A 72,089-nucleotide genomic window follows, 5' to 3' on the forward strand; every position below is an offset into this window, starting at 1 on the left:
AGAGGGAAAAACTCCCATTCCCCACTGACTTTCAGTCTGGCTGAGAGGCTCCATCTGCCAGGGTAGAATACATGGGACGTGGCTCCAGGAACTCCTCAGTCACTGTGCGGACAGAACAGGCTAGTGGGGCAGAGTGCACCCTCTGGCAGTCCTTGACCATGGGAGCCCTGGGTGCTGAGACTGTGAAAACACTGTGACTGCCTGGGAGGAGGCAAGGTGTAGCCTGGGTCTGGACAAGCTCTGGATGCAGAGTCACACTCTCAGAACTCTTTGGTTGCCAGGGCAGATCCCTGTAGCAGGAATCATGCTCACAGAGAGGACCATGCAGATCATTGGTGTGGTTCATACAGAAGTGCAGATGAGTGTTGAAGACACTGGGGACAAACACCTGGGCATTATTCAGCTTGGAGGAAAGGAGGTGAGAGGCTGATCACACCAACATGTGACCATCTTCTGCCCTAGAGATCTTTTCTAGGATGAGAGCATAGCTGTACTCTGTGCTCAACCCTATGATGAGATGAAGGGGCTCTATCAGATTTGGAAGAATTTGGAAGGTTGTGTCCCTTAGGTGGGACCATTAGCAGTTAGAGCTGGGCCAGGAGAATTGGAAAAAGGAGACATTTGGCAAGACCTTTACTTGTGTGGTAAACTTCATTGGTTATTTAATATACCATGGATAAGCAGGTTAATTAGCAAGATTTTAATTAACAAGTACCAGGATTATTTTCCAACTTCCCAAGGGGAACTGATCTCTTCCTATTTATTCCCAGAGGCTTCCTAGCCTGCTTAAATGAACCACACCAGATAAATTGAAATTCAATCTTCTATTATAACTGGAAAAACAGCAAGAAAATGCAGAAACACAGTGCTACTCCTTATGATAACAGCAAATATTCTTTGAGCTCCTTCTTGGTGTCAGCATTCTGGGAGTCCTGAAGGTAATTATTTATTTATTCTTTAAAACAGCTTTAGGAGTCAGATGCTATGTATCTCCATTTACAGCTGAGGAAACTGAGCTACAGGGTTGTTAAGCAAAACTCCCTTCATCTCACAAGCAAGAAGTATATATATATATATATATATATATATATATATATATATATATATATCCTCTGAAAACTTACTTATGTATATATGATAAAATAAGTATGTATATAAGTATGTATATCTATATAATATATATATACACCTATATAATATTTTCCAAAAAATTTGCATGATTTCTTATCATACTGTCATTTAAAAAGTCAGTGTAAAAATTAATTAATTTTCTATGCCGTTTCCAATTTAACACCAGTTTTTTTTCATTTCCAATTATCTTTATATACAGAAGATCGATTCAGTATATAATTAGTAAAGATCTCATCTGTTTGTACCCACGCAGAAACACAAAGTGTAAAAATACTGTTTCAGTACTAGTTATAGCATCACTGCACATTAGACAACACATTAAGGACAGATCCCACATGGGATGTAAGTACACAGTGACTCCTGTTGCTGACTTAACAATTTGACACTCCTGTTCATGGCGTCAGTAATCTCCCTAGGCTCTAGTCATGAGTTGCCAGGGCTATGGAAGCCTTTAGGGTTCGCTGACTTTGATCTTATTCCGATAGGGTCACAGTCAAAGTGGAAGTTCTCTCCTCCCTTCAGAGAAAGGTACCTCCTTCTTTGATGGCCCCGTTCTTTCCACTGGGATCTCACTCACAGAGATCTTTCATTTAGGTCTTCTTTTTTTCTTTTCCATGGTATCTTGGCTTTCCATGCCTACAATACTCTCATGGGCTCTTCAGCCAGGTCTGAATGCCTTAAAATATTATGTAGGATCTCTGCCTTTAATGTGCTGTACACTCTTATTTAATGCTATAACTAGTATTCCAACATTATTTTTTTTTCCTTTGTGTTGCTATATGGGGGCAAACTGTTGAAATCGTTACCTAATATATACTAAACTGATCTTTTGTATATAAAGAGAATTGAAAATGAATCATGATGTGATTGGAAGGGGAGAGGGAGCGGGAAAGGGGAGGGTTGTGGGTGGGAGGGAAGTTTTGGGAGGGGGAAGCCATTGTAACCCATAAGCTGTACTTTGGAAATTTATATTCATTAAATAAAAGTTTAATTAAAAAAGTCAGTGTAAATCAGTGTATTTACTTTCTTTTTCTTTTGGAACAGTAAAAACACCCAAAGATTATTTTTAATTGACTGAGCACTAAGTTCTTAAAATTAGCTGAGAATTTGGAAATTCCAACTTGGTTCTCAGTATTATGATTCATAGCATTACATTTCATGAAATTACAGCCTTTTAAAGATCTCCATTATTATCATTCCATTAGTTGAATACAATTGTATAGATAGTCTTTTAATTTTATTCAATAATTTTTATTTAATTAATTTACTGGAGAGACAAAGACAGAGGGATTGTCCGCCTACTGGTTCACTTTCCAAATTCCCACAAGACCCAGGCTGAAGTCAGGAGGTTGACACTCAATCCAGGTGGCAGGGACTCAGGGGCTTGAGCCATCACAGACTCCCTCCCTAGGTGTGCATTAACAGGAAGATGGAGTTGGGAGAGGAGTTATACTCCAACACAGGTATTCTGATAAAGAATTTAGACATCCCAGGTGTCATTTTAACCACTTCACTGAGGGCCTCCACCTTCTTTTCTTTTTTTAACTTCTGTTTCTTTCATGGCTACAATGATGCCTAGGAAATAGCATACCCTCAATGTTAGTTACTTTAAATTTTGCTTTTAGATACATTTATCTGGACTGTATTCCCAAAGTGTATTCATGACAACAAATGAATTTTTCACATATTGATCTTTGAAAGTTCATGAGAAAGAAAAACAAAAGAAGTGGACAGAAGAAAAAAATTAAGAGAGAGTCAGCTACAATCAAATTTATGGTTATCACTGTAAAAGGCTACTTAAGTTTTTTTGCAAAAAGAATGTTAACATGTAGAAATACAGATTTTGAAACATATGCACCCACAAGGGAGTGGCAAATAGCTGCTTTTGACATTACATGGATCTTTGTCAACTTTATCAAGTTATAATTAAATAGCTAGCTAGTATTTATTAAGCCCCAAATATGTAAACTGAAGAAGTTATATCTTCTACATTAAACAAAATGATCTCTCTTAGACAAACAAGATAGTCTGCTCAAGAAGTTTCCTCTGAATTTTTTAAAAAAGATTTATTTATTTGAAAGAGTTACAGAGAGGCAGAGGCAAAGAGAGAGGTCTTCCATCTGCTGGTTCACTGCCCAGATGGCCACAATGGCTGGATATGTGCTGATCCTAAGTCAGAAGCCAAGGGCTTCTTTCAGTTCTCCCACATGGGTACAGGGTCTCAAAGACTTGGGTCATCTTCTACTGCTTTCCCAGGCCATAGCAGGGAGCTGGATCAGAAGTGGAGCAGCCGGGACTTGAACTGGTGCCCATATGGGATGCTGGCACTGCAGGTGGCAACTTTACCTGCCAGGACACAGTGCTTTATTTATTCAAAGTACTTCTTTTGGAGATGTCCAAAGGTCTGTCAAAATGGCCATTTCAATTTTAAGTTGTCCCTGGCGAAATTGTGCCAGAGGATAAATGCACACATTACTGTGGTGGTGGGAAACATGAAGGAAGCAGGTGTTTAGGGTGGAAAACATGTGTTGTTAGCCTGAAAAAGCCCCAGAGGAACTAAAAAATCTGTAAAGATGGTGAACTTTCTATCTGCACAGTTTGACCAAAGGGCAAACATCTGGCCAGGAGTAAGCCAAAGCCCTCTGAGTCTGGGTAGATCAAGTGAAAGAAAGAGGTCTCAGGGACACAAAGACAGTATTCAGAAGTCAGGACACCAGTCTTAGGAGACCTTATAAACTTATCTATCCCCTGGAGGTAGCTCAAGGAGAAGGTTATTGAACCTATTCCTATCCAAGCCCAACAGATCTTTCCTCTTATAAACAAACATAAAAACATTAGATGAACAGAAAGACCTTAGGGATGTGTGTTAGAGTGTTAGAAATCCATTTCTCCAAGAAGCAAACAAATCTGATCAGATCAATGAAATACCTTCCTAGAAAAACCAAATCCAGACTGATAGGCTTTAGTGAAATATCAGAATTCAGTTCCAAGCTACTAGTAGGGAGCTGGATCAGAAGTGGAACAATCAGGACTCAAAATGGCACCCATATGATAGCTGGTGACAAAACCACTAAGCCACAATGATGGCCCCATTAAGGCAAATCTTCATGTCAACTAATGAAATAATCATTTTATTATCCAATTTCCCTTGGACAAACACAATCACTGTTAATCCCATAATACATAAGTTAGGGTTGCTACAGCCATTTCACATATGAATATACAGGCTTCAGCAGCTCACTGCTAGCACTTAGAGAGTTATAATTCAAATACCATTCTTCTAAGCCCAATTCAAATTGTTCTCCATTCTATCCAAGGATGTTGCATCAGAAGATCACAAAGGAATGTGCTAAATATGCTAAATGTGCTAAATGATATACTATGGACATTTAGACAACAAATACATCTGAGAAAGGAGAGTACAAGTTAGGCACAAGATTCCCTGGCTTTCTTCCTCAAAACCCAGGAACACCCACTCCCTCTAAATCTCTCTCTGTCTCCCAAATAGTTTTTGAGAAAGAAATAAGACAAAAAGTAGGGGGAAGGCAACATTTGGATAGACAGTTAAAATACTGTTCTTAACCTAATCATAGTAAGAATCTCAAAGCATATTCTAATTAAATTTATATAGATTAAAAAATTGCACAGGTTTAAAAATTTACCTCAAATAATAATAATTATTGCCAAGAGAGTCCTGAAAGGAAAAAAAAATGAGGCGGGAGTTTTCTAACTGTAACAGATTGTAAAATACTGTCCATTTAAATATTTTAATATTTTCTTTCCTTTCATTTTATTTTAATGGCAGAGAGTGACAGAGACAGAGACAGATCATCCTGACACTGGTCCATTCCCAAACTGGCAGCAACGGCTGGGAATGGGCAAGGAAAAATAGGAGCCTAGACTTGATCCAAGTACTGAGGCAGTCCTATGTGGGATGTGGACACCCCATGTGGTATCTTAACCAATGTTCCAAACACTCACTCCAACATACTGCATACTTCAGAGGTAAGTGAGTTAAAGTGCACTGACAATCTGGGCTGCCACCTTTCCTGGGGCAGGCTGAGCAGGCTGCACCACCTGAACATGTGCTCAGGCTGTCCGTGGGCCACTTGCCCTGTGCTCTGCTTTCCTGGACAGTGGCCTCAGGTACCAAGAGCCAGGTCCAAGATGAATGGATTTCTCACTAGGAGAACTGTGCTGGCTCTTCTGCTGTCCGCCCTGATGAACCACAGCACCACCAAATAGCTTTCTTGAAGCCGGAGCCTACCTACATGGTGCTTGCTCACTAGCAGCAAAGCTTCGGGGTGCCTGTTCAGGAGGCTGCTGTGGCCCTGGCCTCTGCCACCAGTAGTCATTGAGGGCCCAGGCCAGGCTCCTGGTGCTTGCACAAATTGCACATAAGTGAGTGTGTGACTGGCAATACCAGCAGCACTTGACCAGGCACAACTGGCAGGGTTGCATGTCCATGCCCTGCAGCCTCTACTAGCTGTTCTCCAACAGTAGCACAGAGGAATTGGGCCAGATGTGCAGCTTTTCTGATGGCTCCGTCTCGAGCATCAGGTACATCTAGGCATACTCAGGCTACAACCTGAGCCCAGGGCAATCCTCCAAGAAGAACCTCCATGCAGACATAGCATGGCAGGCTCTGTGAACTGGGTCAGGTCCTGAGAACTTTATCTTGTGTGGGTGTCTATCTACTGGGACTGTGCCCATGGTAGACCTGGCCTGGTGGTACCAGCACGCAGCAGTCATCCTCTCTTCCCCTCTAGTGTTCAGTCTGCAGCAGGCTTTTCCGGATTCCAGAAACACTTCCTGCTTCCATGCATTCCCCAGCATTGACAAGCTATCTGAAGTCTCCTCTCCTTGTGGGTCAGTCACAGTGTGGAGGACGAGGTCATCAGCTTCTTTCACGGCATGGTCATATAGGGGTTCTGTCCCCAAGCTGTGGAGTCCCTCTGGAGTATCAGACATGTACTATGCATAAAATTGTTGCATTACTTGTATTGGCTGGGGCAAGGGATTTGGAGGTTCTTTGGTTTGATTTGTTCCCTCAAACTTAAAAATACTGTAAAAGCCTCAGATCATTCTACAACTGGATTGTAATTGATTGATGACTTATGGACTGTTGCTTAGATGGGGCACAGTGGTTGGTGATGGAATAAAATGTGCATGGATTAGAAGAAAAAAAGAGAGAAGCAGACCATTTAATAGAACACAATGAAAAAGCCAGAAACAAAAAAGGCACACTTTGGTATTTCAGGTTAAATGTGACATTGTAACATCCCGTCAAAACATGAACTGTTTGGGATAAGTGAACAGCCACTTTACAAAAATTTGTGAACACAACACGATGCTCCAAATTCAAGTGTGGATTCACTAAAGATTCAGTTAAGGGAAATAATAGCAAAAACTCAAATGCGCAAAATGAGAGGAGTAAGAGGCCTAAAGAACTGTGGTTTCATGTCTTCTGGAAAATCTGTGTTGATTTTTTGTCCCAAGTTCACACTTGTTGACGCATATGGCCACAGTTTCTGAAATCACACAAAATGATTTTATTTTAACATCTATTAAAGTCCCATTGAAACCAAGTAGGACTCAAAGGGACGTGGCGGGGGAATAAAGAGCAATAAGGGGATTCAGAGAGAAGGATTTTAAAAGTTTACTTAGATGAGGCCCTCGGCATCCTGAAATTGCATCCACTGTAGTCCTGGTCTAGTGCAGACTGCTTTCCCACAGGCACCAGTGTTACTTTCCTACAATGACCTCAACTCTCAGTCAAATCCCACTGACATTTGGAAGCAACATAATCCATCCTGTTTGAGAAACAGAAACCTTGCAAGTGCCTCCAAACTTCTGTGCGAACGCTCAGACATTGACCGCTAGAGGGCGCGTGCGCACTTGTGTGCTGGAGCGTTGCTTGGTTACAGAGATTGTGAGCTCAGAGGTTGGAAACGCCCTGTTGGGCGGTCGACTGGAAACCAGTCCTTCATCTACAGGGTTATCCTTAGGCTTGAGAGGCGGTGAGAGTGGTCAGAAGTCTCGGCAATGAAGGTTTTACTCCCCATTTCAGAAGGTCAAGTTTCTCTTCAGCTCCTCCATCAGGTGTGAACATGACAAATAGGATTAAATCACTGGTTACCACAAAGCTGCCGAGGCTGGTGAAGCAGACCGAGGGCAGTCACTCCTGTTTGCTCAGTGAAAGTGGTGTAGCTGCTGGAGACAGGAACAAGAAACAGGGACTACAAGTTGAGTGTGAGGGGCGGGTGGTGAAGGCTGGGGCTGATCGGACAGAGTGCTTGCTTTCTGGGACTCGTAAGCTGCAGGGCCCTGCTGTAACCTAGGATGCTGGGCTTCTTGCCCTCTGCAGCTCCTCAGAACCTAATTGACTTCTTTCCTCTGGATCACTTCTGCTATCCTATGACTATGGTTCTATAGGAATTTTAGCATTGTTTCTTCTAATTAATTCTTCTAATTCTAATATTGTTATTTTGATAGGGATTGCATTGAACCTGTAAAGTGCTTTGGAGACTATGGACTTTTAATGACATTAATTCTTCCAATTCATTTTGTGATTTTGATGATTTCTTTCATCAACATTTCATATTTTCCATTGTGTAACTCTTTAAATTATTTAGTTAAATTTATTCCTGAGTATATAATTCTTGTAGCTATTATGAATACGATTTCTTTCTCGATTTTTCTTTCATTAAGATCATTACTGGTGTATAAATATACTTCTGCTTTCATATGTTGATTTTGTGTCTTATGCCTTTTATAAAAGTTTATACAAAACTTTCCCTTAGGCTTAAATGCTATTAGAAAAACTGTAGTGGGTAGATCCAAATATGATATCCATTTCTTTCTGATACTATTCCGAGGAAGACTTATTTTATAATTCTTTTTCTTGTTTTCACAAAGTTATTTATTTGAATTGAGGGACAGAGAGAGAGAGACCTCATTTCTATCTGCTGGGTAACTCCCCAGATGCTTCCAACAGCTGAGTTTGAGTCACATTGAAGCCAGAACCTCAAACTCTATCCAGGTCTCCTGCATGGATGGCAGGAACTCAAGTACTTAAATCATTATCTACTTCATTCCCAGTTACATTATCAAGAATTTGGGTTGGAAACAGAATTTCTAGGACTCAAAATGGCCCTCTGAGATGGGAAGTAGTTGTCTAGTGGTGGATTAGCCTGCTACATCATAATGCCTGCCCCAACTTATCCTTCTTTAACTGCTTCAAACTTCTGTAACTCTTTCTTGCTATTACTTTTAGTTGTTGAATATTCACAAGAATGTATTTAATTCAGGAATGTGTATGTATTTAACATGAACAGTACACATTTTTTTCATGAATGATTAACTACATTGTATAGTCATGATATCTGCATTGGGATTAGGAGAAGAGGGAGAGAATCACCTGGGAATTCTGAGCACTGTCCATTGATACTTACATCTTTCAACATAATTTTTATTGATGTTAAAACATGAAATATACTTCTTTCATTTTTAAAATATTATTTTAGATTGGTGAGATAGAGGCAGAGAGATGTCCCATCTAACAGTTCTTTCCCAAAATGACTTCATTGGCCAATGATGTCCCAGGATACAGCCAGGAGCCAGGAGACCAGTCTTAGTCTGCCGTATGTGCAGCAAGGAATCAACCACTTCAGCAATCACTTGCTCACTCCCAAAGAGCACAATAACAAGAATGTGCCATCAGGAGCCCCTTGCAGTTATCAAATCCAGGTTTTCTGATTTCAGATGAAGCCATTCTAATTGGTTTCTTAGCTATTGGTAAGATGCTCACAAATATGATTCTTAGACTTGACTTATTCATCTCCATATATGGCCATAGGACTTTTTTTAAATTTATAATTATCAATCTATGATTAGTAATGTAATTATGTGTTAACTGTATTACTTCTGCATAATAAAATTCTACTAATATGCCAGATTCCTTTATTTAAGTCAGTGTAGTATAGTATAAAATATTTCCTAAGGCTTAGAGTGAAATCATCATTTGGGGTTCTAAAACTAAGTGCACCTAAAACCCAAAGATTGGGGCTGGCACTGTGACCACCAATGCCAACAGCCCATGTGGGCACTGTTTCATGTCCCAGCTACTCCACTTCCAATCCATGTCCCTGCCAATGGCCCAGGAAAGCAACAGAAATGGCAAAGTGTTTGAGTTCCTGCTACCCATGTTTGAAATTGAAAGAAGTTCCTGACTCCTGGCTTCAGGCCTGGCTTGCCCTGGCTATTGTGACCATCTGGAGAGTGAACCAGCTGGTGAAAGATCTTTCTCTCTAAAGCTCCCTCCATCACTGTATCTCTGACTTTCAAAGAAATTAAAATCTAATTAAAAACCCAAAGATTATTTCAATTCCCATCATATGGTCAAATATTATTTTATATTATAAATGGATGTATATATGTATGTAAATGTCTTGGTGAGGATTAAAGAAAAATATGTTGAATTCTATTTTTACAGCTTGGAACTGAGATATAATAATATGATTCTCTTTGGGTTGTCAAGTGTACATCTATAGGAAATAATTCAGGATGAAGAAAAGTATAGATGGGCCAGTGCTGTGGCTCAACAGGTGAATCCTCCATCTAGCAGTGCCGGCACACCAGGTTCTAGTCCTGGTCAGGGCGCCAGATTCTGTCCCGGTTGCCCCTCTTCCAGGCCAGCTCTTTGCTATGGCCCGGGAGTGCAGTGGAGGATGGCCCAAGTGCTTGGACCCTGAACCCACATGGGAGACCAGGAGAAGCACCTGGCTCCTGCCTTCGGATCAGCGTGGTGCACCGGCCATAGCACGCCAGCCATGGCAGCCATTGGAGGGTAAACCAATGGCAAAGGAAGACCTTTCTCTCTGTCTCTCTCTCTCTCTCTCTCTCACTGTCCACTCTGCCTGTCAAAAGAAAAAAGAAAAAGAAAAAGAAAAATATAGGAAATTATTATTATATGAGATAATAGCAATAAAGGTTTGATTTAATAGTGTTTTAATCAGCAGAAGTGATTTTTTAATAAAAAGTATGACTGTCTTTGTGGTATCAATGTTTTTATAAATACATGTGTAAATTAATGATTTACTTTATAGTTAGTTACACATTTGAAAAGAAATATGGAAGAGCAGATTTCTTAGACTTAAGGAGTTGCTATCTTTCCTCATCCTGAATTGCTGCTTATAGATGTGTACCTGACAACCAAATAGAATCATAATATTGTGTCTTAGGTACTATTTTTCCACTGAGATGATACACAGGTAAGTTGACCAGCATATCCCTCTGCTTATATAGGCCAAATGTTATGAGATGGGTTTCTGACCAAGAAAAAGTCCACCCCACTGCCTGGTGCTGTGTCACATGAAGATACATCCAGGTCCTGCAAAGGTGGTTACTGGCATGGGCTGCAAGGGGGAAAGCTGGAAAAGGCACCACAGGCTAAGCAATTGTGTATTTCTTCAGGATTTTCCTTCAAAGTTGGGAACATTCACACCATTTGAAAGGGCAAGGGGGAGGGGGAGTCATGAGACAGCAGTAGCCCTGCTGCAAAACAGTACTGGAGGCAGGGCCTGGCACGCTGGGTGAGTGTCTGACCATGGAGGGGCTCAGCTCACCCAGTGCTTCCTGATGAGCAACAGGACAGCCTTGGGCCAGGAACCGACTGACCTACCACAGCTTTCCCTCACCTCCCACCCAGGGGCCAGCTCCTTTCTTAGGACAGGGGCAGGGATAATCAGCCAGAGTGAGCAGGTCCAGCCTGAGGGGGACCCTAGGACAAGAGGGCCCAAGGTCCTCCCACCTCATGCTCTCCTGACACTACAACAGTCCAAAGCTGAGGTGGCCTGCTGGAGTCTCCTTGAAGTCCCTCTTGAGTTTCCTGATGGCTTTTTGTCATGGCTGATAAGCAAGTTCTCCCTCCTGAGCTTCCACAATACAACTCTCTGGAACTTAAGAAAAAAGGGGTGGGGGGCAGGGAATGGATTAATTGGCTTCTCCTCTTTAGGTGATGTCGCATGAGGCTACTAAGGGAGCCAGGCTGGGTTTCCTCTTGCCACCCCACAGGTCTCTCAAAGCAGGCTTCACAGACACCTCTCTACCTGGACATGCAGTCTGGAGTTAACTGGCAACAGGCCTGAGAATCTGGTTCTGCAGGTAGGTGCACAGCTGGTACATCAAATCCCTGTTCTGGCCCTCAACCCAATGCATTTCAACTAAGGCATCGCCCACTTCTTTCTTAACATTGATGAGACACTTAAACAGGTACTGAGCAGCTGCTCCTGGCAGAGGCCAGTCTGTCTCAGCCCCAGGGCTGCTCAGCTTCTCAGGAGCCTCTGGGTCCTGGGCCCTGTGGCCAGAGCCTCTGCAGCTCTCCACAGCCTCCGGCCTTCCTTTCTCCTCACTCCGCTCTTCCTCCATGGGTTCTGGGTTTTCTTCCTGGGAAAGTGACCCCTGGCTTGGGCAATGGCCCCCGACAGCAGCAGGCTGGCATTCATGCAGAGCAGGCCCACCTGGGGTGCTCTCCCCAGGACCCTGACTCCGTCCTGGCTGCTGCCCACAGACTCCCTGGACTTCTTTTCTTCCAAGGCCTGGATGACATCTTCAGGAGCTCGAGGAACTTCTCTCAGTTGTCTCACGTGCTCTCTTTTCTTTCTCCTTAAATGGATCCAGGAATTTTCTATGGCTGTTAGGAAAAGGCTAACCTCCTCGTTCCCACAGGGAACTCGCTTATGCTGCACCTTGAGGTCGGTGAGGATTTTTTCAATCCAGGTCATCACCATGACTATGCCCCAAGGGACGAGGCTTTCAGGGACAGTTCCTTCATCACAAACTCCAGCACCACAAATGTAATGGGTTTCCTCAGCTTCTCTAACTTCCTCCACTTGCTTGGTGGTGATGGTACTGTTACATCATTATAAAAACTCCAAGCTAAAGCCCATCGCATTGTCTGACCTTGACAGAATTCGGTGTACATGACTTTGGGAACTCCCTGTATGTGGAGCTCTTCCTTCAGAGGAGCCAGGCTACACTTCTTCCCCAGCATGCAGCTGTACCACCTCAATCTTTTTTTAAGTTGTAAACTGTCAAACTTGTTTCTTCAAGTCCTACTCCTAGAAGTCTGTATTTAAACTTGAGCATGACTGTGAACTAAGGCAGTGTAGCTAAGTCTCATGTAGTTCTGCCTCATTCTTGTGCCAGGGCCCCACCTGGAATGTGTGCAAGAGGGAAGGCAGATAGCACTTGGTCCTGCGGACATTTGTTAGGTCCTGGGAGATCCAGAAGGAAAGCACATTTTCCCACCCAAGTGAGCTTTCATTTGGATTGTAAGCCTGAGTCACATTCAAGTCCAAGGAGAAAAATCAGTTTTGAGGGTCCTGATCTTTTTATATTTTGTCACATCCTCCGGCATCAAAGTCAGAAAGTCTGCTGCTCTGATAGAGTTAAGGATCAATACATAGGAAGTAGACTGTATTACCTAGAGGTGAATGAAAGTGAGTGTCTGTGTGTGTGTGTGTGTGTGTGTGTGTGAGAGAGAGAGAGAGAGAGAGAGAGAGAGAGAGAGAGAGAGATGAAAAAGGAGAAAGAAAACAAGGAGGAAAGAAAATAAGATTAAAGAGAAAATTTATAAAATTGAAGAGAAAATGAAAAAAGTTTAGAGGATATGAAAGAATGAGAAAATAGAACAAAGGGAAAGAGGGGAAAGGAACACATAAAGTAAAGAAAAACAACAAAAAATAAAAAAGAATAACAATAGATAAAAAAGGAGAAAGAACATTTTAAAGCATTTTTCCTATCCATGCCAACAATGTTCCTCTTCCAATTTGACCTTTTCTTCTTAAACTTCCTTCCATTGGGTTCAACTGCTTCTTCCATGTTTATTCCTCTAGTGAGAACACTAGACAAATTTCTTTTCTGCACAATGACAAAGAGGAGTAGCAGACATAGAAAGAAGAAACTTGGGATTATACCTAATTTCTGCCATTTACTGTATCCAGATAAATCATTATGAGCCAGCGCTGCGGCTCACTAGGCTAATCCTCCGCCTTGCGGCGCCGGCACACTGGGTTCTAGTCCCGATCAGGGCGCCGGATTCTGTCCCGGTTGCCCCTCTTCCAGGCCAGCTCTCTGCTGTGGCCAGGGAGTGCAGTGGAGGATGGCCCAAGTCCTTGGGCCCTGCACCCCATGGGAGACCAGGATAAGTACCTGGATCCTGCCATCGGATCAGCGCGGTGTGCCGGCCTTAGTGTGCTGGCCGCGGCGGCCATTGGAGGGTGAACCAACGGCAAAGGAAGACCTTTCTCTCTGTCTCTCTCTCTCACCGTCCACTCTGCCTGTCAAAAAAAAATCATTATGGGCTTTAAATTTCAGGTGCTTAATTTGAACAACCACTTGAATCATATGTTAAATGCAGATGGAAATAATAAATGCTGTTTCATTAGTCTTCAAGATTGCTTAAAATCTTAAAATTCAATGTGATCTTATTCTGTCTATAGAAAAATGGGGAATATTAACTGAAAGAAATGAAAAGATATAGTAGAACACAAATAACAAGAAAACCAGTTAAGAAAATTTTAAAAATCAGGAAAAGATAATAGAAAGTTAAGCAAGAATGGAAAAGCACTAGGAGAAAATAATTTAAGACAGAAAGACAAGATAGTGTCTGTAAGGGTAAACCAAACTAGAAAGTCAGTTAAGTAGATAAATCAGTTAGAATTGTCATCTAAATATATAAATACATGCTAAAATAATGAACATAGTCTATGTATAAATGTCCTTCACTTACAACCCAAATTAATTAATAACCCAAAATATAACCCAAATATATCAGCAACTTAACAAAATAAAACCAATCTAGCTGAGAAGTAATCAAATGACATCAATAGACAGTTCTCAAAATAAGAAATACCAATGGCTGACAAATGTATAAAAAAAGGCTTAACATCACTATCCATCAGGAAAATTCAAATTAAAACCACAATGATATGTCACCTTACTCTTATTAGAATGGCTAAAAACAGAGACTATTAAATGCTGGTGAGGATACAGACAAAAGGGAATACTTATACACAGTTGGTGGGAATGTAAATTAGTGAAGCCACTGAGGAAAACAGTGTGGAAATACTAGAAATAAACTTGCCAACTGATCCAGCAATCCGACTACTGGGTGTACACCTGAAAGACTAGAACACAATGTATAAAAGAGATACCTGAACCACCATGTTAACTGCAGGACTACTCACAGTAACCAAAATTTGGAACCAACCAAGTTGTCCGTCATCAGATGAGTGGATAAAGAAAATGTGGTATGTATACACAATGGAATATTAGTCATCTATAAAAAAAAATGAAATTCTACCATTTGCAACAAAATGGATGCAACTAGAAGACATCATGTTGAGGGAAATAAGCAGCACCCAGAAAGAAAAATATGCAGGTTCTCCCTTATATGTGGGAGCAATTTTTTTTTTTTTACAGGCAGAGTGGACAGTGAGAGAGAGGGAGAAAGGTCTTCCTTTTGCCGTTGGTTCACCTTCCAATGGCCGCCACGGCTGGCGCACTGCGGCCGGCGCACCGCACTGATCCGATGGCAGGAGCCAGGGGCTTATCCTGGTCTCCCATGGGGTGCAGGGCCCAAGGACTTGGGCCATCCTCCACTGCACTCCCTGGCCACAGCAGAGAGCTGGCCTGGAAGAGGGGCAACCGGGACAGGATCGGTGCCCCGATCGGGACTAGAACCCAGTGTGCCGGTGCCACAAGGCGGAGGATTAGCCTAGTGAGCCACGGCGCTGGCCGGGAGCAAAAATTTTAAAAACAAATTAAAAAGAAGGAAGTGTCTGTGTGTATCAGTATCACTGCAAATATAATTTTGTAAAACTGTTTTATACATTTATCAAACCAGTGGTTAAGAATTTTGTGCTACAGTATTTTGAATGATCTATGATTACTTAGACATTTACTATATTTGAGTGAAATGACCATTTTTGTCCATTCAATTATTGTTCATAGTCATTATTGATATTATCACTGATCTAGGGACATTTAGCTTTTTACTTGTTAAACTTCTTACTCAGTGATGTATTAACCCTTTTTATTATAATGTAAATTTAAAATATATTGTCTCAAAAACTAAAAAAAATAGAAGGAAGGAGGCTGACAAAGAGGGAGGAAGGTTATATTATTGTGTTCTTACATTTGTATATATAAGTCATATTTAATCTGTTAAGTATTAAATAAATTTAAAACTGCATTTCAAAAGAAAAAAAAGACAGAGAGATCTTTTTTCTCCTGGCCCACTCCCCAACAGTCTGTAACATCAAGGACTGGCCCCGGTTGAAGCCAGGAGTTGGGACCTCCATTCAGGTCTCAACATGGGTGGCAGGGTTTCAAGTACTTGAGTTATCACCGGATGCTTCCCAAGGTGCATTTAGAGGAACCTTGACTGGAAGCAGAGGTGAAACTAAATTGCAGGCATTCCATATATTGGATGCAGACACCACAAGCAGTGGTTTAAATTGCTATGCTAAAATGCCTACCCCCAGAACTTCTATTTTCCAATATCATTTCTCATGGTCAGTACTGTGGCATAGCAGATTAAGCCTCTCCCTGCAGCACCATCATCCTTTATAGGTGCCTTTTTGAGTCCTAGATGCTCCACTTCTGATCCAGCTCCCTTCTAATGGCATAGGAGAACAGTGGAGGATGGCCCAAGTGCTTGGGCTCCTGCAACCACATGGGAGACCCAGAAAAAGCTCCTGGATCCTGGTTTTGACCTAGCCCAGCCCTGGCCATTGTGGCCATTTGGGAAGTGAACCAGCAGATGGAAGTATCTCTCTCTCTGCTTTTCAAATAAATAGATTTATCAATATCATTTTCAACAGTAACATTTTTTAGTAACAGTAATATTTTTTAAATTGTTCTACAAATATTTTCTTTTTTTGCAAAAATCACTAGGCCACAAGCAAGTTACAAGATGACATCAAAGCTTAGCAACTTCTTGGGTTAATATCAATAATTCAACAATGTTTTGTGAGTCTTAAGTTTTTAAAAATGTCTAACATTTTAAAATTTTAAAAATGTCTTTCCATTTACATGGAAGCAGACTTTTAGAAGTTTATTGAGATGTGCGTACCCATGTAAAGCACCAGTTCCAATTCCAACATCCTGCTAATGCACACTTTGGGATTCAGGAGATGATGGTTTATGTAGGTGGATCCTGCCACTCATTTGGGAGTTGTTCATCACTCCCAGCTTCAGCCTGGCCCAACCTGGCTGCTGTTGACATTGGAGTAGTAAACATGTTGATGGGTGCTCTCTATCTACATGCTTTTTCCTCTTCCTCTTCCTATTCCTCTTCATCTCTCTCTCTCCCTCCCCTCCCCCACCTCATCTGTGTGTGTGTGTGTGTGTTCTCTGTGTCTCTCAAAAAATTTAAAATTTTAAAAATGCCTTGTCCAGGAGTATTAGTTACAGTATATATGTATCTGAATGACTTTTTGAAGTATCTACAGGCCGGAACCGTGGCTCACTGGGCTAATCCTCCACCTGTGGTGCCAGCATCCCAGATTCTAGTCCTGGTTGGGGTGCTGGTTCTGTCTTGGTTGCTCCTCTTCCAGTCCAGCTCTCTACTGTGGTCCAGGAAGGCAGTGGAGGATGGCACAAGTGCTTGGGCCCTGCACCTGCATAGGAGACCAGGAGGAAGCACCTGGCTCCTGGTTTCGGATCAGCACAGTGCACTGGCCATAGCAGCCATTTGGGGAATGAACCAATGGAAGGAAGACCTTTCTCTCTGTCTCGCTCACTCTCACTGTTAACTCTGCCTGTCAAAAAATAAAAAAAGAAGTATCTGCACATGTATGTAAAGATAAAGAAGACCTGGTGCAAATTGTGAGCATCTGGCTCTAAACCAGTAACCTCCAAGTTTGCAGCAAGCATGAAGAAATCCTTTTCTATTTTATGCAAGACAACTCATCTTTCTCATTAAATCATCTTATCATCAAAGAAATAAAGACAAGATTGTTGGTGATAAATCATTCTCAAAGCATTTAACAACATTTTAAAAATGAGAGTTGAGGAAAGTAGAATCTATTTACAAAAGAAGAAATTATGGTCTTGGCCAAGTGTTAATACTTCTAATTGGAAATCAAATGACAGAAAATGTTCCATTCATAAATATGACCTAAATTTGTATTATTTAGATAATCTCATTTAAAAAAATCTTAAATGGACCACTCTATTATTCTATACTATTCTATTATTTTATTGCATTTTACAATATTGCATCAGCACAGAAAGAAACTATACCAACTATCCATCATTCTCTATTTCTCCCTCCCACTAACTCATGGAAACCATGAATGTGTTTTAATGTATTAGTCTATCCAAGATATGGTATATAAATTAAATCATCTAATATGTGATCTTTCATCAATGGATGGATCACTCAACAGCTTGTGGTGGATGAGCACTAACTTGCTCTTTGTTGCCAATTTCCACTGTGTCAGCTCATCAGCTGATTCACATTTGGCTTGTTTTCCACTTTTAGCTGCTGAGAATCACACATCCAGGAACGTTTGTATAAAAATGGTTGCCATTCTTTTGAGTATATACTAAGGAGTTGGATTACATGATTGCATGATAACTCTGTGTTTGGATTTTGCAGAACAATCTAATTCTGTGTTTGAATTTTGAAGAACAAGCCAAAAATTATTTTCCACAGTGGCTGTGCTATTCTGCATTACTACCAGCCATATACAAACATCAGATTTCTTCATGATTTTTGCCAATGATTTTAAATTTTTTTTACAGGCAGAGTGGACAGTGAGAGATAGACAGAGAGAAAGGTCTTCCTTTGCCATTGGTTCACCCTCCAATGGCTGCCATGGCCAGCGTGCTGCAGCCAGTGCACTGCGTTGATTTGAAGGCAGGAGCCAGGTGCTTCTCCTGGTCTCCCATGGGGTGCAGGGCCCAAGCACTTGGGCCATCCTCCACTGCACTCCTGGGCCACAGCAGAGAGCTGGCCTGGAAGAGGGGCAACCAGGACAGAATCCGGCGCCCCGACCAGGATTAGAACCTGGGGTGCTGGTGCTGCTAGGCAGAGGATTAGCCAATTGAGCTGTGGTGCTAGCTGATTTTTAATTTTTATTACAGCAATTTATATGGATGTGAATTCACAAATAGACTTGTGATGAGTGATTCTGAGCATCTTTTCAAGTACTTGTTTGCAATTTGTGAATGTTTTTTTTTATTTTTTTTAACTTTTATTTAATGAATATAAATTTCCAGTATACAGCTTATGAATTACAATGGCTTCCCCTTCCCATAACTTCCCTCCCACCCGCAACCCTCCCCTCTCCCGCTCCCTCTCCCCTTCCATTCACATCAATATTCATTTTCAATTCTATTTATATACAGAAGATCAATTTAGTATAAATACTTCAACAGTTTGCACCCACATAGAAACACAAAGTGAAACATACTGTTTGAGTACTAGTTATAGCATTAAATCAAAATGTACAGTACATCAAGGACAGAGATCCCACATCAGGAGCAAGTGCACAGTGGCTCCTGTTGTTGACCCAACAAATTGACACTCTAGTTTATGGCGCCAGTAACCACCCTAGGCTGTCGTCATGAGTTGCCAAGGCTATGGAAGCCTTCCAAGTTCCCCGACTCTGATCATATTTAGACAAGGTCATAAAAGACAGGGTGAGGATAGTAACCAATGATCATAAGAGTGGCCTAAACCAGGTCTGAACAATTATACAGCATTAAGTGGGGAAGAGGACCATCAGTACACACAGGTTGGGAGTAGAGCCATTGGTGGTAGAGTAGAGGTTATGATTACAAAGGAATGAGGCCCAAGTGCACTAGACAGGGTCTAGAACAAAGGACAGAGTCATTATTAGAGGAGCTAAGAAAGGTGCTGTCTAAGCTACAAGTAATTTTTCTGATTGAGAGGCAAATAGAACCTGATAGAAGGGGCTTGATAATAATCTGTTGGGTTTTAGGCCTTGTAAGTTAAGAGGCCCAGACCTATCTATCTCTTCACATGGGGTATATCCTAAGGGAGGTGTGAACCTCCTAGGGGAAGGCACTCTGTTGACTTTCATTACCTGGCTGGCCTGGGAGGAGAGCTGGACTGGAAGAGGAGCAACTGGGACAGAATCCAACGCCCCGACCAGGACTAGAACCCAGTGTGCCAGCACTGCAGGTGGAGGATTAGCCTATTGAGCCAGCCTCTCCATTTTAAATTCAGAGTTTTTGTTGTTGTTGGGTAGTGATTGTTCTTTTTATATACTAGATACTAATTCCTTATCAGTATATAATTTCCAGACAAGACAGTACTTTAAAATGTGTGGAGGATGGAATTAAAAGATGGCTTTATTTTGGTGCAAAATATTTTTTTGAAATCCACATACAGTATTCTAATAATACACATCCTCTCATGAACTTAAGATCCCTGTGTTCTCTTCCATTCTGTGAACTGTGTTAATTTTAGTGAAGTGCAACATATGTTTTTCTTTTCTTCCCTGTGTTCCCCCCACCAGTAATCTGCACAGGGTGTTTTCTCAGGCAGATGCAATCTCACAGAATATGGTAAACACAGATCAGAAAGGGGCAATGAAACAAGGAGCAGTGAGGCAGGGTAGAGAAGCGAGTATGAATACACAAGGAATCTGGGGGCTTGAGGCCGAGACAGAAAGGCTCTAGTGGAGGGCAGGTGAGGGCCCCCAACATGCATGTTCTGGGAAGAGACAACCTCCACCATGGGGTTTGTGAATATTCAAAAATAAAATACAAGAGCAGAAACCCCGTTTGTTTGGTTGCTGGCCTCCCTCCACCCCCATGGCTAGTCCAAGTTTTTCCATCCTATTGAAAGCATTGACAAACAATTCTGGTCAACAGCCCATCTTTCAAAAGAAAGATGAAGAAAAGAGGAAGGGCAAATGCCAGCTCACCCTGCCCCTACACAGGATCATGAGGAAGCAAGGATCCTGGGGCCAGAATGAGGCCACAGTTTCCATATCGCAACTCTTAGCCATCCTGCCTGGGGTGCCTCTCCTACTCTACTCCAGAGCACTGAGGGAGGAGAGGTGGGAGAGCCAGGGAAGTCTGGGTGTGAGAGAGGTGGCAGCAGCATGCAGGGGAGACAGTCCTGCCAGCAGACTGCAGTGGAGCTCTTGTCTAGAGTGGAATTCTGAGGGGGGCCAGGTGTCTCTGGTACCATGACCACAGTGGGTTCTGGGGTTCAACTGCTGCCCTGAAAAACACAGGTTCCTGTCCTTTCCATGGGACTTGCACAAAACAAAAACGTCAGTTGGAAACCACCAATAGTACTTTCCAGTTGTCTTGTTCTGTTTACTATTGTTATTGTTACTGTTATCTGACTACAAAGACAGTGTGAGACTTCACAGGTAGACTAGCTTTCCTGATAGGAGGGCTTGGGTACAGTGAGCACCGTTTGTGGATTTTTTTGCATTACTGTTTAAAGCAGAAACAAATAGGTTGATTGGAACGGGGTGGAGGGATTTGCTAGAAGTTTCTATCTAAAAAAATCAGCCCATTGAAAAATAAAAACAAAACAAGAAATACCTGTGTGAATCAGTATTGATGCAAATATGATTTTATAAAATGTTGCTTTTTAGCTTTGCCAAACCAGTGGTTAAGAATATTATACTACTATAGTTTCATGATCTGTGCTGCTTTAAAATGCACTATACATGAGTGAAATGGTCACTTCTTTCCATTCAATTACTGTTTATAGCCATTGCTTATATTCCTGCTAAACTAGGTTTCTTTTTACTTGTTAAACTTCTTATTTGGCGAAGCAGTAAGCCTTTTATGGTTATGTAAATTTAAAATATGTTATCTCCAATTGTAAAATGAGAAAGCAAGCAAGAAAGGGAGAGAGAAGGATGGTGGGATGGAGAGGGGGATGGAGATGGACAGGGAGAGAAGGGAATATCATTTTAATTTTAGAATTTTATCTATAAATGATAATGAACCTGTTAAAAATTAATTAAAAATTTTAAATTGAAAATATAAATATTCCCCTCTCCAAAGAAACCTTGAAAACAAATTTTTTTATAATCCTGAAAACAGATTAGGGAGCGGCAAGATGTTGGAATAGGAAGGGAGCACACTGATAGTCCAGGAAGAGACAATTTAATGAAAGTGGAGATACTGCAGGTTCAAGGAAGAGTAGGGGAAGAAACAGCAGAGAAAGCTCTTCCAGAACTAGTGATTCACAGTGGACCTCCGTGGAGAGCATAGGAGCCCAAGTTCAGGACACCAGCGGCAGACTCAACACACCAACGCTGGAACGTGAGGTGAGACGAACCTCAATAGCCCGAGACACCGGCGGACAAGAGGAAAGAGGAGACTACAGGGAACGAGGATTGAAACCCCATGGGGAAAATTTCACCAGGCTAACTAGAAGAGAGAGAGAAAAAAAAGTGACTGATACGGACACAAGTTTCTCTCTCTCTGCTCACCTCTCAAAGGCGAGCAAGACAAAGAGCAGGTGCCATTTTGGATATACATCATAAGCAGGGCGACCTCAGGTCTGCACCAGCCCTGAGCCTAGCAGAAAAACCTGACTCTGGGGGGGGTGAAATAACAGGAGATTAGGATCTAACTTGGCAACCCAGTGGGAGACTGCAGGACAATTGGAGCCCACACCGAGGGCAGCAGAGATTCCCTGTGTGGTCCTTGGGAAAGAGCTTCCGATCTCTGGCTCCTGTGGGTATATCATTCACCTGTTAACTACCTCCAAGTCCGTTTAGCTGTGTGGAATTACTTCCCTTTTGAATCAAAGAGAGATTTACCACACCTAACCTGGGAGTGTCACCCTTGGCACACCCTCAACCCTGAGGAACCAAACACAGCTCTCAGGCCACACTCATCTCAAGTCTCTAAGGCTCCATTGAAAGCAGACAGTCAACCTAACCTAGAGCCATAGTATAACAAGAAGAACACCACAGTGAAGCAACCAAATATCTCCAACATGCCAAACAACAAACACAAAAACTGAGGTGACAAGAACAAGGAAGACACTATTATGCCCCCAAATGAACAAGACACCCCAATTCAAGATTACGAAGATGATGAGATCGAAGAAATGCAAGAAGCAGATCTCAAAAAATTGATAAGAACATTAAGAAGTTCTCAAAAACAAATTCTTGAACTATAGAAATCCTTAATGGACAAGATAGAAAATCTCTCTCATGAAAATGAAATATTAAGGAGGAATCAAAATGAAATGAAACAACTAGTAGAACAAGAAACTGTGATAGTGACGAGAAATCATAATGAAATGAAGAATTCAATAGATCAAATGACAAACACATTAGAGAGCCTTAAAAACAGAATGGGTGAAGCAGAAGAGAGTATATCGGACTTAGAATACATAGAACATGAAAGGAAACAGGCAAGCCAAAGAAAAGAAGAGGAAATTAGAAATCTAAAAAATGTTGTCAGGAATCTACAGGATACTATTAAAAAACCCAACATTCGGGTTCAAGGAGTTCCTGAAGACATGGAGAGGGAGAAAGGATTAGAAGGGCTTTTTAGTGAGATACTAGCAGAAAATTTCCCAGGTTTGGAGAAGGACAGAGGCATCTTAGTACAGGAAGCTTATAGAACCCCTAATAAATATGACCAAAAGAGATCCTCACCACGACATATTGTAATCAAACTCACTACAGTGAAACATCAAGAAAAGATTCTAAAATGTGCAAGAGAGAAACGTTAGATTACTCTCAGAGGATCTCCAATTAGACTCACAGCAGACTTCTCATCAGAAACCCTAGAAGCTAGAAGGGAATGGCGAGACATAGCCCAGGTACTAAGAGAGAAAATCTGCCAAAGCAGCTTTTCCTGCAAAGCTCTCATTTGTGAATGAAGGTGAAAGTAAGACTTTTCATAGCAAACAGAAATTGAAAGAATTTTTCTCCACTTGTCCAGCCCTGCAAAAGATGCCTAAAGATGTGTTACACACAGAAACACAGAAACATGGTCACCAATATGAAAGAAGGTAAAGGAAGGAAACCTCACAGCAAAAGATCACAGGAAGCTCAATTTCTCTTTGACAGAGAATTAAAATCTGATTCTCTGGTAAAGCAATGTGTTAAAGTAATCTATGTTCTCTTGATGTCTGTTAAATTCTAATTGTTCAAAAACAGCTGAATTTTTATTAAGAGCTATGGGTTATGTAAATATGTGCTTATTTTCAAAGATTTGAATAATCGCCTTGTAACAATGATCAAATTTGGTCTATGTTATGTCATGATTTTAAGGAATCTTATTTCAACCAGATATTTTGGATTTTGAGCTTTCTTGGCATTCTTGACAGGCATTCAAAACTCAAAATTTCAAGCAATCTGGACTCTAAAATTTCCAGTAAATCTTGGACTTCGGTTTTTCCAGTTTGGGCCCAACTGAAAAAATCGAAGGACCTATGTCTCTCATCTTATAGAGACGCCAACTAATCAGGCTATTTGGATTATATTAGAAGTACTGTCAAGATGTGACGTGGTACCAGACTTTAAGTTTCTATAATGGAAAATGCTATTAATACAAATGTTTGAGAATTAAAAAGTCTAAAGATCTTGTGTTACTAGACACGATAGTTATCTTAATGAGAAAGCCCCAGAGGCCTAAAGGGTTAAATACTTGTAAAATCCTACAGGTGCTTTCAAAAATACTGTGAAGTAAGCAAGTGCCTCTTGTTGGTTGATGAGTTTATAATTTTAAACATGACAACTTAAAGCCTTTTGTCATCCACAGTTATATGTGATTTGTTGCTCATAAAACTAAAGGGTTGTTGGTTCTGTGTTTAGCTGTCCTCCTATAGGTTCCTATGGACCTTTTCCAGTGACTTCTATTGTATTCAGTACTTTGGGATGGCTCTGTAAACAGATGAAGCCAATAATGTATTAACAGTACGAACTGAGAGAAAGTATGGTTAACTGAGGTTACTAAAAACAAAAAGCAATTGAAATCAATTGGCAATCTACAAAAACAGTGAAAGATTTTAAAAGCTATTATTGGCCAGAGCCGTGGCTCACTAGGCTAATCCTCCGCCTTGTGGCGCCGGCACACCGGGTTCTGGTCCTGGTCGGGGCACTGGATTCTGTCCCGGTTGCCCCTCTTCCAGGCCAGCTCTTTGCTTTGGCCAGGGAGTGCAGTGGAGGATGGCCCAAGTATTTGGGCCCTGCACCCACATGGGAGACCAGTAGAAGCACCTGGCTCCTGCCATCAGATCAGCACAATGTGCCAGCTGCAGCGCGCCAGCTGCGGCGGCCATTGGAGGGTGAATCAACGGCAAAGAAAGAACTTTCTCACTGTCTCTCTCTCACTGTCCACTCTGCCTGTCAAAAAAAAAAGCTATTATTAAAGTTGCTATATTGGTCTGTTATGTTATATGTGTGTACATATTGTATATCCACATGGGAAAATTTTATTAAGAATTTTATTTTAATTGGCTTATAGATAAGATTGTCCGTAAATTTAAGCTGCTAAAATTAATCAAAGATACATTTTAATTCGTGTGACCTGAATCTCTGCATCATATGTTTTATACTTGTTGGTAGAAAGAAACTAAAAACATTTTATATGGTTGTGCTTAAGTTTACTGGTTAAACAAACTACACCATGTTAGATATTTAAGAGGTGTTTCCAAATACATGATTCTTAAAATTTATAGAAGGCATTGGACATTCTGGTAAATGTTTTCTTAAGTTATCTAATGGTTGAAACTATTTGCTAAGTATTCATGTGATATTGCTATTGTCAGCAAGTGATCTAGGACTTGCTCCCTCATTTCTCTATTCTAAGCCCAACTTGTTCTTTCATTTCTCTATTCTCCTCAAGGTAGGAAAATAATTCTATTATGAAGAAATCTGTAGGATGCACAATTTAATCTTTAGACCTTATAAAAGAGATGGCTAACCTTTTTCTGTAATAACATAGCCAAAATAAGAACTTAAATAATAATCTCATAGCTAGATTTACTTCGCCATCAGTGAAATGAACAGTAAATAGAAAAAACCTCCCTTTCAGACCAACGGGAAAGAAAGTTTTTAAGTGAGAATATAATTCTCCTCATGGGCATTGTCTACCTTAGAAAAACTATTACAGAACATGCCTGTGACTATAGACTTGTAGTTCAGGCCACCGAAGATTAGAGATGGGACACGGGCACTCCCTTGACTTGCATCCTCTGGTGTGCTTTAACACAAACCAGGAGGAAAAGAAAGCTCGGCATCAGAAGCAATGGGTGGCAGGCCTATTAATGGCTGATCTGTACAGTGATCTGCCCTCAAGGAGACCAAACAGGCCCATCTACTGCAGTGGCTTTCCATGTGGTAAGCCTGGGCTTCAGCAGAAGTCAGCTTGTGAAGAGCTCTGGCAGCTCTACCAAGAGTTGGATCACTGAAAATGGACCTGCCCTGGAGTCAAAGGATGCCCAGGTCAGAGCCACAGATCGTATTGGCTCTAAGCTGAAAAGCCCTTCACTCAGCCCAACTTCCAAAGTGACCACTGCAGCTGAGGGTGTGGTCAAGTAGGGTCAGCAACATTGCAGGCAGAACTGTAAATTTCTTGTTAGAGATGCCACCTGCCTTTACCTGGCCAGCTCTCCTCCCAGGCCAGCTAAGTAATGAAAGTCAACAGAGTGCCTTCCCCTAGGACGTTCACACCTCCCTTAGGATGTACCTCATGTGAAGAGATAGATAGGTCTGGGCCTCTTAACTTACAAGGCCTAAAGCCCAACAGATTATTGTCAAGCCCCTTCTGTCAGGTTCTATTTGCCTCTCAATCAGAAAACTTAATTGTAGCTTAGACAGCACCTTTCTTAGCTCCTCTAATAATGACTCTGTCCTTTGTTCTAGACCCTGCCTAGTGCACTTGGGCCTCATTCCTTCGTAATCCTAACCTCTACTCTACCTCCAATGGCTCTACTCCCAAGCTGTATGTACTGATGGTCCTCTTCCCCACTTAATGCTGTATAATTGTTCAGACCTGGTTAATGCCACTCTTAGGATCATTGGTTACCATCCTCACCCTGTCTTTTATGACCTTGTCTAAATGTGATCAGAGTCGGTAAACTTGGAAGGCTTCCATAGCCTTGGCAACTCATGATGAGAGCCCAGGGTGGTTACTGGCACCATAAACTAGAGTGTCAATTTGTTGGGTCAACAATAGGAGTCACTGTGCACTTGCTCCTCATGTGGGATCTCTGTCCTTAATGTGCTGTACATTTTGATTTAATGCTTTAACTAGTACTCAAACAGTATGTTTCACTTTGTGTTTCTATGTGGGTGCAAACTGTTGAAATCTTTAATATATACTAAATTGATCTTCTGTATATAAAGAGAATTCAAAATGAATATTGATGTGGAAGGGGAGAGGGAGCAGGAGAGGGGAGGGTTGTGGGTGGGAAGGAAGTTATGGGAGGGGGAATCCATTGTAATCCATAAGCTGTACATTGGAAATTTATATTCATTAAATAAAAGTTAAAAATTAAAAAAAATCAAAAAATCCTGAAAACAGTAAAACTCCAAATAAATAAACAACAAAGTGTCATGTACAGAAAGAGTGAATTAAGTCCATTTATTAATAGCAGCTAAAATTTATCTATGAGTGACTTCAGTTCAAATTCAGGGAGTTAATGAGGGCTTGTCACTTAAACTGGAGTAATTCCTTTTCAAACTCACCCTGATGAATATTTCTTCACCATTTTGCTCCAAGCCAGAGAAATATTACTGCACATCTATGCAACTCATTATTTCCTGTTTTTAAAATACCTAAATCAATGTCTGAAAATATTTCAATACAAAGAAATTGCAGAATTTCAGGAGTCATCACATTTTTGAGGTATGACATAAGTAGCAGGTGGACACCTGGATATAACATTGAAATATTGATACAGGCTGAGAGATCTGCAAGAGTATTAATGACTGAGGTGCAAATTTCACAGCCTAAGGCTTACTCTTGCTGTCACCTGAGTGTTACATACTTTTCCATATTATGCAAATTGTAAGAGATGGGATGTTGAAAACTTGCAAGTGGAAGGAAAGTTTCCCTTCTTTCTGAACAAACATCACTGAATACTGAGCTATCTGGGAGAAGGCACTCTCCTAATAGTATAAGTACATGATATTTCAAGACTACTCCACAAAGTAATTATTGAACCCTAAATATTACCTCAGGACCCTCAAAAGCAGTCTTGATACTGGAAATGTTATTTTTATAATGTTTATTTGCATTTTACCATTGAAGATTTTGCCTACATACTCACCTTTAATCCAGGAAAATATGAAATAATTTAGGACAGTTTTCTGCCTTATCTCTTTAATTATAGTCCAGCTGACCTCACAGAAGATGAGGAATCTTGAATGAATTAATGTAGGAGAAAATAAGTGACAAATACAAAGAACCCTTGAAAACAAATGAAAACAAATCCGGCCGGATGGATTTCTTAATAATATTGAAAAGTAGTTTCTAGGCCGGCACTGTGACTCACTAGGCTAATCCTCTGCCTGTGGTACCGGCACCCCAGGTTCTAGTCCCAGTTGGGGCACCAGATTCTGTCCTGGTTGCCCCTCTTCCAGGCCAGCTTTCTGCTGTGGCCTGGGAGTGCAGTGGAGGATGGCCCAAGTGCTTGGGCCCTGCACCTGCATGGGAGACCAGGAGGAAGCACCTGGCTCCTGGCTTTGGATCAGTGTGTTGTGTCAGCTGAAGCAGCCATTTGGGGGGTAAACCAATGGACGGAAGACCTTTCTCTCTGTCTCTCTCTCACTAACTCTGCCTGTCAAAAAAGAAAAAAGACATGACAACTTTTTGAGACCAAGGTTTCTGACTCTAGCAGTTATTAACTCTTAGCTCCTAACTCTTACCAGTATTCATTGACACAGAAATTATATAGTAATGGATACTTAGATTTCTCAATCAACCATATAATTTTCAGGAAAAAATTGTCACTTATCACCAGCTACCAGTCTGAAAATGTTCATGGAAAAAAAGCAAATAACTTTATTTATTTATTAAAATTCTCTACATGGGGCCAGTGCTGTGACATAGTAGGTAAAGCCACCTCCTACAGTGCCCATATCCTATATGGGTACCGATTCAAGTCCTGGCTGCTCCACTCTCAATCCAGCTCTCTGCTACGGCCTGGGAAAGCAGTAGAAGAAGGCCCAAGTCCTTGGGTCCCTGCATCTGCAAGGGAGACCTGGAAGAAGCTCCTGGCTCCTGGCTTTGGATCAGTGCAGCTCTGGCCATTTCAGCCAATCGAGGAGTGAAAAAGTGGATGAAAGACCCCACTTTCTCTCTTCCTCTCCTTCCCTCTCTGTATAACTGACTTTCAAATAAATAAATCTTGAAAAATCCCTCTATGATACTCTTTATTGCTTGCATGTATATATGCAGATTGACTTTTGCTAACATACAGAGATCAATGTACTTCCCTGGCATGGAGCTCTCTGAAGAGTTTAAATGCTAATCTGTGTGCTTTCATTTTATTTACTTATCATCCAGACTGCATTTATTAAATATCTGTATCAACTGTCTTGATATTTAATAGTACTTATATATTTATAACCTGAGCTAATCCTCATAACTTTCCTCTCTTGAATTGCTATGCCTTTCACATTGTGCTTTTTTCACACAAATGCAAATGCAAAATCAACTCTTGTATGCTACTTTAGAATTTATAAAAGGCCTTTTGTATAAGATTTGCAGAAAATGTAAAAACTTAGCTTCTAGTACTTGAACTTACTTGGACATGTGAAGCTGCCAAAAAGGACTTGGTTTTCTCATTACAGATGAAAAAGAGGTTTGAAGAGACTGTTCCAACAGTTAGATTCTATTTATCAGGGATAGACTCTAATTAGGTCTCAGGTAGACACACATCTAGATTTTTCTCCTTACAGCCTCTGTGTCAGAATTCCCAGCCTATGAGTGACTTTCAGACTCTATCCAAGGTTCTCAGTCAAAAATGTATTGAGGTTTGTATTGGTGAGATGAAACATGTATCTATATGTTACACACATTTAATAAATAAGTATTGAATCATATGAAAGTGAACTTGAATATTAGAATACCATGCAAAGACTTTTTTGAGATGAAGACCAGATGTTTAAACAATTATGGTCTTACAGTTTGCAAACAAGTTTTAAAATGTGTTACTGGAGTACTTGTTTGGCACAGTGATTAAACCTTCCACATCCCATTCAGAATGCTTGGGCTCAAGTCCCAGCTCTGCTTCTGATTCTAGCTTCCTGCTAATAGAACCCTGGGGGGAGGGCAGCAGGTGATGGCTCAAGTATTGGAGTCCCTGCCACCTACATGGGAGCCCTAGATTGAGTGCTTGGATTCAGCCTGCTCTAGCTCTAGTTGTTGCAGACATTTGGAGAATGAATAATGAATGTAAGAGCTCTCTCTGCGTTTCAAATTACTGAAAACAAATACACAAAACTTTTCTTTTTGGAAAGGCAGAGTTACAGAGAGAGAGGGAGAGACAGAGATGTCTTCCATCCACTGGTTCACTCCCCAGATGGATGCAACAGCCATGTCAGGAGCAAGCCGAAGCCAGGAGCCAGGAGCTTCCTTTGGATCTCCCATGTGGGTGCAGGAGCCAAAGCACTTGGGCCATCTTGGGCCAATTCCCCAAGTGCATTATCTTAGCAGGGACCTGGATCAGAAGTGGAGCAGCCTGGACTGAAACCAGTGCCCATATGAGATGCCGATGGAATTCTAACTTTCTATGCCACAAAACTTTGTTTAAGTGTCTTGCTGCTGTCTGAATGATTTTCCTTACCCCCTAACTGTTCTCCCTAGTAACAAAGCAGATTTTGCTCTCCAAGTCAAACCTGGAGTTCCTAGTACTGGCAGCTCACCCTGAGAACATGCTGACTGGATTCAGTTTGCAGACACAGAGCTCATGTTTTCTTCTGACAGGTCTAATGCAAAGAAATGAGAGTGTCTAGAGTAATCAGTGCCTTGCTGTTTACCTAGCTGTCCACTCACAGGCTTGAGAGAGAACCACTGGAATATGTGTCGGGGCCAGTGGCCCTGGCCCGACATGAGATGCAGCAGGCTGAGGCTGTCCCTTATCTAATCCTGTTTCCAAGACTTTTCGTCCCATATTCCTGCAGGCAGGATGTGACTTCTGATGAAGGTTTATGATGTTCTTTGCTCTATCTGCAGAGCTTGTACCCTGACCATTGCTACTTTGTAAACTTGCTCTGTTCCTGTGCTATGCATGATTGCACACAATGAATGTTATCTGTATGGGGTCTGGGGTATATAACCTTGTCTTTCTGTGTGCTCGGGGCTGGAGGCTGAAGAGTTTCTTCAGGGAGACTGCCTTCAGCCCCTCTCGCCGGGCCCCCTACTTTGGCCTGGAACGCGATGAGGCAATAAACGTGGTGATGAATTGACTGAGTGCTGCGTGTCGCTGTGTGGTTTGTCGGGTGGCCTCCGACAGCTGGTGCCGTGACTCGGATTCATCTCATCCACAGGTAAGCCTCTGTAAGAGGGAAGGCTGCGGCCGTAGCAGGCCGTAGGGATTAAAAGGGAGGCACATAAGCACGAGTAGGGCGTGGCAGACTAGGGCTTGCCCGGGGAGCCTCTCCGATAGCCATGGGAATATACAGTCACATCTAAATGTGACAAAGATATAAAGGCCTTGTTAAAAAGCGCCGGGACGCCGGTTGCAGGAGAAAGGAGGGAGCAATTGGCACATGTAGGACTTAAAAGACAAAAACTTTCTTAGGAGCCCCTCTAAGCCATAACTATGGAATATGCGCATTTAAACGTGTCAAAGTGTCCGGACTACCCATTCTATTTTTGTATTATGTACTAACTCTACCCTTGTTATTGATAGGAATGCTTGGGCAGATTATGCGTGGTTGGCTTTAAAAAAAAATGTAAATCAAAATATGCCACAAGTAGTTAAGATTGCACAAACCTACAAAAATGTAACAATTACAGATAGTAAGAGACTACTATCATTATGGCTAAATGGTTACCCACCGTGTTCCATCCGCTGAAAAATTTGTTGTCTTATCAAAAAGAGATGTTACAAATATTTAATGAAACCCAAATCACTAATTTCAGAGTAATGCAAAATGTTAGCGCATTTGTTAATTGGACTGTGTGCGCCTCAACATGTCTGTTTAACAAGTATCAATGCCTCAAATCTCCATGCCATGGGATTGTCTAGCCAGTTCTCAGGCTGTCTGCAGCAGCTTGAGTTGTTGTATTGGAATGGTACTGTTTTTCATGTCCCTGACATGGGTGCCCAAGAAGCTAATTCTCCCTCAGTTATGTTTTAATTTACCCTTAAAACACATTGAGTATTATTGTGTTTGATTGCTGGATATATACTTGTATGAGAAATTTGTATTGTATTCTTATAATGTGTTAATTATGTCTACCTCTCAATGCAGCCCTAGGGCCAAATGTAAGGACAAATTTTTGGAATGAAGAGGCTTGTATCTAGGTTCAGCTCTGGTGGACAAGTAACTTTGTTGCCACATGACCTTCTCCTGCTCCTTGGGAGCCTGGCCAGTTCCCGGGGAGGAGGATAAAGGAATGTTTCTGATAAACAGGTGGGCATGCTTCGTGTCTTGGCTCTCTGGCCAAGATCCAGGACAGGACGCACTGCTTGCCTAAAATCTTGGCAATGAGCCACCCTTGTCCGTGGAGGCTTTAAGAGGGAGCCAGAACAAGCCTCTACTGCTGCTTCATCCCAGGGGAACACACAGTCAAGCCAAATTTTAAACATGCCTGTAATGATTACTAATAATGTCTGATTCTCAGTATGGATTCTTTTCCGGTGCTTTGTAAAGATTGCCTAGTGATGCCCACAACACCATAAATTCTACTAAACGTAAGTACAATGTAAACATAAATCAATTGGCTACTATGACTGAGGTATTCTGTGACAGTTCCTTTGATGAGGAATTAGCAAAATGGATTCACTTAAAAACAGGACATTCAGGACCTGCCACTCTACATGGTTTGTCATTACAAAAATTATCAAGGAGGGCTATGCCAAATAAATAAGGGTGCTATAAATGTGAACAACAAAAACATGTACAAAAATTGTCCAAAAGTCAAAAATCAAAATAAGGCTCCTCCTGGTATTTTCCCCCAGTGCTAAAGGGAAAGGCATTGGGCCAATATTGTCACTCCAAAACTGATAAAGAAGGTAATTCCTTAACAAACAGAGTTCAGAAAACTGGAAGCGGGGCCAGCCTCAGGCCCTTCCAACAGGAATCAGTGGACCGTCTTGCTATAGTATCATTAAAACAATGGAGCCATGTTTATTGCAACATTCTGTTAATCTATACTCCTTTACCATCTTTCCTCTAAATAATTTTAGTGTGCACTACAAGGCTTGCAGCGTATTTCTTGCAGATTAAACTAAAAGTAACTAAGTCTGTGCACAGCAGACAGCTAAAAAACAATTTGCTGTCACAAATTGGTATAGTCAACAGAATCTACAAGTATACAAAGCAATGCCTTTCTTTAAAAGGAAAACTAAAGTTACATGTGTACCCTGTAATGTTTCTGGCTGGAAAGACCCTCAGTTCGCCTCTTTGGCAAAGGAATGGGCTCTCTGCTCAGGACTGAGTAAACATTGGAATGACAAGTTACGGAGTGCACAGCCTCCACAAGTTATTAAGGTTTTACAATTGGTAAAATAAAGGGATCCTATCACCAATCAATGAAATACACCTAATCCAATACTGGTATGGGACATGGACTCCTAAGGGATGGGTTTTTTTATGTAGCAAATATGCCTTCACATCGTTAGCCTCTGATAACTTCCGCAATTGCTCCCTGGACTGTGTGGCCCCGATGCTGACATCTGTATTTACAGCGGCGGATAGAGCGCGTCGGCAGCATGCTTCACCTAAAGACTGTAATGGCAACGTCATCCTAATAGGACAAAACACTGCCCTGGCCATGGCTGTACCAGTAGTACGTGTTCCTGGACTGGCCTTTGGAAATAACCATGGACTGCGAAGGCTTGCATATTCAGTGACCAAAACAATCAATCTTACTGCTACTGGACTGTCCAATATAGCCAAAGAATTGGATCAAGTACACTCAGGAGTACTTTTAAACCATGCAGCTAACAATTACTTGATGTTAAAAAATCATATAAGTTGTAAATCTGTAACAGGAAAATGTTGTTTTAATATTACTACCAATGTGCCATATATAGAGTCTGTTATTGATAAACTTAAGAGTAAAATGCAAAACATGTTTATTACTAACCCCCTAACATTTGGAGGGTTTCAGTGGATTCATTGGTTATTAATGTTGACTGGACTACTACTGCTTTTCCTACTTGGTATGGGATGTTTTCTGTGTGTTCTGCATTTTATGCTGACTTCACTACAGTCTGTATGAACTGACATTCATCATTATTTGTAATCACAAATACTTAATATTTGGCTGTATGTTTCATCTCTCCCCTAATGTTGGGCTGGAATGGTACTCAGAGACGGGTAAGACGCTCAGCATCCTGTACCAACCTAAGACAGGGCTCTAGGCCAAGCTGCCAGAGTTACCAATGACGGGTAAGGACAGAGATGACTGAGGGCAACCTAAGACAGAGGCCATTCTCAATTAAATAAAAAAGGGGGAGATGTAGGCAGCCCATAAACAAGTCATAGACAAGTCAAGGTCAGTCTTGGCTTGTGAAATTCCTAAAAGGAAAAAAGGTCACCTATTCCCATGCTCCAGAAGAATGATCAAACAAGAACGCTCCGAGTGGCAGTGGATCAGCATATCCATTCAGGAATCTTATTACTAAACCAACGGGTCAACATTCTCCAGGAAGAACTGAATCTTAGACGGGGATGTGGGGAACCGCCTGCTTGGTTCAATCTGTCGCGCTTTGCGCTACTCCGTTTCCCTGGCATAACTATACTCGTCTTGCTAATTTGTCTCGCTCTTTAGGTGCCACCTTAAACCATACCTGGAATAGTAATTTCACTCGTTTGTTGCATGAACTACGGCAAGAGATTTGGGTTCTTACCACAACTGGACACAGATATTTGGTCCCCATTCGAAGTCATCGCTACAAAACCCCCCTCCCCTGCAATACAGCAGGTGTTTCTTGGTTTCTTGGACCAGTAGCCAGAGACGGGTAAGTGCCTTGAGGGATGGCATGCAACCTAAGACAGCGGAGGGCTGAGACTGCTCATGCAAGTCGACCCTCTGGCAAAGACGGGTAAGCTGCCACTCTGCTCAGGGGCGCCTAAGACAGGCGCTGGTCCTAAAGTAAAAAAAGGAGCTGTGGGGAGCCGGCCTCCACAACCGCTGTCTTCTGCCTGCCTGCCTAGCTCTGCCTGTAGACTAATGTGAAGTAAAACAACCAAACGTTCCCACCGTTCCAATGTGCGCAGACAGAGAGGCTATCAAAAGGACAGTACATACCCTCTAGGACACTCTAAAACAGGGGGCTGCAGTATGTGATATGCCGTGGAAGCCTCGGTCTCTCTCTTCCTAACTGCCTCGTTGGCCGCTTGCTCCTACACTGTTCTTAGGGTGGACCGGTAGTCAACGACGGGTAAGCACTCGCAGGCTTCTCTAGCAACCTAAGACAGAGGGCAGGACATGCTTCCTATATCCTTGATGACGGGTAAGCAGAGTAAGCACTGCGGGGCACCTAAGACAGGCACGAGTCCACGCCATTCAGCGTTTAACGCGAGGGACTTGTGGGGGATGGATCCTCCCCCGCGGCCCTCTGGACAGTGTAGACACCGGTTACCATGAACACCAGGCCATTCTTGTACAAACAAGAAGGGGGAGATGTCGGGGCCAGTGGCCCTGGCCCGACATGAGATGCAGCAGGCTGAGGCTGTCCCTTATCTAATCCTGTTTCCAAGACTTTTCGTCCCATATTCCTGCAGGCAGGATGTGACTTCTGATGAAGGTTTATGATGTTCTTTGCTCTATCTGCAGAGCTTGTACCCTGACCATTGCTACTTTGTAAACTTGCTCTGTTCCTGTGCTATGCATGATTGCACACAATGAATGTTATCTGTATGGGGTCTGGGGTATATAACCTTGTCTTTCTGTGTGCTCGGGGCTGGAGGCTGAAGAGTTTCTTCAGGGAGACTGCCTTCAGCCCCTCTCGCCGGGCCCCCTACTTTGGCCTGGAACGCGATGAGGCAATAAACGTGGTGATGAATTGACTGAGTGCTGCGTGTCGCTGTGTGGTTTGTCGGGTGGCCTCCGACAAATATGCACTGTCAAATTCTGGACATAGTATCCAAAATTTACTCACTTCATAGGTGAGGGACTCTGTCCTTACCAATCATTTTAAGTCTGCAGGGGTGGGGGGGGTGGTTTCTGAAAAATTCACAAACGCAGCTCATTGAAGTAAGTTGCTCCCACCCCCACCGCACCCCTATATACATTGTGTTCGCTAATTAAAGGTTCTGGTGAGTTCTAAGCTGGCCAGCAGTGACTCAAGTAGAAAGCCAGACTCTTCTCACTGTCAGACTAAGACCCTAGTGCATCCCAGCGGTGAGCTCACTGCGCCTCGCTTTCCCTCCCTTGCAAACATGATGCCATGCCGGGTCCCCTGCACTACTAGGAAGCCAGGAGCAGTTCCACAGGCCCAGGAGCCCACTCAAAAGCAGGTCCACCTCAGGTGTCACTTCTAACAGTCACTGGCTCCTGTTGCCGGAGACTACCCGGCCACGGGTTGCAGAGTTCCTGGTTTGCCCGCCCACTAAGGAGGGAAGCAGAGGCACAGCTGTACTTTCCGGAAATCGCTCAGCTAGGGGGCAGAGATTCCCCAGGCTGGGGTAAGGAGGGCCTGAGCCAGCCTGCCCCATAGCTCTTCGGCCTGGAAAAATTCATCGCCCTCTGCCGGCCTGCAGGTCGCGATGTCTTGCCAGATGGCGCTCTAAGCGGTAGCTCAGACGTCAACAGCTCCCTGGCTTCCAGCCAGTCAGCGGGCTTCAGTGCCCAGTGCCGGCTCAGGCTCCACCCCTGCCGTAAGCCTCTGGCCAATCATCGCTCTGGAAGGGCAGCGCGGGGGCTGGGGAGGGTCCCGCCAGGGTCCCACCCCCAGGCCGGCCGGCTATAAAGGCTGCAGCACTCTGTGGGATGCAGGCTAGTAGTGTGTGTGTGTGAGTGCACTTGAGGGTGGGGCCTGGTGAATAGTGGCACCAAGAGTGTAGAAAAGCAGAAAAGGTCCTCGTGAGTACATGCGGCTTGCTGCACACGGCGGCACTTTGGGATATCCTGTATCCTGAACGTCTGCAGAGAAGCCAAGCACACAATGCGAATTTATCGGGGAAATTGTATCTACGAGGGCTGTGCTCACTTTGTGAGTGCGGACACTCGGAGAGGGCCTGGAAGGAGGCAGGGGGAGGGTGCTGGGGCCCGGTGGGGTGGCCTTGTGTGTCCAGCAGAGAACGGTTTATCCCCAGGAACCCTGGCCACGCTGCTCTCTTGATCATCCTGTGCTGCTGCTGGGGGGGAGGATGGTGGCGGGACATCGTTTACCTTTATTTTAAAATTAAGATTGATGTATCGAGGGTCCTTGTCTATTTAGATAAGAATTCTACATATCGGGTTTCTGTGAATGAGAAAACATGGTACAGTCTAGCATTTGGAGTGTGAGAGAAATACACAGGAAGGTGAGGGCTTTACTAAGAGGAAGGGGGTATGGCCGGCTCTGTGGCTCACTAGGCTAATCCTCTGCATATGGCGCCAGCACCCCGGGTTCTGTCCCGGTTGCCCCTCTTCCAGGCCAGCTCTCTGCTGTGGCCCGGGAGTGCAGCGGAGGATGGCCCAAGTGCTTGGGCCCTGCACCCCATGGGAGACCAGGAGAAGCACCTGGTGCCTGGCTTTGGATAAACGCATTGTACCTGCCACAGTGCGCCAGCTGCAGCGGCCATTGAGGGGTGAACCAACAGAAAAGAAAGACCTTTCTCTCTGTCTCTCTCACTGTCCACTCTGCCTGTCAAAAAAAAAAAAAAAAAAGGAAGGGGGTCAGAAATTGAAAGCGGCTGTTGCACACCAGGCTTTTCCAGGGAGTAGACCAGAGGCTGCAAGGAGAGAGATAGAGCACGTGGGCAGGAGAGCAGCGGCAGGGCAAGCCAACAGACTCCAGAGGCAGCCAGAAGGCCCCACACCAAGAGACATGGGGTGAACAAGGGCCATGAGCAGGCCTTCACAGGCCACAGCCACAGGGAGAGGAAAAACTGTGCAGGTGGGAATGACCACAAAACCACGTGGTGCGGGCAGACAGCTGAGGGGCTGCTAAAAGGCTGTGTGCCTAGAGACTTGGGAGGGCAAGAGCAGGCCCAGAGGGCTCCATGCTTTTTAGGAACTCCCCAAAGGGACGTGATTAGTTGTCTGATTGGCAAGTTGGGAATACAGGTGGGATGCATAGGGGTTGGGGGCATGTTTTTCCAGCTCATGAATCTGATTAACTTAATCCTATATGCCTGCTCATATCAGGGGAAGTGCTTTTGCTGGCTGAAGACTTCCTTTTGAGTCCTTTCTCACACAGTCATGATTGTGGAACAAATCATAGTTCTGCAGTGTCTTCCTCAAAGGAGTGTTGTGGGTCAGAGGGGTGCAAGGCTAGGGGCCAGTCATCACTTGTCACTCCCTATGCATGGTCTCTGGTGCATCCAGGACCAAAGACGGAAAGCAATTAACCTTGCAAAGAAACTGCCACCTTTTGTGGGCAAGAAATAGTATCTTTTTTTTTAAAGGTTTATTTGAAAGAGTTACAGAAAGGGAGAGGCAGAACAAGGGAAGTCTTCCAACCTCTGGTTCACTCCCCTAAATAGCCACAATGACCAGGGGCTGGGTGAGGGTGGAGCCAGGAGATTCTTCTGGGTCTTGGACTAGGGCATAGGGGTCCAAGGACTTGGGCCATCCACCACTGATTTCCCAGGTACATTAGTAGGGAACTGAATTGAAAGTGGAGCAGCCTGGATTCAAACTATTGCCAATATGGGGTGGGTGGCTTAATTCATAGTGCCAGGCCCCAGCATCTGCTATTTGGACTGTGCAGTGTATTAAAATATCTTTGTGATGGGGCTGGCACTGTGGCATAGCAGGTAAAGCCACTGCCTGCAGTGCTGGCATCTCATATGGGTAGGGGTCCAAGTCCCAGCTGCTCCACTTCCAATCCAGCTCTCTGCTATGGCCTAGGAGAGCAGTAGAAGATGGCCCAAGTCCTTGGATCCCTGTACCCATGTGGGAAACCCAGAAGAATCTCCTGGCTTTGGATCAGCACAGCTCCGACCATTGCAGCCAATTGGGGAGTGAACCAGTGTTATGGAAGATCTCACCCTCTCTGCCTCTGCTTCTCTCTCTGCCTCTCCTCCCTCTGTGTACTTCTGACATCAAATAAACAAATAAATCTTTTTTTAAAAGATGTCTTTGTGATTTTAAGGTAGTTCCTATCTTTACTCTTAACATTAGTAGTTACAGTGTGAGGAACTGAGGAAACTTCGGTAATTTGATGCTAAGTTTAAATATTATGTCAATAAGAATGTTACTTGTTTTTGTCTCATTTGGTTTGCCTGTGGCTACTAGAGGTTTGCCCGTGGCTTTATTGGATAAAAATATATTCAGCTGTAGTTGTGCTTTCAAACATGTCCACTTACTGAATTTTTTTAAGATTAAAGGATTGGAAGACACAGTTGTTACTTCTTGCAAAGATTCTTCCACTCCGGGGAGCCCAAAACCAGCAAGAAAAGCAAACAACAAACTTTCATTAATTAAATTGAGAATCCTGTGCTCACAAACCTGAACAGCTGAGCTGGAAAGGGGAACTGATATGCGCCCTCTTAACTGCAGAACTTCTCTTGCAGGCCTCCGCCAGAGGAAGCACTGCTGTGGTCAGAAGGATTTGAGGAGCTTCTGGCCAGCAAATGTGAGTTAACCTTGAATTTGATCTACTGCAAATATTGCAAGAGTCTAGAAAGGTTGTGTCCCCACAACAAATGAGCAGCTCACAAGAGGAGGAATGGGCTCAACAGTCACAAGAGCCCATCTTTTTCTCCCCTTATTCCTTAGCATATTGACTCCAAGTGGGGAAGACAAATTAGCCTTAAACAGCATAGTGGCTGTGTTCTTGGTTGAGCTTGAGTCTGCTTTTCCATTGCATAAAGTGTTTACAAGACACTTAGTTCTGAGAGAATTTGTGGTTCCCCTGTGGACATTTTTTTTTTTGCATCAACAGCAGACATAAGTATTTGTCTTTGTACTTAAGTATTTTGCCTACTGGCATCTTTGTTTAAAATTTGTTAATATTTTATGTAAGTTATATAACTTTCATGTATTTCATATGTATACGTTTTGGAACATAGTGATACTTCCCCTTCTACTCTCCCTCCCACCCACGCTCCAATTCTTCTTTCTTCTCCCTTTGCCATTCCCACTCTTAATTTTCTTTACAAAGAGCTACTTTCAGTTTACTTAATGATCATATAGTTAATCCTACACTATGTATTCCTACATGAAGTAAAGAAGTTCAACAAATAGTATGAAGAAAAAAAAGCACTGTGCCTCAATGAAAGAGGCAGGCTATAAGCAATTATTGAATCTCAAAATGTTCATTTCACTCCAATGCACGGCATTTCAGGTACTCTATAAGTTACCTCAGATCAGGGAAAACATAGTATCTGTTTTTACAACTGACTTATTTAAGTATAATGGTTTCCACTTGCATCATTTTTCTTGAAAAAGACATGATTTCATTTTTTACAGGTGATTAGTAATCCATAGTGTATACATGCCATGATTTCTTTATCCAGTCAACAGTTGATGGAGGGCTTGATTGATTCCATATCTTAGCTCTTGTGAATTGTGCTGCAATGAACATGGTGGTACAGATAAGTTTTTCATAGGCTGATTTCTTTTTGTTTTGGTAAATTCTAGAAGTGGGATGGTGTATCATATTATAGGTGTATATTCAGATTTATGAGGTATCTCCATATTATCTTCCATAGTGGTTGCACCAGTTTACATTCCCACCAGCTATGGATTATGGCACCTTTTTCATGACATCCTTCCCAGTATTTGTTGTTTGATTTCTGTATGAGAGCCTATTGAGGTGAAATATCATTGTGGTTTTAATTTGCATTTCCCTGATGGTTATTGATCCTGAGCATGTTTTCAAATATCTGTTGGCCATTTGAATTTCCTCTCTTGACAAATGCCTGCCAAGTCCTTTGCTCATTTCCAACTGGATATTTTTGTTGGGTGGTACAGTTTGGGTCCAGGGACATGGCATCTTTTTTTGCTGACTGTCATCTCTTACCTCATCTCCTTGTCTCTAATCCTTCCTTCATGCTACTGCATGAATTATTTTCACAAATTTTCATTGAGATCCTATATCTTCCAAATATTGTATGGTGTGGTCATGATGGATTATGAGCCAAAAATCAGACCTTTTCTTAATGCCATTTCCTCAGATTCAGTGCATTTCTTACTCTACGGTGATTTCTCTTTTTATCTGTAAGGCCAAGAAGAGGCTCTTTTGAGTTCTTACAATCACCTTGAGTGACTGCAAACTTCACCTTACTAAGATGCTAAAAATCAGGTTAAATTTGTGTGGTTGGGTCAGTACTGTTGTGCAGTGGGTTAATTCTCTGCCTGTGGTGCCAGCATCCCATATGGGCACAGGTTCTAGTCCTGGCTGCTCCTCTTCAAATCCAGCTCTCTGCTATGGCATGAGACAGCAGTGGAGGCTGGCCCAAGTGCTTGGGCCTCTGCAAGACCCAGAAAATGCTCCTGGCTTTTGGCTTCAGATCGGCTCAGCTCTGGCTGTTATGGCCATTTGGAGAGTGAACCAGCAGATGGAGGGCTTTTCTCTCTGCCTCTCCCTCTCACTGTCTGTAACTCTACCTCTTAAATAAATGGATAAAATCTTGAAAAAAAGGAAAAAAAATGTAGTCACCATGTAGTAAATTACTTTCTTATGCTGTCAAAAAGCAGCTAAGCCAGAATTGAGGAATCTGTACATGTCGAAGCTTACTGGTTCAGTGGTGGGGATGCTCTATAACATCAGGCTAATTCCTTTAGCTGTGATTTTTGGGTTGCAAGAAGCTCCTGGCTCCTGGCTTTGGCTTGGCCCAATCCCAGCCAATGTGGTCATTTGGTGTAGTGAACCAGCAGATAGAAGACCTCTCTCTCCCTCTCCCTTTCTGTCTCTCTCTCTTTCTACTTTCTCTGTATCTCTGCATTACAAATAAATAAACCAATCAAAAATATATTCTCAAAATGTAACTGAAGGGGCTGGTGCTGTGGCATAGCAAAAAAAGCTGCCACTGTCAGTGCTGGCATCCCATAGGGGCACCAGTTTGGGACCTGGCTCCTCCGCTTCTGATCCGGGTCTCTGCTATGGCCTGAGAAAGCAGTAGAAGATGGCCCAAGTCCTTGGGCCCGTGCTCCAAAGGAAGGAGACCTGGAAGAAGCTCCTGGCTTCAGATCAGCCCAGCTCTGGCCATTGTGGCCATTTTGGGGAGTGAACCAGTAGGTAGAAGTCCTCTATTGTTCTCTGTCTCTGAATCTGCCTCTCTGTAACTCTGCCTTTCAAATGACAAAATAAATCTTTAAAAATAAAACCATGTAACTGAAAACAAATCATGTAAATATCCTAGGTGGGACTGAACACAAATATCCTCAGGCCAAGAGCTTTCTTTAGAAGATCCATTGAAGGAATAGCATTGATTGTGTTTGCTTGTTTACCCTCCAATGTGAATTTGTTCTTTCCCCTTCATATATTCACCACCTCATCAAGGCTTCATTTGTGTCATGCCAGTTTTACTTCATAGTCTTTGTGTGTTCTCTCAAATTAGATTCTCTTTTCCAATTCACCTTACATATGGAGCCAGATTTATTTTTTTAATAAAGATTTATTTATTTATTTGAAGGTCGGAGTTACACAGAGAGAGAAACAGAGGCAGAATGAGAGAGAGAGAGAGAGAGAGAGAGACTGACCGACCGACTGACCGACCAACCTTCCATCTGCTGGTTCACTCCCTAGTTGGCTGCAATGGCTGGAGCTGAGCCTATCCAAAGCCAGGAGCCAGAAGCTTCTTCAGGGTCTCCCATGCAGGTGCAGGGGCCCAAGCACTTGAGCCATCTCCTGCTTTCCCAGGCCATAGCAAAGAGCTGGATTGGAAGTAGAGCAACCAGAATTCAAACCAATGCCCATATGGGATGCAGAGGTACTAAAGAGAAATCAAATTGAAATTTCAGAAATGAATGATTCAATAGATGAAATAAAAATACACAGATATCATTAACAGCAGACTTGTTGAGGCAGAACAAAGAATAAAGAATATCTGAGCTAGAAGACAAATATTTGGGAGCATCTCAGACCAAGAAGAAAAAAGAAGAAAAAATAGAAAAACTGAAAATAGTGTTCACAATTTAGCTGATACTATCAATTGACCAAATATATGTGCCTTAGGAGTTTCTGAAGATGTGGAAAGAGAATAGATTTCTAAGGGCTATTTAATTAATAACAGAAATTTTCCCTAATTTGCACAAAGCTAGGGGCACACAAGTACAGAAAGCACATAGAACTCTGAATAGACAAGATCAGAAAAGATTTTAACCAAGACACATCATAGTGAAATGTTTAAAAGTTAAACCTAGGGGCCGGCGCCATGGTTCACTTGGTTAATCCTCTAACTGTGGTGCTGGCATCTTATATGGGTGCCAGGTTCTAGTCCTGGTTGCTCCTTTTCCAGTCCAGCTCTCTGCTGTGGCCTGGGAAGGCAGTGGAGGGTGGCTCAAGTGCTTGTGCCCCTGCACCCACATGGGAGACCAGGAAGAAGCACCTGGTTCCTGGCTTTGGTTTGGCCCAGTGCCAGCCATAACAGCCATTTTGGGGGTGAACCAGAAGGAAGACCTTTCTCTCTGTTTCTCCCTCTTACTGTCTTATTCTATCTGTCAAATAAATTTTAAAAAAAGTAAAATCTAAAGAGTCTAAAATATATATGAGAGAAATGTCAGATTACCTTCAAAGATATCCAATTCCACTGAGGCTAATTTCTCATCAAAAACTCTATAAACTACGAGTGAATGGAAAGACATAGCCTAAGTCCTAAAAGAAAAAAAAAAAAACTGTCAGCCTAGCATAGTATACTCAGAAAACCTTTAATTTATATATGAAGATGAAATAGATGTTCCAAAGCAAACCAAAATTGAAAGAATTTGTCACCACTCATCCAGTATTACAAATGATATTTACAGGTATACTACACACAGAAACAGAGAAATATAATCATCATTATGAAAGAACGTGAACTCAGAATTTTCCTAGAAAAAGTCAAAAGTAATTCCAAAGCAAACAGTAAGAAAATTTATGGAAAATGCCAGGTCAGGTCATTATGTATAAATGAAAGCCTAAATTTTAATGACCTAAATACTCCAATTAAAAGATACAGACTGGATGAATGGAAAAAAAAAGACTCATCTATTTTCTGCATAAAAATCAAACTTCATCAACAAAGATAGAAACAGAATGAAAGAACAAGGATGGAAATGATATTCCATTCAATGGGAAGCAAAAACAAGCAGGAGTAGCCATCCTAATATCAGACAAAATAGACATTCTATTCAAAGTGACAAAGGAGAGCATTATGTAATGATTAAGGAATTGACTCAACAGAAAGATGTGATTTGAGTGAACCTATCAGCACCCAGTGGCAGGGTGCCTGGTTATTTAAATTTAATATTAATGGATCTAAAGGGAAACATAGACTCCAGTAATAATGGAGGGCATTTTAAACAACAAAAACAAAAACAAAGCTAGGTATATCACAGATTTATGGACATGCTGTAGGGCAGGCATAATCACAACTTTCTACTATTGGCACCAAAATAGAAAGGTACATTGAGGGAATTGAATTGGGTCCCAGAAATTATTTCATGCCATTACAACCAACAATCTTGGACAATTAACTAAAATCAATATCTAGATAAATGAGATTCTCTTCAATAATATTGGAGAAATTGATTCTACATGTGCAAAATATGAAAAAAAAACTTATACTTTCTACAAAAATCAACATACAGTGGATAAAGATCTGAATCTACAACCTGATGCCATCAAATTACTTGAGGAAAACAGACAAAGTCTGTAATACATTGGTTTAGGCAGACTTCTTGCACAGGCAAGTAAACCAGAAATAGATATGAAGGCAAGAAGTGTCTCCACTATAAAGCACACATCAAAGTAAAGATGTAACTGACAGAATGGGTGAAAACATTTGCAAACAATGAATCTTATAAAAGGATTAATATTCAACATCCACAAAGAACTCATGGAACTCAACAACAAAAACACTCCAATTAAGAAATGGGCAAGTGACACATACAGGCATTTTCAAAGGATGGAATACAAATGATCATCAGTCATGAAAACATGTTCAGGATCTATAGCCATCAGGGAAATGCAAATAAAAACCAAAATCAGGTTTCACCTCACCCCAGTTAGATTGGCTGTCATACCAAATTCAAAGAAATAATAAATACAGGAGAGGATGTGGGGTAAAAGTTGCTCTAATCCATATTTGGTGATAATGTATACTAGTACAACCATTATGGAGACAGTGTGGAGAATCCTCAGAAATATGAAAACACATTTACCACATAACTAAGCCATGCCACTCCTAGGAATTTACCAAATGGAAATGAAACCTACTTATGAAATAATTTTCTGTACTCCCCCATGTTTATTGCAGCTCAACTCAAAATAATTAAGTTATAAACCCAGATGTCCATCAAATGATGAATAGAACACACATACACACACACACACAAATTTTGGAAAACTACTCAGCCTTGAAAAATTATGAACCAGATGAACCCCTGTCTTTGCAAAAAAATGGATGCAACTGGAAACCATTATGATTACTGAAATAAGCTAGTCCTCCCCCCCAAAAAGGCCATGTTTTCTCTGATTTGTAATAGCTAATACAGAACACAAATATATATACATATTTATGAATGAAGCTATTTTTAGCCCCTGTTTATAATACTGTGGAACCATGGAATTTATATTCTTACATGTTGAATATTATTGTTAGTGGCACATTAAACCTGCGATTATAGAGTAGACTGAAATTTTGTATTTGCAAAACTTAAAGAAAGGAAGGCTAGAAGGGGACTGACAGAGGCAGATAGTGAGCAAGAGCTTTATGATTATCTCCTTGGATTTGTACCTATGCAATACATGAGATATGTACTATTTATATTCATAAAAATTTGAAAAATAAATGTTTGAATTAAAGTATGTCATGTTTAGTGCTGAAATTTAAAGATATTTCATTCTGATCCATACAACTGTTATAAGAGGGAGGAATAGTTTAATAGAAGGTCACAAATTAGATAAAATGACAATATATTTGTTGGGAAAAATACAAGATTAGTAACCTAAAACTCCATTTACTGAATTTCTTTAGATTAAAATCATGGTTGTCATTGCAAAAATCGAAGATGGCACTGTTTAACACTTATACAGTTAGATATAATCATAATAAATATGTTTGTGCACCTTTTTATCATTGGTATTGAGATCATTTTTTTAAAACTTTTATTTAATGAATATAAATTTCCAAAGTATAGCTTATGGGTTACAATGGCTTCCCTCCCTATAATTTCCCTCCCTCCCACAACCCTCCCCTTTCCCACTCCCTCTCCCCTTCCATTCACATCAAGATTCATTTTCAATTCTCTTTATATACAGAAGATCAGTTTAGTATATATTAAGTAAAGATTTCAACAGTTTTCCCCCACATAGTAACCAAAAGTGAAAAAATACTGTTGGAGTACTAGTTATGTATTAAATAACAGTGTACAGCACATTAAAGACAGAGATCCTACATGATATTTTTAAAAAATTGATTAATTTTGTATGCAGTTTCCAATTTAACACCAGGTTTTTTTTTTCATTTCCAATTCTCATTATATACAGAAGATCAATTCAGTATATGCTACGTAAAGATTTCATCAGTTTGCACCCACACAGAAACACAAAATGTAAAAATACTGTTTTAGTACTAGTTATAGCATCACTTCACATTAGACAAAACATTAAGGACAGATCCCACATGAGACATAAGTACACAGTGACTCCTGTTGTTGACTTAACAATTGAGATCAATTTTTAAAAAACTCTCAAAAATATATCAACACACAGTGTGTAGTTCCCCAAAAGGAGCAATGGTTAGGATCCACTGTTGTGGCATAGCAGGTTAAGCTGCAGCCTGCAGTGCCATTTTATTATATGGGTGCTATTTCAAGACCCAGCTGCTCCATTTCCAATCCAGCTCTCTGCTATGGCCTGGGAAAATAGAAGTTGGCCCAAGTGCTTGGGCCCCTGCAACTTCATGAGACCTGGAAGAAGCTGCTGGCTCCTGGAGTCAGATTGGCCAAGCTTTGACCATTGCTGACATTTTGGGGAGTGAACCAGCAGATGGAATCCCTCCCTCCCTCCCTCCCTCCCTCTCTCTCTCTCTCTCTCCCCCCTCCCCCTCCCCCTGCTGTTGCCTCTAATTCTCTGTAACTCTTTCAAATAAATAAATTTGTTTTTTAAGACTAATGGTTAAACACTTCTTAGTATGATTTACTTTTTATGAGTGAAACAATTTTTATTATAGGTTTCATGAGCAAATTAAATAAATAATAGATTGTATAATTTTAAAATAATAGTCTATTGGAATACTATGAGCTTTAGCTTGGAATGTTACATTTTTCTGATTGATGGGAAAATAGTACCAGAGTGTCCGTTAAGATGATTGTTTTATGAATTTTGAGGTAAAGAAGGAGATGTAATGCAATTTGCATCATATATAAAATGCACCAGAAAAGCCTTGTTTTGTACATAATCCCATTTAATACACCATGATCCAGCAAGGTAGACGTTTTTGAATTTTGAAAGATAGGTGTATGCTGATATCAATGGTTTGCCAAAACAAGGTCCAGATTTCAGGCAACAGTGAAATGATGCTTCCTTACTATTTATCTGACCTTACCTAAACAGGTACAGACATGAGCATTGCATATATATATATATATATATATATATATATATATATATATATATATGAATTTCTGTGAATTAAGTTAAAATGAGAAATGTCTTTGCAAACTCATTGTTCATGATTGCCTGATCTATCTCCATAGGAACCCACTTAGTCCATCAGACAGGTGCTGGTAAGTTTGAAATTAGAGTAAAAATTGAGATATTTTGCTCTTAGTGTATAAAAGTTTTGTGCTCAAATAAGCTAATCGCCATTCCAACAGCAGGATGAATTTGTTCCTAGTGTATGATGTTCAGCTTGTATGGTGGAATTTTTAAGGATTGATGATGATGATGATGTTTCATCATGGCTTCCTTTGAGACTGTGTTGTGATAGTTTACTTTTTCTTTACTTATAGCGATGCTTTCAATCTTGCTTCCTTGGTTATCCAAGAGTAAATGTGTTAAAATATATTTTTCTCTCAAAAAGCAGTATGAGCACATTAATTTCGAATTTCTTTATGTTGGGAAGCATACTGCTATACACTAAAGCTCCAAATTCTTCCTTTGCTCTGTATTCTCCTTAGAGACTTAGAAACTAAGATATATATAGATATAGATATAGATATAGATATAGATATAGATATATATGTGTATATATGTATATATATGTTATATATATATATATATATATATATATATATATATATAACAAAGGTATATATAGAAACAAAGGGGATATATGTATACTTATGTTTGTGGTGACTGTAGTGAACCAGCAGTTAAAAGTACCTGGAAGTACTGGACAGGAACTCACACAGATTGCATGTATATGAAGTGCTGGTGTCTTTGGCATTGTTTCTACAATACTTATACTTTTTATTCACCCTGTTTCATAATTTATAGCTTTTGATGAATAAAGAAAATTAATAACATGTTTCATATTACTATGCTCTTGGAGATTTTCTTAAAGTTTGGAGGTTGGCTTTTAGATATTCAAGTTGAAGTTAGTATGATGGTTCTGGTAATCATTAGGTGAAGAAAAGAGGTGGTGAATGCTTTAAAAATTTTATTGCCTTTAAATTATGCATGTAACCCCTTAACATCACCAATTTAATTTCAAATATGGACACACATGTGTATAAATTTATAAATATTCCTGTACTCCCCCCCAACTCACATACATGCATTAGAAGAATTACAGTTCAAAAAAGGTATCTTTCTGTTCATTGGTCTTCAAGGAAAGGCTAAAATTTTAACATTTACAGATACAAATTTGTATAAGTAAATTTCATATACTCTAAATATAATTTTCAGCAGGTCGATGATTTTTAATTTGCTGATGTGAAGAAAGTATAATTTTAGGTTGTTAGAATGGTGATTATGTATAAGGACATCTGCAGAATTCCTGTGGAGTTTCTGCTTTTCCCAGGAAACAAAGAACATAATTATTTATATTTCATTATCATCCTAGAGGATAGTCTTAACAGAGAAGTGTGCAGAGGCTGTAAGAATAGTGGATTATGCAACAACACCTAGAATCTAAACTCAATTTGGAGTTGAGTTTTAGATTACTGAAATAAGGCCATCATATATCCACAGCAGTGACTGCATTCAAAAGATTTGGAAGCAGATAAAGTTAGAATTGTGAAATTGGAGATTATGTGATGTTCTTCTGAATTATTTGGATCAATGTGAAACTAAAACATTATTGGAAGAGAATCCTTGGGATTGTAGTGAGCCCTAATCCATTCTAACTGGTGTCCATATAAGAAGAGAGATACTTTTCAAAATTCAAAAGACCCCAGAGGTGTGTGTAGGCAGAGGTACAACCAGGCTGGGATATAGGAAGAAAGCTACTGTTCTGGACTGAATGTGTCCCCCTAAAAGTTGCATGTTGAAACCTAACCCCTAATGTGACAGCATTAGGAGATGGGTCCCTAATTGTGCCAAAGGGTGGTGCCCTTGTGCATGAGATTAGTGCCCTTGTGAAAGGGACCCCAGAGAGCTCCATCATGGTCTTTCTGCCATATGAAGACACAGGAGAAGCCAGGTGTCTGAAACAGTATATAGGTCACCACCTGACCACAGTCCACTCATGCTAGTATTCTTGATCTTGGACACCCCATCTCCAGAATTGTGGGAAATGTACTTCTGTTGTTTATAAAATCCTGGTTTGTGCTACTTTGTTGTATCAGTGCCATACCAGGACAGTGGCCATCTGCAAATCAAGGAGAGAGGACTTAGATGAAACCATTCCAGTCTGTGGCCATGTCACATTCAACATGCCTGTTCTTGTCTGGTCTCAGAAGCCAAGCAAAGTGGTGTCTGGTTCGTACTTGGATGGGAGAAGAAACCAAACCTGAAGACACCTTGTTCTTGAGTTTTCAGCTTCCAGGACTGTGAAGAATGAGTCCCTTTTGTTTAAGCCACCAGACTGTGGTATTTTGTTATGTCAAATGAAATGAAAATCAGATCTTTCTTTCTCACTAGACTCTGAAGGAATGGTTCAATGATCATTCAGCCTCATAGTTCCTGGCATGTGGTAGGCATTTGGTGGATGTTTATTCAGTAAGTGGATGAGCAAGTGGTTGAATTGTTTGGAGAGGGCCCTCAAGATCATCTGGTTCAATTTAAGTCACCTATTTCCCAGACTCTTGCCCTTTCTGCCACTGAGATGGAGGGCTTGCACCATCTCTGCAAGTTCAGATGTTCTCATGTGTTGTTTACAATGCAATTGAATAATTTAAAGAGGAGAGTCCCTGCCACTAAACTTTTCTAACATTTTGTTCTTGCTTGACCTCCACTCCCATTTCCAGAGAAAATCCACAGAATATTAGAGCCAAAAGGAATTTTTGTGATTACACAGCTGAATCTCTTAACTGATACTTTTCTTCTTTCTAAATATAATCTCAGAATATTGGAGACAATTTTGAAAATACAAGGAAATAATTATTCTTACCAACTATTAGTATTTTGCATATTTGTTACCTGCATATGTTTTTCTCTATATGGTGATTACTATAGTATGTGACCAGATTACATTTTTAAAAACAAAGAATTATTGATTGATTTGCAAGGCAGAGTTACAGAGATAGAGAGAGAAAGAATGAGAGAGGGAGAGAACGTCTTCCATTTGCTGGTTCACTTTACAAATGGTTGCAAAGGCTGGAACTGGGCCAATCTGAAACCAGGAGCCAGGAGCTGCTCCCAGTTCTCCCACATGGGTGCATGGGCCCAAAGACTTGGGTCATCTTCTACTGCTTTCCCCGGCTTCAGCAGAGAGCTGGATCAGAAGTAGGGCAGATGGAACTTGAACGGTGCCAATATGGATGAAGGCACTGCAGGAGGCGGTTTTACCACTATATGCTATATAGAGTATATTACATATGATAGTAATCTATATATAATCTAATATACTATATATAGTAATATATATAACTAATATACTATATATTACTACTATACTTTGTATAGTAATATACTATATAGTTATATATTAATATACTATAGTTGTATATTAATTATATATAGTTATATATTAATACATTATATATTATATATATATTGCATGTTAAGAGTAATATATGTTAATCCTCAAACACTCATGGGCTGTTTTTATGAATTTTTTCTACTTCTATTATTATATACATCATACTTTTATCTAAATTTATTTTACAAAACACCATCACTGTATGCAGTATTATATCTGAAATGAGTTCAAAGTATGCTTAGATTTATTCTTAACATGAAATTAAACATGTAACTATTAAAGTGAAAAAAGCTAAGGTATGTTCCATAGAAAATACATTTTAGGAAACAATGATATGTAGTATAAGCATGGACTTTATATCCAGATATGTGTAGTGTCAACTACTGGCTCTGTGGCTTAGATATGTAGTCTTGGACACATCACTTAGCCTCCTTGATCCTCGATTCCATGATGTGTAATCTGAGGGCAGTAATGTCTCCCTCACAGGCCTTTAGGAACTCCAGCGGCTACTTAATGCCCAGGCAGGCAATGAGTACATGATACTACCTTTGTGGATATTACTAGGACTGCTGGTTATTCCCAAGAAAAGTTCCATACAGTACTCTCAGGATGGTGGCTTTCTGCTGACATGTGTATGTGAAGAAGTTACTTCCACTCCTTAGGACTTGCAGTATGGCTGTCTGTATTTTGATTTCCCACTTCTACCACATGTGCGCTCTGTGATTTTTGGAATAATTTCTTACCTTCTCTGTGCCTCATTTACCTAATTTGTATTCTTTAAATTGACACATAAACATGGTACATATTTATATAGAACCACGTGATGTTCGATGTGTATATATATGTATATATGTATATATATATATATAGTCATCTTCAAATCACAGAATGCATGCCCATCTCTTCAAACTGTTATCATTTCTTCCTGATAGCCCTTTTTTTTAAAAAAAAATGCATTTATTTCTTTGAAAGGCAGAGTTACATAGAGGCAGAGGCAGAGAGAGAGAGAGAGAGAGAGAGAGAGAGAGGCCTTCTTTCTACTGGTTCACTCCCCAAATGGCCACAAAGGCTGAGGCTGTGCTGATACAAAGCCAGGAGCCAGGAGTTTCCTTTAAGTCTCCCATGTGGGTGCAGGGGCCCAAGCACTTGGGCCATCTTCCACTGCTTTCTCAGTCCATAGCACAGAGCTGGATCGGGAGGGGAGTAGCTGGGTCTCTGACTGGCAGCCATATGGGATGCTGAAATTGCAGGCAGCAGCTTTACCCACCTACGCCACAGTGCCGGCCCCTCTGATAGCTCTTCTGAAATATATAGTCCATCATCCTTGCACCTTACTGTACAGTAGGACATATGAATTTATTTTCCAAAATTATAACTTGTCCTGATTTGTAAATTGTGGCCAATGATAGTATGGTGGACACAATGGTTAAGCATAACAGTTAAGAAACCACTTAGGCAGCTGGTGCTGTGGTGTAGTGGGTAAAGCTGCTGCTTGCAGGGCTGACATCCCATATAGGCACTGATTCAACATGCTCCAAACTCATCTTGCACCTCCCTGCCATAGCCCTGCCATTTCTCCAAAGAGCCCTGATCCCTTTCATGGGAGAAGAGTACTAACAATTCCAGGGTACTAGATATGCTCTTGCTAGCAGGTGACATTGGTCCTGGACCCTCTAGTGGACAGACCTGTGATATAATATGTGAGGACACACATCTTCCAAAAAATTTCATGGAAAAATAGACACATAGTTTCTTCTTAGTAGGATCTTTTCATGAACTTTTAAAAGATTATCTATTTGGTAGGCAGAGATGACAAAGAAATAAGTTCTCACTCACAGATTCACTTCCTCAAAAGCCTGCAATGGCATTGATGACAAGACTGAAATCAAGATCTAGGATCTCAATCCAGGTCCCCGACGTGGGTGGCAGGGACTCAACAACTTGAGCCAGTACCTCTTGCTCCAAGGTTATGAATTAGCAGAAAGCTAGACTCAAGAGCAGAGTTGGGACTAGAACCCAGGCACTCTGATATGGGATATGGGTGTCCCAAATGGTATCTTTAAAATAAAAAGCAACTGCTTGAAGAATTATTTAAGTATGTCAAAACCTCACAAGAAGCCAACTTGGGATCAATATGAGCAACATGTTGAAAAGTGGTAGTAACAGATTATTAACTCATAGGTATCCATGAACCCATGCATACATAAATGAGTAATTGAACAAGTAAATAAATAAGTGGGGAGGAATATGTTTTCTTTATAGTAAAATTCCAATGAATAAATATAGAAGGAATTATTGAAATAGAAAATCACTAATTGGTTAATACCACAGGCCATAATATTTATGTGTAGGCAAGAATCATCCGTGGAGTCTATAAATTAATGGATAAAATTATGATGAAAAGAAATAGATTTTTTGTATATTAAAGTTTCTCACCACAAGTTACTTACTAATTACAGTGGGGGGAATAGTAACTTTAGGGAAACCTGGCAGACACCACCTGACCCAATTGCTCAGAGACAACCAGTTATGTGAGATTTGGACACCTGGTCCCCTAACATTCTATACTGAGGATATACCAGTTCTGTGGTATTCTTGCCAAAAATATATCAGACAAGCCCCAACAGCTCGACATTCTACAAAAATCAATGAATTATAATTACTTAACATTGAGTTAAATGTACTACAAATGCCCAGGGGCTTAAAGGAAGCATTGACAAGGAATTAAGGGAAGCATAGGCAAGCATAGGCGAGATATACAGTAAGGAATGTGAACAAAAAGATAATCTTGCAGTGCATATGGGACTGCAGGGATCTCTTCTATATGTCATTGCATATAAACCCACAGGTGGGATGGCTAGGTTACAAAGAGAGAATCTGGATGGCTACATACACAAAAAGTTGATAAGAAAAGCTACCCGGTTAATATCATGGGATTTTATACTTTGCCCCACAAACCTGAACAATTGTTACTTCTTAATAAAACTATAATAAATTAATACAAATGTTCTTAAAACATAAAATCATGAAGAAGGAAGCAAAAAGACATTGAGGAGATGAAGAATTAGCTGAACCAAAAATTACAAAACAGATTCAATAACAGGTTTGAAGAGGCACATGAATCAGTGAACTAGAAGAGAAGACAAATGAAGCTATGTCTTTTGAGTAGAAGACACATAAATGAAAAAAGTAAACAGATCCCAAGACATTTGTAGCACATCATTGATTGTTCTAAAATTCCCATCATGGGATGCCCACTAGGAGTGAGGATAGGGATACAGAATATTTGGAAAATTATTGCTGAAATATCCAAATATAACAAAATGCATTTATCTACAGATGTAAGATCTAGAATGAACTCAAGAGGATGGGCTGCAAAAACACACACTGAGATATATTCCTTTTCAAATTACTGACAGAATCTGAACAAATGATCTTAAATGGAACAAAAGGCAAATGATTTTTTATATAAAAATGATCTTCAAAGTGACTAACAGCTGATTCTTTGTTACAAAAATGGCAGTCAGAGGTAAGTGGGAAGGCATATTCAAATCACTGGAAGGAAAATGCCTACAACTGTCAGATATGAGTTCTCTATAAGGCAAAATTAAAACATGGTGAGATAAAATTGAAGTGGTTGTGTTAATAGAACAATTCCACCATGGAGATAAAATGAATTTTTCATGCTGGAATGAAGGACACAATGCAGTAACTAAAACTGATATGAATTAATAAAATCACAGATATTGATAACAAAATAGACAACTATAACAGCCATTACTCATTCCTTTTGGTGGTTAATTATTTTTGTATGTGATTTAAAGGCAGATGCACTAAACAATATTTATAAAGCCATGTTGAAGAGAATACAATGTTAAATACTTTGTACTGTTACATCTGTATTAATAGACATATATTTAGCAATGGAACCATGGGCTTTTGTACATGGAAGGATTTTTAAATATTTTATTTTTACTTTTTAATGACTTCAGAATTTATTTCTTGTTATACAAAAGTGATTTGAAAAATTTGTGACATTGGAAATAAAAGTGTATTTTGATGAAAAATTAGGCTGATTTTCATTTTTTTATCATATGCATTTCCACAAATCTTTTCAAGATGATTTTGTAAGTCAACTTATGTAATCACTTTCATCAGTTTCCACTAATGGTATCTACCTCTTAATAAATTTTTTGTAGTAATCCATATAGTTTTTTTTGTTTTTTGTTTTTTTTGACAGGCAGAGTGGACAGTGAGAGGGACGGAGAGAAAGATCTTCCTTTTGCCATTGGTTCATCCTCCAATGGCTGCCGCTGCCAGTGCGCTGCAGCTGGTGCACCGTGCTGATCAGAAGGCAGGAGCCAAGTGCTTCTCCTGGTCTCCCATGGGATGCAGGGCCCAAGCACTTGGACCATCCTCCACTGCACTCCCGGGCCACAGCAGAGAGCTGGACTGGAAGAGGAGCAACCGGGACAGAATCTGGCGCCCCGACCTGGACTAGAACCTGGTGTGCTGGCTCCGCAGGTTGGGGGTTAGCCTATTGAGCCATGGCGCTGGCCGAGATAAATAGGTTTTATGGGTACTTGGCATGGAAAACAATTGGAATTTTAATATGGGAGAAAATTTTAGCTCAAAGAATGAAGGACTCCAATTTTCTCTTGTAGGATGTAAGATGCAAAATGAATATAACTTTAATACTGCATAGTCACACTTAGTGTGTGATACAGATGGATTACTTAATCTAAAGGAAGCTGGTGATGGTCCCTTTTGTCTTTGAAATTTATAAAACAGGTCAGATTATATGGCTGATTTTTATCAATAATTATGATAGAATGCATATATAAATATATGTTAAATATATTGCACTAAATGTTATATGTACATAGTAATATATATAATAAGAATGAATATAAAATAGTTTTGTTTGAAGATTCTATGAAAGGCTGGTGCCGTGGCTCAATAGGCTAATCCTCTGCCTGTGGCGCTGGCACACCAGATTCTAGTCCCAGTCGGGGCACTGGATTCTGTCCCAGTAGCCCTTTTTCCAGTCCAGCTCTCTGCTGTGGCCCGGGAGTGCAGTGGAGGATGGCCCAAAGTCCTTGGGCCCTGCACCCGTGTGGGAGACCAGGAGAAGCATCAGGCTCCTGGCTTCGGATCAGCACAGTGCACCGGCTGCAGTGCACTGGCCGCAGCGGCCATTGCAGGATGAACCAATGGTAAAAGGAAGACCTTTCTCTCTCTCTCTCTCTCTCTCTCTCTCTCTCTCTCTCTCTCTCTCTCTCTGTCTCTCTCTCACTGTCCACTCTGCCTGTCAAAAAAAATGCTATGAACAAAAATAATTTGATGAATCTAAGGTGTTAATCACTATAGACAACGTTAGGAAATATTATAAGCCATTAGATATTTGTGAGCTTAATAGTTAAAAGCTCCAAATTAGTAACACAAAAAATCATTTAAATAGAAAAAAATATATACATTTTCAATTATATCAACAGAGAGAAATCAACACAGGATTCTTCAGTTTTCATTGATTCATTAAAACCAATCAATATCAATATGTAAACAACAAAGAATGAAGTACATGAACACAGATATAGTTAAGTAATTTATGTAAAAGTTTGATTAATTAAGCATAGAAATAAATGGGAACATTTTGACCAGGAAACAAAGGATAACATTTCCAGTTCAGAAACCATAGTTAAGTGCTTAAGTAGAAAGCTACTTTAGGTATAAAATTGTCATTGCATCCTTCACAGCAGAAATTTAGCAGATTATATTTTTGGGGTATTATAATGACAATAGAAATTATCAAGTGAAGTGTAATGACATCAAGTGATACATACCTACATGTTCATTTCATTAAGATCATTTAAGTTAACCCACAATTTAAACAAATTTAAAAATGATTTTTTTTAGATTCATGGGAGTGCTAATGAAGAGGAGTGATAATTGAAGATATAATCAAGAATCAGATAAATATTCCTACAAATAGTCATTTAATGCTATTGTAAAACTAATTCTGAAATTGTATATAGGGACTATTAATGGCAAATAAATGAAATATTTAATAAGTTTGTGAAGAAACATGAAAATATTTTATGATATAAAAATAATTATTTTCTGCATATTATTATATTCTAGTATATTGATCAAAAGGAATATGAGGAATATATTCCAAATGAAAATAAAAATATTTCTCATGAAATATGGTTGTCTAGTACAGGAAATCTATCTGAAATGTTACTTTGTATAATGGTGATAATTGTGACTTTTGGGAAAATGTTGTATATTCTAATAATTTATAATACAGAAAGTCAAAATCCTCAAATGTTATTAGATTCCCTAAAATTCCCAATAATGTGGAAGAAAAATTTGAAGACTCCCAAACTACAAAATTAAACCAAGAAAATGGTCTAGAGAAGAAATTAAAGAAGCGAGTTCTCCTTTCATATAAGACTTATTTAAAAAATGACAAATCTACTTGGGTTGTTCAGTTTGGAGGGGGCAAAAGGAATTAAAAATAACTAACTGCAAACATTTCAAACTGAATTATCACATGAGAATGAATTTTTATATTATTTTTTATTAAACTTTTATTTAATGAATATAAATTTCCAAAGTACAGCTTATGGGTTACAATGGCTTCCCCCTCCCAAAACTTCCTTCCTACCCGCAACCCTCCCCTTTCCCGTTCCCTCTCCCCTTCCATTCACATCAAGATTCATTTTCAATTCTCTTTATATACAGAAGATCAGTTTAGTATATATTAAGTAAAGATTTCAACAGTTTGCCCCCATATAGCAACACAAAGTGAAAAAATACTGTTGGGGTACTAGTTATAGCATTAAATAACAGTGTACAGCACATTAAAGACTGAGATCCTACATAATATTTTTTAAAAAAATTAATTTTCTATGCCATTTCCAATTTAACACCAGTTTTTTTTCATTTCCAATTCTCTTTATATACAGAAGATTGATTCAGTATATAATTAGTAAAGATCTCATCAGTTTGCACCCACACAGAAACACAAAGTGTAAAAATACTGTTTCAGTACTAGTTATAGCATCACTGCACATTAGACAACACATTAAGGACAGATCCCACATGAGATGTAAGTACACAGTGACTCCTGTTGCTGACTTAACAATTTGACACTCTTGTTTATGGCATCAGTAATCTCCCTAGGCTCTAGTCATGAGTTGCCAGGGCTATGGAAGCCTTTAGGGTTCGCTGACTTTGATCTTATTCCAATAGGGTCATAGTCAAAGTGGAAGTTCTCTCCTCCCTTTGGAGAAAGGTACCTCCATCTTTGATGGCCCCGTTCTTTCCACTGGGATCTCACTCGCAGAGATCTTTTATTTAGGTCTTCTTCTTTTTTTTTTCTTTTCCATGGTGTCTTAACCGACCAAAATATAATTCCACATCACATAAGCTTCAGACATAGGGATCATATTCACAGTAAGTGAATACAATGGCCATAGGAAAACAAAACAAAAAAAATGAAAATGAAAACAACAGGATACTATATGTGTAAAAAGGCATATTTGGAAACAGCAAGTACATAACTGAAGAGGTAGTGAATCTACTTAACATGAACCATGTTAAACCATAATCTGAGCACAGTGAGTACATTCCAGCACAGTAAAAAGAGTACATGAATGGAATTTAAAATATAAACCTACATATAAAAAGGTTAGACTGAGAAAGAATTTAACTACTAGCTGTTTCTCTCGAGTAAAGGAAAGAAATAAAGGACAATATTATGAGAATTTTTATGGTATAAATTTCCAAAATTGATCACAAGATACAAACCTGTGATTGAGAAGTTTATTGGGTGAAAAGTGAAAATTTAACAAAATATACTTCAATAATATCTATACTTTGTAACATCATAGAGGAAAAAAAGACTTAAATAAGTGATAAAAGAAGGGTGATGATATACAAATACAAGAACAAGGTCCACCACACATTTGATATAGTCAGAAGAGATATAAATATTAAGACATCATAGAGTAACTGCCTTCAACAAACAAAGGTAAACTTAGATTAATTTCTAAGTAGATCTAGGGATAAGGTACCAAATGTAGTTTCATAGAGCACACCGCAAAAAGAAATGGAAATGTTCTCTTGCATTAAATTAAGAAAGCACAAAGTGAAGAAACTTCATTACATGCAGAACATTGAACTAACAGAGGCAGTTCCCAAGCGAAAAAACATTTAGAGGCTGGTGATGTGGCATAGTGGATAAAGCTGCCACCTGCAGTACCAGCATTTCATATGTGTGCTAGTTCAAGTCCTGACTGCTCTACTTCTGATCCAGCTCTCTGGTATGACCTAGGAAAGCATTATAAGATGACCCAAGACCTTGGGCCCCTACACTCCTGTGGGAGACATGGAAGAAGCTCCTGGCTCCAGCTTTGGATTGGCCCAGCTCAGGCCTTTGCTGCCATCTGAGGAGTGAACCAGCGGATGGAAAACCTTTCTCTATGTCTTTGTCTCTGTCTCTTTGTAGCTCTGCCTTTCCAATAAATGTATACATCTTTAAAATATTTAGATACAAGTTAAAAATACAAGTTCTGCATATTTAAATTAGAATTAAAATCCTGGTCTTTTAAATATTTTACATGATAGAATTTATGATTTCAGGTGTGTTTTATCAGCTTGTTAAAACTGATGTCATATCACTCATGTTTTGAAGAATTCCAATTATTCATTTATCAGCCCTATTAAGCACTAAGGACTGACAGTGGCCTCGATATTTCCCACAAGTTTCTGGGCATGCAGAACAACTGGATCATATTTCCACAGTACGGTTGAGAAGGATGACATTACAGTATCCACATAATATACATGATCACAAAGAAACTCACCAAAACCAGGATAATATGGGTGGCCCTTTTTGTTGGGGAGGTCCTTGGGAAATCCCTCATGCTTTGAAGGTACTCAGACCTCCTTTGATGGCTAGATAAGAAGATCACCATATAAGCACTGGAGAAAAGCATGAATTCTACAAAGAAGATTTTCTGGGACAATGCGAGTGTGAAAAATATTTCCACGATGATGGCGTTCTTTGAAGAAATTGAGCAGTACTTACTGATATAGAGTAGATTGGTTATGTTGGATAGAGCTGCACTGTAGATGATCATTGGACAACAGGTTGAAGGACCAAAAACAGAAGAAAGAATGGATAATATAATTTGTTGAGTTTGTGTTTAAATCTTGACAAAGAGAAGGTGCTGGGGCTGATGGTGATGACCTGGATGATGCTAAGGTGGCAGGTGGTACAGATGGAGAGACCCCCTCATCACTCTACTCAAATAGAACAAAGCCTTACATTTTAAGTCACTTGGCAAATTCAATGACTTGAACATGTCTGGAGATAAAATTTACAGTGTAGTGAGTAGCATTATTATGTAGAAAAAAGCCAGGTGACAGATGGTCACATTACTGGGCTTAGGCCTAAGATCTTGGTGGATTATGAAGATATTGAAGAGAAAGATAAAAACATTGGCTAAGATTAAAATGGCAGCTTGGAAAAAATACATAGTTTATAATGACAACATAGGAGATTTTGTTCATATTAAAAGCATGCCAGAAGCCTTTTTGGATACCTGTGAAACAAATAAATAAACAGATCTCACATCACCAGTGGTCTTTATTTTTGTCATGAAAAACACTACAAATAATTATTTATATTGTACACACTTATTTTTAAGGAACCCTGATATTCCAAAGATTCTTTTTTACATTTATTACTTAAGGTATACAAACTTCCTACATTTTATAAATATACCTTTAGGATGAAGATTCTTAGCAGTAAGTCTTCTGCACTGCTCTCTACAACAAATGAAGTTTCTTCATTATATCCATTTTATGACCCCTTTGAAAACTGCTCTATTTGGGGGTTTCAAAAATTTTGCAGCAAAATGAAATTATTTTAAATTTAGTTTTTCTTTAAACTCTTTGAAGTACTCTCTTTACACACACACACACACAATGCAAAAATGACTCATATTCAGAAATGAATGTCTGAAGTGGAAAACTCTACAACCACATGCCAATCATGAGTTAACAAATGAAAAATTGCATAGTTGATTGAATGGTGGCTGAACTTTCTTCAAAGACTTACTATAGTAAAATTAAAACACACTTGTGTATTGAAACTAAATAACTGCCCAAAAACATGTATCTCTACCCTCAGCATTTCCTGTAGCCAGGGAAAGCACCAGGATTCCATCGACTAGAACATTAATTAACTTAATTCTAATCTAATTACACAGAACTTGTAATGTAAGATTATATCTATTTTTCACTTTGACACGATATTCTGCATGTATTGAAATTTCTTCATCTTGTGCTTGCTTAATTTAATGCAACAAATCATTTTTTTTTCCTTTCTGGAGTGTGCTTCTATGAAGCTACTTTGATACGTAATCTCTAGATCTTCTTACTTCAGAAACTAATTGAAATTTACCTTAATTTCTGTATGCTGTCTTAATATTTATTTCTGTTCTGACACTATTATGTGGGGAATTTTCTCTTGTCTTTGTAGATCCTTCATTTTATGAATTATTCAAGTCACTTCTTCCTCTTTGATGTTACAAAATATGGATATTATTTACACTGTCTGATATTTAGAGGATCAAAACCAATTCAATTTCAATAATATATTTAAGCATGGAATAATATTTCTGGAATTATTTTGTATATATGCTCACTTTGGGATACTCCCTACATTATGAGACATTCAGCAAAGGAGATAAAATATAATTACATGAAAGAGAGTAGGTAAGAATTTCAACATTTCCTTTTCTCACAACAGTAATAATTAGCTGATTCTCCCTAACCCATGTCCCTCTTTCTATAAATGCCCACCATGCACTGAAACAGACTTGATCTTACTGATCATGAATTGATGTTTTTCCATTGAGTCTCTTGATAATGTAGAGTAGGTGAGAGAAAAATGAGTATTAATTGTTGAAGTGCTATCATTTACATAATTTCTTTTGAATCTGTGCCTAAATTTTCAGAATTTAGCAATTTATAGTTGTAGACAAGATATACATGGACTGCAATAAATAATTTATTACTTATTTTAATTTTAATGTTAATTTTGTATCCTGTGTTCTATGTGAGTCATCTGACAATCTGATCTGACAATCGCCCTGCAATGGCCGCTGCGGCTGGCACATTGTGGCTGGCGCACCGTGCTGATCCAAAGCCAGGAGCCAGGTGCTTCTCCTGGACTTCCATGTGGGTCTGGGGCCCAAGAACTTTGGGCCATCCTCCACTGCACTCCTGGGCCACAACAGAGAGCTGGACTGTAAAAGGAGCAACCAGGACAGAATCTGGCACCTCGACCGGGACTAGAACCCGGTGTGCCGGTGCCACAGGCGGAGGATTAGCCTAGTCAGCCATGGTGCAGGCCTTTATTATAAATTTTACCATATTTATTGATAAGCATTTTAACAACTATGCCATCACTGACAACATTACAATGATTATGAGAATTTTATATGAACTGATATGTGGAAGTAAATTGATAGTGTTCACTGATGGAATTGTGTCAGTTGGCAGATTCAGGTAGATAAACATCTTTTCCACCATGATTAGCTCAACAAAGGAGTTTTTATAAAATCCTCCAATTTCAGAAAAATAAATAGGGCAAATATCCAATTGCACTGAGTGATTGCAATATGTCACCTATTCTTTGGAAACTGAATTTAATGAAAATGCATGTAAAAGCATGGTTGATGAGGACAGTCATTATCTGACACATTGAATACCCAGACCCCTGAGAAAAAGCATCTGTTTTATATTGTCACCACAGAGGTAGGAGACAGAAACTTTAGCAGGAAAATATAAGAATCTTATTCTGTGGGTTTGGGGACACCTAAAAATGCTCCCTGAAAAAACATTTACTAAAATACCAGAGTCAAATAGACACCAAGAAAGGATAAATCTATGATTTTTGGAGCTAATAACATGCTTCCCAGTGCATCACTCTGATAAGGAGGTGATAGCCATAGCAACCCTGTCAAATGGTGAATTAAAAAAAAAATGACAAATACATCCCGGGCACCAAGTTCCCTAATCATGGCCACGTGGTCCCAGGATACCTGAATATTATCTCCCCTAAGGCATGAATGCAGTTTTAAAATGAAGACTTTAAAACCTAACATTGCAGTATTTAAACATATCAATAGAGGCATTCTGTCAGATTTCTTGAAGGGTCAATGCCTGTACAGCCACAAGTGGAGAATCCCTGTCATTTTGTTCCACTTTACTCACAACAATATCATGTTTACATCCTTCTTTTCTTCCATTTTAAATATTCAAGGTCTTACTAGATCAAGTGCCTTATTAGATCAAATTTAATTGAAATAAATGTTATCAGTTTAATTGAGAAATATAATGAGGGAAATCAAGTACAAATCTCAAGTGCATCAAAAATGAGAAATATAATCTTGCAAACGTATTCATATACGGCCTTACCTAATTCATGACGTTTATTATTTCATGTCTAAAATATCTGTTGCATAAATCATGGAGTAATATCTAAGATTGATATCATGAGCAGAGAACATGTCACAGGAAAGAATTCTGCTTCACCCCAGAACCCACCTGCTCTTGGATCTCACTCTGTACATGAAACAGCTAAGTCTCTGATATGAGTCCATTATGAGATGAATCCAAAGATGTGCTTATAGGGAAAGTATGGCATCAAATCATCTCCTTCCATGCCCATTACTGTCATTTCAGTTGTGGAAACAGGAAAACCTCACCCTTGGCATCACTAGAAATAGGAGCCACCTGAGGGAAAAACAAACTTTCCTGGTTACTGGAGACAGTGGTGGAGAGCAGCTGGTTTCAGTCTTCTCACCTGTGGGTTCTTTTATCCAGGCATGCTCTCAGTTATTGTCAACCAATACAAATGAAGCAATAGTCTTTACTTCAGAACAAGTACAAGCCACCTCTGTTTTATCAAGCTATCCCCATTGCTCCAGAAGCCACGTGGTGGCATCCCCATATGTTCTCCTGTGGTGACAGCTTCTCGGTGAAATAGCACAGCACCCATAAATCAGGAAGCTATGCCTGATGAACCCTATTCAAGAATAATGATTTTCCCCAGGAAACACATTCCCAAGCCAGAGAATCTGCATTGGTAGCAGAATTCAGGCCAAATTTCCTCTATTTAACTCTACTCCAGGCTAAGTGCTTTTCTGGAGGACAGAAAGGATACCTGCATTTCACCAACACAGAAGGTCATGGTCTGCAGTGTCCCCCAGATAACTTATACACATGTGGACCTCCAGTCCCCTTTGCCCTGTCACTTAACCCTCAGTCTCCTCTGTCAATTTTACTCACAGGGCTTTACACACTCTGAAATAGAGGAACTAGATTTTATCAACTAACAAACTTTCTGTTTCTCTGAAACCTAACAGTCATCCCTTTGCTATGACTTATCCATATGTGAACCTTTAAGCTAACCAGAACTGTTACATCTGTGGTCCCATTTATGAATCCAGTACCATTTGATTTTGATGTTGTGACATTTTTCTTCTCAACAAGTAGATATGCGTGTGGATAAAAACTCTGAGTCTTGTGTACATTCTGGTGGGCCTTTATGTATCCTCTTCTATCTACTCTGGAACAGTTATCCATCTGCTCTGTGTAAGATCCACCCGTCATCCCAGAGATGAAGACTACTGAGGAACCAGATCAGCGAGGTCTTCACCATCAGGTTCACTGAATAGATCTGTTGGCTCTCCTGCTTCATTTATACTTGTTCTCACTTGTCCTGGTGCAGTTGTCCTTGATCACAGGAAAACTAAGACTGATATAGTGGGAAACAAGTGGGGAATGTTACCTTGATTGAAATCCAATACTAATCTCTTCTTTATAGTCATTATTTTTCCATTTACTGAGAAAAACTTTCCCTATTCAATGTCATGAAATTAATGTATGTTCTAAATGTCCATTTTAAGAATATTCCTATTTAATGTTATATACTTTCTGGATGTCAAGGATAATAGGGCATGTGTCTCATGATTTAACTTAATATGTAAGGCTATCCAAGGGCTTATAGCTGTTAACTTTTTTTATTTCATTTTAATTGATGAATGATAATTGTATATTTATAGTGTATGTGTGAGGTTTTGACTCATAGGTGCCAGGGGATTCCAATACAATCCCATCAAGATTGCATGTACCAATGCCATCTCACTAGTCAAAGTGATCAATTTCAGTTCACAATTGATCACACTGATAGGTCTAAGAGTCAAAGGGATCACACAAACAAGACTAGTGTCTGTAAATATTAACTGATAGAATAAAAAAGGGAGAGAATGATCCAACATGGGAAGTGGGATACACAGCAGACTCCTAAACAGCACTCTGGCCTCAGAATCAGCCCTTAAGGCACTCAGATCTGGCTGAAGAGCCCATGAGAGTATTTTAGGCATGGAAAGCGAAGACACTCTGGCAAAAACAAACACCTAAATGAAAGATCTCTGTGAGTGAGATCACAGTAGAAAGAACGGGCCATCAAAGAATGAGGTACTTTTCTCTGAAGGGAGGAGAAAACTTCCACTTTGACTATGACCTTGTATAAATAAGATCAAAGTCAGCGAACTCAAGAGGTTTCCATAGCCTTGGAAATTCATGACTAGAGCCTAGGGAGATTTCTGACGCCATAAACAAGAGTGTCAAATTGTTAAGTCAACACAGGAGTCACTGTGTACTTACTCCTTATGTGGGATCTCTGTCTTTAATGTGTTGTCCAATGTGAATTAATGCTATAACTAATACTCAAACAGTATTTTATACTTTATGTTCTGTGTGTGTGCAAACCGATGAAATCTTTACTTAATATATACTAAATCGATCTTCTGTATATAAAGATAATTGAAAATGAATGTTGATGTGAATGGAATGGGAGAGGGAGTGGGAGATGGGAGGGTTGCAGGTGGAAGGGGAGTTATGGGGGGGAGCCATTGTAATCCCTAAACTGTACTTTGGAAAATTATATTTACTAAGTAAAAGTTTAAAAAAATCTTAAAAAAATCAATCAGGATTATTACCACATCCTTATTATCCAATTTACTCATCATGGAGTAAATGTGTTTCTCTAAAAATGTGTGCCTGCATGCATGTATGTATCTGAGAGACAAAGAAAGAGAGGTTCTATTTTCTCCTGCACTCCCCAAATATCCACAATGGTGGGGGCTGAAGCTGGATGAAGCTGTTATCCAGGAACTCAATCCAGGTTTCCTAATCCAGGCACTTTGATATGGAGTGCAGCTATCCCAACCAGAATCTTAACCACCAGACCTAATGCCTTCTCTTAAATACCTATAATTTTAGCAAATTGGAAATACACTATATACTATTTTAAGATTTTATTTTGATTTATTTGAAAGCCAGGGTTACAGAGAAAGGGAGCAAGGGAAGGAGAGAGAGAGAGAGAGAGAGAGAGAGAGAGAGAGAGAGAGAGAGGCTAAGAAAGCTGGGGCTGTGCTAGGCTGAAGCCTGGAGCCTGGAGCTACTTCTGGGTCACCCACATGGGTGCAGGGATCCAACATCTTCCACTGTTTTTCCCAGGAAATAAGCAAGGGTCTGGATTGGAAGTGGCGTAGCTGGGACTTGAAGTGACACCCATATAGGATGCCAGCATCAAGCAGAGGCTTAACCTGCCATGCTACAACACTGGCTCTGAAAATATACAATATATTACCAATGGTGATCACATTGCAGTGTAATGACTCATTAAATGTTTTCTTTTATATTCAATTGAAGTTTGTTTCCTTCAATCAACATCTTTCCTTTCCTCATCCCAAACCCATTCTCCTTGACAATCTGTGGTAGTCTCTATTCTTTTTTATTAACATATCCAATGTGGATGCAACAAAATACACATTTTTTAGCCTGAATGAAGAAAGATCGTCACAGTTTTGCCATTTCATAGAATCATTGCAAGCAACAAATTTACTTTGTGAATCTGTTTTCAGTAGCACAAGAAGTCCTAATAGACTTGCTTCCCAGATGCTATCATCCCCGAGATCACAGTTGGGGATGAAATCACCTCAAGTGATAAAATTATTTACACATTATTAATCACATTGTAGAGGGACATGAAGACGGGGAGAAAGTTTGAGAAGGGCTAACAGAGGAAAGAAGGCACAATCAGCATTGACTAATCAATACCTACTTAGTGTAAGTTTATATTTTCAGTAGCAGATATTATTATCAAGTATGCTATATATTTTTGTATTTATTTGTAAACCATTTGTCTGCTTCTCTCATAAACAGAAGTGAGAGCTCCTGAATGCATAGATATGTATCTGTTTTCTTCATTGATGATTCTCTAGCACCTACTGGTCACACAGTAGGAAAGCTGTCACATGTGCCATTGAATGGAAGTATTATCTTAATAAGTAATGATAGCACTTATCTCTGCCTAAGAAAGTTGCATGTGTTCTAGTCTCTGAAAGAAATTTGCATGCATTTTTCTTTCTTAGTTTCAAAGCATCATCAAGTTATCCTATTATGAGAGCTCCCACAATTATGTTTCAGATTGGTAGTAAAATAGAAAAGGAAATGGTTATGTGGAGAAGAGCCTATGCACATGGGTCCCTTGTATGTAACTGTATTGTCTTATGAGAACTTACTCATTCTAGGTGACAGGCATGAATCTTTCCAATTGTAGTGCTCCCAATATTCTAACCATATGACATTGGAACTCATCTGAAAATTATTCACTATGGCATCATTGCCCCTTGGACAACACATCAACCTCACGAACCTCCAGGGATATTTGTAGACCAAAATCAAAACATAGTGCCACATGATCCAGCAATCCAATTTCTGGGTCTTTAACCTAGGGTATTAAAATCAATATTTTTATGTTTATTGTAGAATTATTAACAACATCCAAAAGATGAACTCAAGCTATCATTAATAATAGAATAAATAAGAAAATATGGTAAATCAAGGAAAGGGAATGCCATTTGGCCTTTAAATGGAAGAAGCTCTGTCATTCATTATGTTAATGGGACTACAAAAATTTATAGTAGTTGAAATAAGCCAAATACAGAAGGAAATACACTGTGAATTCTACTATATGTAGAAGTAAAACAAGTTAATAATCATGACAGAAGAAATTTTAATTTATATTTTGAAGGCAAAATAAAAGAGAAAAAAATCAAAATTTTGTATGAAAGTAGAATCAGTAAAATAATGGGTGGGGGGGCTTACAAAGGTATATGAAGTTTCAAAAGCATAAAATGTAAACAAACGCTTGTATAAATATAATTATATAAGTATAGAAATAAGTAAAATTATAAATATTAATTTTAAAAATAAATATTAATAACAAGTATAAATTTTAAAATGTTGACATTTACCACAAAGATAGAAAAACAAAAAATAAGCTTTGAATTATTTCCTGAAACTCATTTATAATGCATTTTACATGGAAACTTTAGTAAGATTTGGAAAACACTAAGTTTTCCTTATGAAACAACTATAAAAGATATGTTTTCTGAGGTTTGTGGCTACTCACATAGTATTCCTATTTTACTTTTATTTGTTCTTTTATTTTTAAAAGTTAACATAAAGGGATACAGTTTTAAGAGCATAATGTCACTCCCCACATTCCTTTCCCCTCCCTCCTCCCTTCCTCACTGCGACCCTCATTCATTTTATTTATTATTTGCCCTTTTGATTTTTATGACAGGCTTTCAATTTACTTTATCAATGCAAATTCAACTCTCTACTAAACAAACACTTTGATAAGAAGTAGAGGCTGTCAGGTTGAGAAAGTTCTAGCACCTTGTGTTCATTCACAATCTAAAGTCTAACGTAAACAGTGAAACAAAACATTAAGTTCAACTATGAGCTTCTAAATTGGGACTTTCCCTTGAATCACATACACATAAGCCAAAGCCTTATTGTTTCTTATCAAGTAATATGTTTATTTTTCCTCCATATTTAACCTGCTAAATGGAGTTCTCTGAATGTCTTCTGGTTTTGAGTTTTGTCTGATTCATGAATCCCTTTAATGATTAAATAAATAAACTGTGTTAAATTTATTTTCCTGAATATTTTATTTTAACAAGATGTGAGAAATTCTATTCCTCATGACCACCCCATTACTATTCTCTAGAAGGAAGCCCCTGCTCCACTCAGAGAAGGATTTACGCAGTGTATGTCAATCAAGGGACCTTGTCCTTTGAAGCCTTGTGGGAGTTTCTTGACATGGTGCCACAGAACCTATTTCACATAGTGCTGTGCATGCTGGCCTTTCATTCTCCTCATGCTGTTGGATGAGCCGACTTATTAGGTCCCAAGAGCATCCTGAAAGTCTTTCCAGATACCCCCAAAACATAATACTGCCTTAGATACACATACCAAGTGCCTAGAGACCACCCACACAAACCCTACTAAATTCAAAGAAGACACAGCCCCACTTTTTCCCCAATATCTGGATTGGACTATTCCACTGGACACTCCAACACCAAATCACACAAGTGCCCTTAACTGAATGTTCTTGATAATATTACAGAAGCATGACTATGTGGGCATATCAGAACAAGTCAAAGAGCTATCACTCTTCAAGCAGATTTTCTGTAAACTTCTCCTTATCAGAAGTCATGATTTCTGACCAAGAAGATGAAAATGCCACAAAGGATGTAAAATTTAGAAATTAGCTTAAAGACTGGTTTTTCCTGCAACAAATATAGGTCATAAAAATCACTGTGCCTTAAACTTCAGAAAGCTATAGAAGAGTTTAGGGCATGTTTTCAAAGATGCTTTAGCTCTTAGTATTTAGAAACATCATATAGAGTGTCATGTCATGTTTTATCTCAGACTCTTCACTTGCTCATTTATCATAAAACAAATGTAATTGTATTCAGGGACTAATATCATCATTAGAAAAAATTGCATTAATTTTGAAGCACAGTCTCATATACTGAGCCAAGACTTCTCCAGCTCAAAATTGCATCTGGTGAAAAGTTTGATCAACTCTTTTATCGTTCTCACGCCTTAGCATCAACATCTGACAAACAGCACATTTTAATTTCTTTCTAGCTTTCAAGATGACATGCATTGAGAAGTATCAAACAGTCCCCCAAATCCCTGCTCAGCTTTCAGATGAACAAATAATGTGACAGTTATTCTGAGAGAGTGGTTAGAATTTGTGTGCAAATATGAAATGTTTAAATTGTTTATTGATGTATAGCCTTCCTAATGAAACACATAAAGTACTTACATAAATTTCCATGAATTATTACAAAATGAATATGCTTAGGCAACCAAGAAATTACACCAATTTTGCTCATAATCCCAAAAGTCACTTTATTGTGTCATTCTCAAAGCTGATCAAGATATTTAGCTAATGTTATAAATCACTTTTTTCATTTTATAACAGTAAAATGTTAAAGAAAAATTTAAGCACAAAGTAAAAACAAATGTATCAGAAACTTGTCAACAATTTAAGTTACTCCTAATCTAATGCCCTTTTACTTCTAATTACACTTAAATTCATTATCTCTATTTAAATATTTTAGGTTTTCTTTTTTAAAATTTATTTCTTCAAATTTTATTTATATAAGGTAAACAAATTTCATGTAATTCATATATACAGATTTAGAAGCCTAGTGATATTTCCCAACCTACCTTCCCTCATCCCCATACTCCTATCTTTCCTTTATCATTCTTTTGATGTTTACAGTGACATATTATCAGTTTATTTATAATTGTAATATTGAAGGGTTAAAAGCTTAAAAGTAAAGCCATAAAACTAAAACTGCAAAAATCCAAGTGTAGCCACGGTGATAAGGAACCAAATTATCTCTGTTGAAACATGTGTCCCCACTTGCCTGTGATACCGTCCCCATCCGCTTGAAAGATGGCCTTGTAAAATTGCTTTGTGTCACTGTCTCATGCAATAACGCTCGCAGGAGTCCGGAAAGAGCTACAATAAGTTTCTGTAACTTAGTGATCTTTGTATGAACTCACCCCCTCCTGTTTGTTTGTTGCACTGTGTAAAAACCCTAGCCTTCTTTCACTCGGGGCTGCTCTGTTCCTGAGTGTTCAGACAGCCCCAGCATGCTGGAGAAAATAAACCCTTTGCTGATTGCATGAGAGTGTCTCTTGGAGTCGTTCCTTGGCGGTAGACGTTCTGCGACCCTTGCAATATGAGCTCTCCTCTAAGCAGAGAATGCAACAAAAAGCAAAAGGAAAACACAATTCCACAGCAGTAGAGAGAAATGCTATGACCAGTAACCAATTCTCAAAATGTCATTTTTGCTAACACACATTATATTTTTGTACTTGATTAGTAACCAGAAATCATAAAAAAAATAAGATATTTGTTTTTGGGGACTTGCTTATTACACCAAGTATAATTGTTTCCAGTTGCATCCATTTTGTTGTGAAAGACAAGACTTCATTCTTTTATATGGCTGAGTAATATTCCATAGTGTATCTATACCACATTTTCTTTATCTAGTCATCAGACAATGGACATCTGGGTTGATTCAGTATCTCAGCTTTTGAGGACTTAGCTTCAGTAAACATAGATGTACAGATGACTCTTCCATATGCTGATTTCATTTCATTTGAGAATATTTTCAGGACGAAGGCTGCTGGGACATGTAGTCTATTTATTTTAGCTTTCTTTAGCAATCTCCAAACCGTCTTCCACAATGGTGGTACTATTTCACATCCCCATCAAAATGGACTAGGAAACCTTTTCCTCACACTTCTTCACCAACATTTATTGCTTTTTTGATTTCTATATGAAAGTCATTCTAACTAGGGTGACATGAAATGTTATTGGGGCTTTGATTTGCATTTCCCTGATAACTAGTGATCCTGAGCATTTTTTCTAGTGTCTGTTGGCAATTTTAATTTCCTCTCTTGAAAAATGGCTGCTGAGTCTTTTTCCCATTTCTAAATTGAATTATTTGTTTTGTTTTTGTCGAATTTCTTAAGCTTTATTACAGATTCTTTTATAGATTCTGGATATCATTCCTTTGTCAGGTGGATAGCTTGAAACTATCTTCTCCCATTTTTCTTTCTTTCTTTTTTTTTGGCAGGCAGAGTTAGAGAGAGAGACAGACAGAGAGAAATGTCTTCCTTTACCATTGGTTCACCCCCAAAATGGCCACTACAGCTGGTGTGCTGTGCTGATCCGAAGCCAGGAGCCAGGTGCTTCCTCCTGGTCTCCTATGTGGGTGCAGGGCCCAAGGACTTGGGCCATCCTCCACTGCATTCCTGGGCCACAGCAGAGAGCTGGACTGGAAGAGGAGAAACCGGGATAGAACTGGCGCTCCAACCGGGACTAGAACCCAGGGAGCTGGCCCTGCAGGCGGAGGATTAGCCTAGTGAGCTGTGGCGACG

At 39.8% G+C, this 72,089-nt stretch overlaps 1 pseudogene; it reads right to left on the bottom strand.

Moving 5' to 3' along the window:
* Window positions 1-11,259: 11,259 nt before the first annotated feature.
* Window positions 11,260-36,011, bottom strand: LOC133764021 (RNA N6-adenosine-methyltransferase METTL16-like; annotated as a pseudogene).
* Between the last annotated feature and the right edge of the window lie 36,078 nt (window positions 36,012-72,089).

Source organism: Lepus europaeus, chromosome 7, assembly GCF_033115175.1.
Source record: "Lepus europaeus isolate LE1 chromosome 7, mLepTim1.pri, whole genome shotgun sequence".
Classification (NCBI taxonomy): Eukaryota; Metazoa; Chordata; class Mammalia; order Lagomorpha; family Leporidae; genus Lepus; species Lepus europaeus.